Consider the following 72,089-nt stretch of genomic DNA (forward strand, 5'->3'; position numbering starts at 1 on the left):
CATCAATAGAAACCAAAATAATTAGTTGTAATAGTAACTAAATAAGAGACCATTATAGAAACTAAAAAAATTGGTTTCTAAATTAGTTTCTATTATTGTTAAATAGTTTCTAAATTGGTATCTAATTAGCAACTAAAGTTTTAACTACCAATTATTTAGATTCTAAATTTTGTAGCAAAATCTTTGGTTGCTAATTAGATACAAATTTAAAAATCATTTAACAATAATAGACACTAATTTAGAAACTAAAAATTTATTTAGTCTCTAAAATGGTCTCTAATTTAGTCACTATAGCAACTCTATTTTTTTTTTTTAAATTAGTTTCTATTTCGTGATTTTCTTATAGTATGAACATCTTGATTGTGTAAGTAAATGTTAATAGATACTACAATAAGAAATTGGTACTAAATGATAAAAAGTTAAATAATAATTATTAAAATAGACATTAATACTATTTTAGAATGTGACTCTAAAGTTATCTAGACTCTAAAAGTTGGATAGTAAGATATGATTTGCATCTCACATCCATAAACTTTAATTTAGAATGATGTGAGATTCTATGACTTCTTAGGACATGGACTAAAGTCCAGATTTGCACATTTAAATATTTATTTCTCAAAAAAATAAACTATACAAGGTTATCTAAGTTACTATTGAAAAAAATGTTATATACATATATAAATGAATTGTTCTCTTATTTATAATTCTTACACAATGATTCTTGATTGTTTGTGAAAGAATAGATGGTAAGGTTACAACATGTCACGAGAGTATTGAATCCGTTGATGAAGAGAACAACACAATCTACTACAAACTCTTCGGTGAAGACATAGACCACAGGTTTAAGGTGTTTAAGCTCATATTTCAAGCAATTGACAAGGAGAATCATGGTGTTATTATAAAATGGACCATTGAATATGAGAAGCTTGATGCAGAAGTTGAACCTCCATATGGCTACATCGAGTACCTGCACAAATGCACCTCAGATATTGATGGTAATCTTCTCAAGGCATAGTTCCAAAAAACTTATGAATAAAAATAATGGATGTGTGTTTCACCAGAAGGATGCTTTTTTCTTTGTTTTTTGCTCAGCACCAGAAGGATGCTTATATAGATCCTTCCTTTGTATTGAATAAATTTGGATGTGCATATGTAATCAGTGATTTCAAGTGTGCTAAATTTCATGTTATAAAATTTTCATTATTTTTTTTTATCAGCAATAACAAATAAATAAATGTAAATCACTTTATGAGTGGTTCAACCCTTATACAAAGATAGCAAAACCAACATGTAGCTAAACCTACCAAATTAATCAACCAAGGTACTAACCGTGCTAGAAGCCTAAGAAACGCTTCAATTGACCAAACGCATACATTCCAAAGGTTCCAGACACCAACTGGAAAAGGAAAACGGAGCAGAACGCGATTTTGTAGAAATTCAAGACCAAACCTTTACTTGCATCAAAACAGACATTTCAGACGCATCAGTCACACCCCTGTTGAAAATGATATTGTTTCTGTGATTCCAAATTACCCTCACCCCAATTCAAATAGTTCTCTACAGGTCATTAAGCGTCCCTCAATTTAAACTGAACGAAATTTGACAAAGAATTAGTGTGAGACACATGATTTATCGATTTATCGTGGGTTTAGGGTTTTTGAATTGTTTAAACTAAACTTAATTTGCCAAACCTTCACCAACACGTGGAAACGCGTTAACGATAAGTTATGTATTTTAATGCGTTAACCAATTGAAAAGGCAAATATGGTATATAAAATAATAACAGTTTATGACTTCCCAGTTGTATTTCTCACCTGATTCAGAGAAGTGTAACACTTTTGTATAAGATTCTAGAAACTAAAGTAATTAAATTGTTTTATAAAAATATTATAGACATGTGTTTAAAAATTATAGATGGATATAGCTAAACGAAATAAAATAAGATTGGGATAATAATAGTTAGAAGACAACTCACTGAACACGAGGTTCTCCAGAATGTATAAAAATATAATGTTAGACAATGGTACTTTTGGAAAATTTTGAGATTTGGAATGATAAGATATGACAGTGGATAATGCTCTGGAGAAGGACTAGTTTGAGTGGGAGAAAAAACGTGAAAAAAATTATATTTTATTTCACTACTTTTTTGGAATGGAGACTACAATCTCTTTAAATAGTTGTTTTTATGGATTATATGAAATCATTCTCTTTGTTTCTTAGGTTGGAAATTTGTACTTAGGTTTGGTTTGAATTGGTTTTCTTTGAAAAAAAAAGGGTTTAGACATCCTTTAAGGGTCTTATTTAATTATATTTATTTATTGTTATAAAAAACAATAAATTTTTTAAATTCTCATATTTTCTTATATTATAAATTACATTTAAAATCATGGTATAAATGACATTCAAAACTACAATTAAAGATAATAAATATTGACAATTCAAATTTTAAAATAAAATTGATGACGACTTTAAGGCTTAACAAATTCTTCCCTCAAACTTAAACCTTTACTATTCTTTATTCAAATTGCTTTTATGATATGTATGTGGATAGCATTATTTGGGGAATTTGGAATCATAGAAATAGGATTATTTTTAATAATGGAGTGGTAAATCCTATTGAAATTTTTGCTATGGTACAAGTAAAGGTGTGGGCATGGATAACTTATAAATTCCTAAAATCAAATTTCTCTTATTCTGATTGGTGTTTTGATGTATATTAATGTTTGAAATCACTACATTGATGGTTAACGATCTCCCTCCTCTTTTATGGTGGGTTCTATTTTGGATGAGAGCACATGTTGCTGAGTGTGATTCAACCTCAAATGCTGGGGAGGAGCAAGGAACCAACATACCTTTGTGGAGATGTCATGCCTTATATCCTTCACATGGGTTATGTTGTTGCGTTATTTTTTGTATTATAGTAAGTTGTATATGTACAAATTTTGGCTAAGAACTAGGCTTATTGTACGCGGGTTGGAGTACCCCTAGTATTCCCATTTATATTATTCCTTATTGTTGATTAAAAAAAATTGTTTTTATGATTGTCATCACCACACTTCCAATTTTATTTTTCACCTCACCCTTACTGCTTCCAACATTTTCCCTGTAGCCACCAAACTATTATGGATTAGAAGCAACTTCAGTCCTCTTGATTGCAACAACCCATATAGAGTTCTGGTTTGAATACTTTTAGTTTCCCAAATAGAATCTTCTACACTTTTACCCTTGTTACTAAAATGATTTAAGGAAGACTTTGACTTCAATGAACTTGGAGCATAATGATTAGACCATATTTCACATGATACATCGACAACATTTCATTTATCTTTTTTTTCCAAATCAGAACAACTATTTTTAAATACACATATGAACCACAATTTCAATTCAAACCTCAACAACCAAAATCATTAATGGTAGACATGACTTCAATTAACATGCAAAAAACAAGTTCTTCAAATAAACAATGTTATCTAAAATTAGTACTACTTCATCATGAAAACTAAAGTAATGTATTAACACATAACTTCAACCTCATTTAAACAAAGTCGTCTAACTTTAAAACGACTTATAATATAATAAATTTGTATCATCTTTATATAACTTACCTATATTTCACTACAAGAAAATTATTAAATAGTAAATAAATTTAAAAATTATTTAGTCATTTTATTAACTAAATTATATACTAATTTAAAGACTAAAAAATTAGTCATATTTAAAGTGATTTCTATTATTAATAAAAATTTATAAAATAGTTTTTAAATTTGTACCTAAATTAGTTACTTAAATTTTAACGATTAATATTTTAAATTTTAAATTGATCTCTAAAAACTTAACATAGATCAATTTAAAATATAAAATAGTAAGTAACTAAAATCTTGATAGCTAATAATTAGATACTAATTTAAAAATTATTTTAAATTTTTTATTAACAATAAAAATTATTTTAAATACTAATAATTTTTTAATTTATAAAATAATTAGATAATAATTTTTTATTTTAGTTTTTAAAATTATTTTTTTATTTAATGAATTTTTATAGTATTTATAATAAAAAATGATTTATTTTGATAATATATACGTAAAGTCACTTTCGTTCCTGTGTTGTCATTTGGAAAGTGTGTAACCCTAACAGCAAAGCAAATTTGTCAATTGCGGTAATAATTTTGTGAGTGGAAAGTGCAGTTAGTGGTGGGGGCAGACTTGTATTAAAGGAAAGAGATTATATAATTCAGTAACATGGAGAGACATAATTAGTAAGAAAATCACATGAACTTGTGATGTTGACAATACCAAGTCCAAGATAATTACATTGCATGTGCTATTCTTAACTATTGTGAGTTATATTATTATATTTTTTTATTAATAAAAAATAAATAAAATAAAATAAAAATTTAGGGGTGTTTCAAATCTTATATAGAAAATACTAATTTAACATCATCAAACTTTATAGATTAACAAACCAATCTTCAAAAAAATATATGAAAAGAGTCATATCGTGACTCAGTTGGAACAATGTATGCAAACCTGAAGGATGGTGGGTTGGAGATTAAAGACATTCGAAAGTTCAATAAAGCTCTTCTGACCAAATGGAAATGGCGTCTGGTGAGTGAAGAACAAGAAAAGTGGAAGGATATTTAATTTCTAATATGGTGTTGAATTAAGTCGAAGTCAAATACCTAAGAAGTACCAGTCAAGCTTGGTGGTGGAGGGATCTGTCTAAAGTATGGGGAGAGGGCATTGCAGAAGGTTGATTTAAAGAAGTTCTGGCCTGGAAAGTGGGCACTGAGGATAAAGTCAGATTCTGGAAGGATGTTTGGGTAGGTAATTACAAGTTTATCTCCTTATATACTCGAGGTTGCATTCTATTTCTTTGGATCAGGGGCAGAAGGTGAGTGAGGTTGGAGAGTAGGAAGACTCTGTATGGAAATGGCGACTTAGATGGAGGAGAATCAGATACGAGTGTGGAAGTCCTTACAAGAAGAATAAATGTTAAGGTTTATTTCCACAGGTTATCTTAATAGGGAGGCACATGACCTTCAGGTGTGGGGAGGTTACATCACATGAGAGTTTTCTATGAAATCAGCTTATAAACACTTAGGTTCTTCTACTAACGGGGTCCAAACGGGTATTTTCAACCAGTTGTTGCAGGCTAAAGCATTCCCTAGTGCTCTAGCAACAACTTGGAGGATTTTGTTGGACAAATTACCTACTAGAAGTAGCTTGATCAGGAGAGGGATACTGATTAGTTCTCCTTCTGTGTCAAGCACCAGAAGAGAATACCCAACATGTTTTCCTGGGATGTGTTGTTGCTCAATGTGTTTGGTCCCTGTGCTTGAGATGGATATGTATTTTCTCCGTCCAACATAAGGACCTGAGGTGCCACTTTGAGAATATTTATTTAGTGCACTTGAGCCCTACGCAGAATAAGGTGTAGACGGGTTTGTGGGTGGCTGGAGTAAGGAGTATTTAGCAACACAAAACTCAATATTGTCCCAAGATTTTGTTGCTTCGCCAACGACAACTGGATTAAACCTACGACGATTGATACGAAGTTTGATATTCCTATATGAATCCATTTCCTTCTCTAGCTGCCCAACGTTTTTAATGTCATAAAACTGGACTAAACCTTTCTCCTCTCTCACCTATTAAGCTTTCTAGATATAAATACCTCCTTCACTCTTCCCCACCTTTAAAATATTTTGAACAATTCATACTCTCCATAGCCATCTAGAAAAGAAAAAAGTTGCATAGTAGCTTGAGGTTCTGATAGCATTGTTCCCTTCTACATCCCTCATCTGAGTATACCATTCTGGCATAGGATATTAACCCTTATTCATACCTATATAGCTTTCTTTTTATCACAGATATAATTAACATGGAATTTGGTTTACGTGCAAAGAAAAGTTCGAAGATGGCACAACAAGTGGAACTGCGAGATGAACATGGAAACCCTATTGAACTCACAGATGCATATGGAAACCCTGTTAAATCTTATGTTATTTTAAAAAAGAAACATTCCTTTAGTTTTCAAGCAAAAACACATTTTTGAAACAATCGTAACATATGAATCAAACAATATAAAAATCGAATGTATTAGGTAATACTATCTTGTCAAGTTTTTTCCCTCTTTATATTGAAGAGACGTGTTATCATTTCTTCTTACACAAGCAAAATAAATAGTAAAAAAAAAAAAAAAAGCCTATTTGCATTGACCCAATAATTAATGGGATGACTTTCAGCACTTCCTAAAAATTCAATTACATATTTTAAAACTTCCTCTTATTTATATTAGATATCACTTCATGTTATGTTCTCATGGCTTATCTATTAGTTTGACATTTTACATATTGTTAATTATCCCTCTTTGCTTTAATATTATAATTGATTCATATTAAAATTTAAAATAATTGATAAATAATAAATAATAAATAAAAATTGAGTAACATATGAGTAACTTAAAAGAAAAAAATATTAGCCGTTTACCTTTATTGTGGGGTATAGAGATCCCACAATTGAATTATGGGTGGGTAAATTATGTTCTATATAAGTGGGGGATCCCATTATTATTATTCTTCATAAATCCTCATCTTGTTCTTTCCATTTCTTGCTTCTGTAATTGCTTATTTTTTCATCACCATGGCACTTTTTGGCAAAATCAGCATTGAAATTGGGGTTCATGCAACTGCTGAAAGGTTGTTCAAAATCTTCTCAACGCAACTCCATGATGTTCAAAACATTGCTGAGAGTGTTCACGAAACCAAGCTGCACCATGGTGAAGACTGGCATCACAATGACTCCATCAAGCACTGGACTTATGTCGTAGGTAATTAAACTTCTAATATATAACTCTGCAGATTATTTTCTTCCTAAGTTTTAATAAACTCTTAAACTTTCTATAATTCCCTCGGATTTACTTCTTATCTTTCAAAAGTTGTATATATTTGGAGTTGGTTAGTTATAGAAGATGAGTTTTGACTTAATTTAATTTCAAAAATTAAATTATAAGGTAATATTAGCACATTATATGTATTTTTTTTTATCAGCAAATAGCAATGAAATTAAATGAGACTACTTCGGGGTGGTCCAACTCTTATACAACAAAACAGATTTTCTCAAAGAGCCTTTCCATCTACATATCAACCAAAAGACCTCCTACTCTCTTTCCTATCTCAATCAATAATAAAAGAAACCCAAGAAACAACCTTTTACATAAAAACTAAACAGAATACATACATACCAAGGATTCAAGACACCAATCAAAAAATGAGAAATTAGCTGACGGTATCTTTGAGCACATTATATGTATTAAATAACATACATCTTTTTCTCGTCTATCAAAGAAGAGTTGAAGATGTTGAGTGTGTAAGTAAATATTAATAAATAGTCACGAATTGATACTGAATGATAAACGTTCAATAATAATTATTAAAGTAGACAAAATACTATTTTAGAATGAGTTTAAACTTATCTAGACTCTAAAACATTGGGTAGTAAGATATGATTTGCATCTTACATCCATAAACTTTAGAATGATTTGAGATTTCACGAGTTCTTTGGTTTTTTTTTTTGTGTTGTTCTTTTTCGAGTTGATCTGTTTTAGGTTTTAAATTCTTGTTTTTCTTTTTATTTGGTGTTTGTTTTACCTTTTTTGATTTGGTAGCTTCTTTTGGTGTTTTGAGTTTAGTTGTTAGGTATTAGTTTCTTTGAGATTATTGGACGTGATATATTTGTTTGTTGAATCTGTATAAAGGTTGAATCACCCATGAAGTGATGATTTTTATTTATTTATTTATTTTTGCTGATAAAAAAAAAAATATGAGTGACTAAAGTTGAAATTGCACATTTAAAGATTTACTTCTTAAAAAAAAACTATACATATATATTACAATTGAAATAAAATGTTATGTATAAATGAATTTTTTCTTATCTCTATTCTTATACAATGATTCTTTATTGTTTGTGAAAGAATAGATGGTAAGGTTAGAACATGTCATGAGAGTATTGAATCCCTTGATGAAGAGAACAAAACAATCAAGTGCAAACTCTTTGGTGAAGAGATCGACCATAAGTTTAAGGTGTTTAATCTCATATTTGAAGCAATTGATAAGGAGAATGGTGGTGCTATTGCAAAATGGACGATTGAATATGAGAGGGTTGATGAAGAAGTTGATCCTCCATATGGCTACGTGGAGTACGTGCACAAATGCACTTCAGATATTGATGCCCATCTTCTCAAGGTATAGCTCCAAAAACTTGTGAATAAAACAATAAATAATGGATCTGTTTAACCAACAGCATGATTATATAGATATTTTCTTATGTAATGTCGCTTTGGCCGAGTGGTTAAGGCGTGTGCCTGCTAAGTACATGGGGTTTCCCCGCGAGAGTTCGAATCTCTCAGGCGACGTTTCTTTTCAGCCAATAGAATAGAACACATATTTTTATATATATTTTGTGCTTCTTATATGTTTTTTTAATTCTTTAAAGGGAACTTCATTTGCCAAATCTAATATTTTGTAAAGACATTAGTTGACATTCAAAAGTTTACTTTGCTTAATTGAAAAGTTTTAAACAAAAAAATCAAAATATTCTCATGCTAAAGTTTGAATGACAGTCACTAACGCTACAATCTGTGCTTTACGTTTTCTTCAACCTTTCACCTTTGAATTTTAACAAGGTTTCTTTCTTTCATAGTAACTCTTATCACCTAGCAGACCAACTCAAGAACTTTGACCCTACTTACAGTGTACATCATTTATGCTCCAAAAAAACATTTGACAATATTTTGCAAATCACAAATCGAAGAAATGAAGTCCCTCCAACCAACTAAGCACAAACCAAAATCTTTTCACATTCAACAACCTACAAGAAGAAAAATAAACCACGGTCTTGTCTACAACAAGACAAAAAATAGTATTTCATAAAACATAGCAGAACAATAACAAGTCAATTACAATTTATAGTACATAGTGTATAAAATGAATAACAATTTATTACATCTCAATTCTATTTGTCAAAGGATTCAGAGAAAAAGTAACACTTTTAAATAAGATTCTAGTAATTAAAGTTATTTAATTTTTATAAAAGTATTATAGCTTGTGTTTTAAAATTATAGATGAATATACTATAGTTTTATTTTATTATTAGCTTAATTATTTTTTATCCTTATATTAAGGAATAATAGTTAATTTGGTCTAATTAATTTGAAGAAAATCAATTTTATCTAATGATTTTTAAAAAATCATTTTGATCCGAAGGTTTATATAAAAGTATGCAATTTTGTCCATTCATGTAACTTTTTACATAAACAACATTAAGTGGTGATGATGTGAGATTAAGTAAGGCAATTGTTTTATGTAGTGTTAATAGTTGTTTTATGAACTATATTTCATATTTCGTTGTTTTTTTGTTTGGTTATTAAATTTTAACACAAGTTATTATTGCGTTCGTGTATAAAAAAAAATTATGGTAATGAATGTAAAAATATTTTTAAGGAACAGTTATTAAAGTTTTTAGAGAACGGTTTTAAAATTACAATTTATATAAATATTATCTAAAGTTATTCAATACTTATGACAACTCTGGTCTTCTTCTTTTTTATCAGCAATAACAAATATATAAATGTGAACCACTTCAGGGGTGGATCGACCCTTATACAAAAAATACATAATTCAACGTCTAACAGGATCCTCCAAACCAAACAGGAAAAAGCATAATCCACACTAAGAACTTAAAAACCTAAAAAGCATCACATAACCAAACGCATACATTCCAAAGGTTTCAAACACCAACTGGAAAAGGAAACCGAAGCAGTGCGCAATTTTGCAGAAATCCAAAACTAGACATTTGCTTGCATCAAAGTATAAACTTCAAATGCGTTAGTCGCGCTCCTATTAAAAATAATAGAATTGATGTGATTCCATATTTTCCCCACCACCCCACCCAAATTGTATTCCACACTTCATTAATCAAATCAGAAAACGTATTCATCCTAAATTGAGTAAAGTTTGACTTAGGATCTAGAGAATGATTTTCCAAAATATCATAATCTATTAGACTATAGAGTACATTTCTGTTATAACCATCACTATTTATCGACAAAAATTTATTGATAAAGTTGTGTTCATCCCGGATTTTACCAATATATGGTTTCATCGACAAATTTTACGATGGATTTTTGTCCATTGATAACTACAGATGGATTTTAATGAAAGATTTTTTTGTCTGTCGATCATTACCAACCGCTTATACGGACCAATATAAAAATTAAAAAAAAAATTAAAGGTAAATCAATATTAGTCTGTAAAATTTGTCGATAGTTTAGCGTTAGTATATTTTGTTGATAAATTTTGTTAGTAAATTTATTAACAATTATAATAATGTTAATAATAATTATAATAATGTTAATATTAATTAATAATGGCTACAACAATATTAATAATTACAATAAAAATAATGATAATAATATTAATGTCAATAATAATATTATTACCAATAAAATAATAATAATACTAGTAATATTAATAATAATGTTAATATAATAATAATAATAACATTAATAATTAAAATAATAATAATATTAATATTGATAAAATTAATAATACCTATAATTATAATAATAATAATAATAAAATTAATAATAATAATGATGTTAATATTAACAATATCAATACATATAGTAATATTATTAATAATACTAATAATAATAATATTAATAATACTTTTGTCATTATCAACGAATTTTTTTGCATTATTGTGGGTAAATCCAGTGTTTTTAGTGAACACAAAATAAAAGAAGCGTAGAAAAAGATATATGCGATGGTTCTCACCTGAATTGTTGCTTATACCTTTGAGTCTTTCTTAATTTGTGTTATATAGAATTGTAGCCTATTTTAGTGCATGGACTACTATATAGTCTAAAATGAATTTTTTTTAGTTCAGTTTATTTATTCTGTTTACTAAAATTTCGTTAACTTCTACATTTTAAAATCCCATCCAGATTCTCATAATAATTATATATATATATATATATATATATATATATATATAATTTAAAATAGTACATCTACCTATAAACTAATATATATTGTTAAAATTCCTATACATTTAAAACATGTAAAATAAAATAACAATATATTCTTCATCATATATCTTAGAGTGTCATATAACATAATGAAATATGTGTCCAAGCGTTCTTCACAAACTTTATTGATTCCGAATTTAGTTGTTGAGCATCCATAAAATATTGCAACACATAATAAGTTTAAATTAGTATTTAAAGTATAAAATTTATTATAAACAATAATTTAAATATGACTCTCAACCTCTCTTAATGTCAACTCTTACAATGGTATTCATCCATTGCATTACATAATACCCACACTCATACCCTTCCGGTTGTTTATTATACTACAATCCAATATTAATGAAGAGTTAATATTGATATTTATTTGACAAACAAGGAAGACAAAATTTAATTAATGAAAATACCAACCTTAGGTTTTGAGACTTTGCATTTGGTCAACTTCTGAGTATTCCATATCCAGTCTATTGGCTAATTAATTAAAATAAAAAGGCTTGGTAGAAGACATTTAAGTAATATACATAAGTAAATTGATAATGTAATTATCAGTCCACTATTTACTTGAGATATTATCATTTATGGATATCACAAGTAATTGTCATTGATGCCTACATCATCCATGAAAACAATTAGTAAAACATTAAAGGATGAAATACTAATAATTGACAACTTAAAAACTGTATCTACTCATTAATATAAGGGACAAAATATATATGTTTCCCCCTTTATATTCCCCCTGCATTTCCCATTGAATTAATTAATTAGGGATTCATGTTTTCCCTTTATACATCATGTTTTCCCTTGTTAATACAAACTCCAGACAAATACCTACAAGTATAATTAGTTAAAACATAATCAATGATTTAGTTATATAAACTAAAATGATTTATGGATGGAAGACACTTACATCATCCAAAATTGAATGACAAATATATTCAACTCATGGTTGCAAGGTGCAACCTCTAATACACCTGACATGTGTATGCATAAAGGTATGTAACTATTTATTTCAAAAATAGTGTCATCTCTAATAATGTGGATATAGGATTGTCGATGTAAATCGGTTACTTATTTCTTTATGGACTTGGTTTCTGATGGTATTGCTACAAAATAAAGAACATTTTGATAAAATTAAATATAATAACCTGCAAACCTCAACATGATTGTCGGTCGATCAACGGGCGATCTCCAGGTGCGTAGTTGGTGGTCGTCGTAGGTATGTAAAGATCAACATGAACGCCTAGTCGGAGGGTGCTGAAGTTTTACAAGGACAACATGATCGTCGGTCGATTAACCGACGATCTCCATGTGCGTAGTCGGTGGTCGCCATAGGTATACAAAGATCAACATGATCGCCGGCTGATGAAGCGGTGATCTCCTTAGGTCAACATGATCGCCGATCGATGAAACGGCGTCCACTATATGTGTAATCGGTGGTCGTCAATGTAGGTTATTTTTTAATAGGGTTTTCTCACTTTAAGGTTGTTCTGCTCCAACATAAAGGTGAGTTTCGCTTGTGGATATAGGAAGTCCACTTTTGGTTACTGTATATGGGTTGGGATACCCCTGAAGTATCCCCTTTAATTTTATTTATTCATTGCTGATAAAAAAAAAAATAACCTGCAAACCTCTGATTATGAATTGCAAATAGTATTCTAATAACATTAACCATATCAGCCTTAGAAATATCTCCATCCATTTGAAATTCTAACTTATTTATCAAAGTCTTTAAGCATATTTATAGGCCATTTATCTAAAAGTTATAAGTCATAAAACCATAAATAACCAGATTAGCAAGTTGAACCCTCCCCAATCATACTTAGTATTTTTCCTTTCCAAGAAGTCAATGCTAAAGGTTGGAGATATCTAGACTTAGAAACACCTACAAAAATTGGAACATTAAGGTATTTGAAAGGAACATACCCTCTATTACATCCAATAACACTTTTAATTATCCAATAACACTTTTAATTCTCCCATTAAATGCAGAATTATAAGCAAGAAAGAAGAAATGTTTTAGAAGCATTCATCCATTGACCAAAAATAGAACCATTAGCATGGGAAAAAGCCACAAGATTGGATCATTTTTTTTGTTAACCCTAAAAAAATCAAAAGTATCATCTACAAACAAGACAAAGACAACCCTTTAGGGCCAACCATGGGAGAATCTTTTGATTCAAGACCGAAAGAGAGAGACCCCTATTAAGAACCTCTTTAGCCAAACTGAAAAGGAGAAGAGATAATGGATCTCCTTATCTAACACCTTTGCTATAGAAAAAGTACTCATAAAAGATTAAAAAAAATAGCATATTTAAGAATAGAATGTTTGTCATACTTGTCTTAATTACTATGATAAAATCAGGTTTAAATTTACTCATATTTTTCATGAAGAGAATGTGTGTACTGATAAGTTGGTTAATTTAATATTTATTCATAGAGAAATCCTTCTAGTCTGTTTTTAGAATTCTTTATGAATAAGTATAGTCTACCTATGTATCGTTTTTGTTAACATATGAGTTTTGATCTAGTCCTTCCATATTTTTTTTGTATTTTCTTTCTTTTTTCTTTTATTTTTAATAATATCTTTTGTGTAATGACAAATAATTATTATTACTTAAAGTGTCAACATAGATGAGATGTCAAATTACGCTAGAATGAATCAAATTAGTAAAAATCGAGTTAAAACATATCTAGAAAAGAAAGCTTCATTTAAGAGTAATAGATTTTTTTTTAATATCAATTTTGATAGCAATATTGCATCCCTTAATTTTTTTTGACAAGAAGTTAATGCCTTCTAAAGTAATGCAGACACAATCATTAATATTTCTTCCCTTAACAAAGCCTTTCTGATTAAGGGGTGATCATAGCAGATAGACCTAAAATCTTGATGGTACCAACTCCAATATCCTTCAAAACCAGAGAGACAATATTCAGATGATTTATTTAATATCAAATTCTGAACAGAAAAAAACATTCAGTAGTGTTAGTAGGTTTGTTGATTAATATTTTCTGTAAGTGGCTCAGCTGTGAAACACCTAAATATGTCTGTAAATATTGTTATATATTCTTTTTGCTAAAAAATAAAAAACTTATCTGATCAGTACGGCTAATTAATTAAAGTTTGGGGCCATTTCGATACCCTACAAAAAGAAAGAAAATACCTAATCACTTCTCGTGCAAAATTCGCAAGCTGTCTAAATACTATTTTATTTACTATAAAATAAATTAATACCTTCTGCAACACGTGAAAATATTATAACAAAAGGTGTCTAATTAAAAAACTGATTAAATCACTTTTAAAATCGATACCCTGCAAACCGATTCAAGAAAACATTTAAAAATTAGTTGAATAAAAAATATTTAAAAAATCGGCATTTTAGATAAATTGATTAAAAAGTTGCTTTTTAAATTAGTTTGATTGAGTTCCTAAGTTTTTGACTAGTGAAATTGAAGCTAACATCTTAGAAAGGTAGATCTCTTGTAACATGATGGATAGAATTCAGTTAGTTAATACGGTGATTTCTGGATTTTTAGCTTATAGCTTTAATACGTATAAATGACATGTTCACTTCTTAAGCAAGTTGAGTAGTGGTGTCGAAAATTTATTTAGACTGGTGATATTCTTAAAAAAGGCATAGCTACCAATATTGGACTCTTATCTGTTCTCCTCTTGAAAATGAAGGTTTGAAGATTATTAATCTTCATCATGAAAATAGTGTGTATCTTCTTAAGCTTGCTTGAAACTTTTCTTATAGCAACAAGCCTTGGACTTTTCTTCTGAAAGTCAGAGTTCTTAAATCAAAATACGAGTTTAGAATGGTTTATAGATCCTCGTCTCTTTGGCTTGGAATTAAATAGTTTTATTCTACTATAGTTGATTATACTTCTTGAACTGTTGGTACAAGTACTTCTATTAATTTCTGGAATGATAAATGGTGTTCTACTACTTCTTTAGCAAATATTGTAGGGTTATCTAATGGTGCTAGAATTTTGGATACAGTCTCTCGGTTTTGGACTGGTTGTGATTGGAATATTCATTTGTCTTTACGGCAAATGTCTCATTTTTTTTAATCATATCATGGTTAGGGAGGAACACGATATTCCTAATTTGAATCTAGATGAGTCTGGTCGTTTCACTCTTAAATCGGCTAGGACTTTTTTCTTACAACCAGGAGTTCCCTGTGGTTGGGGTAAATTCATTTGGTCTTCATATATTCTCCCTTTTAAAACAATAGTACTCTAGAAAGTTTTTCATGGACGGCTTCCTATAGATCAACATATCCAGAATAAAGGTTTTCATATATGTTCTATGTGTACAATTTGTGAAAAGCACGAGAAATCTATTTAGCATTTATTTTTTGAATGTTCTAATGCTTTGCATATTTGGAGTTGGGTTCGACAGATTTTTCTTACTTCACATTTCTCTAATAAAGATGATCTTCTTTCTTTTATTAAGAGTGAGGGTAGTCCTTTGGTTAAATTGATTAAGCTTGTTGTGATAACTTTTTCTATTTAGATGATATGGCGTATGAGGAATTATGCTAGATTTCAAGATAAGATTGATGTTTAAGCTATTTCGATAGTTAAAGATTTAACTTTTCTAGTAGGAAATTGTCTGAAGCTTCAATGAAGAATAATATATTGGATTTCAACGTGATTAAGTTTTTTAGTATTAATATTCGTACTGGTAAAGTTCTTCGTCCTCTTCCTATTAAATGGGAGTTCCCTTCATCAGACTGAGTTTAAATTAACACTGATGGGGTTGCTAGGGGATATCCTATTATGGTTGTTGAGTTTTATAGAGTTATATATGCTATGAAGGAAGCTCAAAAGATGAGGCTTACTAATGAATGACTGGAATGTGATTATGCCTTGGTTTGTGTTGCGTTTAATGCTAGAACTAATATTCCGTGGATGTTTCGTAATCGATTGAATACTTGTCCTAATTACTGTGGGAAAAATCAGGTTTATGGTTACTCATATTTTTCGTGAAGGGAATGCGTGTGCAGATAAGTTGGTTAATTTAGGATTTACTCATAGAAAATCATTTCATTGGTATAATAGGCTTCCATCTAGTTTGTTCTTAGAATTATTTATGAATAGGTATAGTATACCTATGTGTCACTTTTGTTAACATATGGATTTTTGTCTAATCCTCCATATTTTATTTTATTTTTTATTTTTTTTAATAATATTTTTTTTAATATGATAACATATGATTATTACTTAAGGTGTCAACTTAATGAGATGTCAAATTACATAGGATACCTAACATAAAAGTTTTTATAAAAAAAAAAATCAATTTAACTGAAAATGGGTTTATAAAATAAGTAGTTTAAACGAGTGGTGCTACATTTCTTATCCACAAAATCTTTATAATACAATTATATATGTTTCCATAACTAGGGTGCATGTTTCAATCATTAACTATAGTGGGTGCAACCATCCCAATAAATGTAGAATTACTGTACAAAAATGTTTGATGGCATTTTGAGCTAAACAATCTTCAATAATCTTTATTATAGTAGTAACTTAAAATGGGGCGAAATATAAACGACCTTCATGTATGGAATCTACTATAAACTTAAAAAAAATAAAATTATCCTATTATATATCAATACTTATTTTACTGGCAAGTGTTTAAAATCTTGGATTTTAGTCTTTGATATTGTTCATTTTATCTTAATACTTGTATTTATTTGCTAACACCTGTTCAATATCTTCCTCTTTTGTCATTTGTGTTTCTTTCCTTTTGTTTTGAAGCAAGTGTTCGAAAAAAAAAAATTGTATGTTGTTGTCCAATAACACTAAAAAATATTAAATAAAGTTAATTTAAAAATAAAAAATAATTAATTAGTGTATTAACTAAATTATTACTATTTTATAAATTAAAAAATTATTATTATTTAAATTAATAATATAAATTATTTTAAATATTAATAATTTTTTAATTTATAAAATAGTATTTAATTATTTTTTATTTTTAAAATTATTTTTTATTTAATGATTTTTTTAATTAATTAGTCGATAGTTGAGAATTTTATGGGGTTGAGTTAGGCCTTAAAGTTCACTTTGTAATATGGTATCAGATCCATTTCGAGTTTATCCTAGCGAGTGTTTGTGTTTGGCATATCGTGCCACCCATAATATATATCCCACGCACGAGTTGGCAGTCTCAGCGAAGCCTAACTCAACTCCATAAAATCGACTCATGAAACTGAGATTTGCACTCACTTATATACAATGAAAGACTCTAATCTCTAATCGATGTAAGATCTCCAACACTATGTTTTAATACTAAATCCACATTGCATTTAAAGTCATTCATTTGATCTCCACTTCAAAGGAATTTGATCAAATATCTTCCATGCACATTACTTCACGGACCTTTGTGTACATTCCTGCTATGTTTACAGCTCTAATTTTTTATACCAACAAAACTAATAACAAAAAGAATTATGTATAATTTAATAAGAATACAAATTATTTATTAAATTTCTTAATTTATATATTATCATTTTAAATAACAAAAAATAAAAAAGCAGACAGAAGAAAAGCTTATTCAACCATGGCCAGTTCCATGACTTTCTATTACATTCATACAGGTACATTAAATTACTGAAATTTCAATAATGGGTTTCCATGTACTGGTAAACACTCTTACAAAATCACATTATTCAATCAATGAAAAAGGAAAGAACAGACAAGATACTGCAAAAATCATAAATATTCATTAATATATGCTAAATATTTTTACAAAATCACTTAATTCAATCAATATAAAAGGACATCACCCAAAAGATACTATACAAATCATAAATATTCATAAATATGCATCACATGGAACATTTTAACATTCAATAATTCAACAAACTTAAAGAAAGTACATTAGCAACCACATTTTTCATTCAATCAAGTTACAACATTTGATACAATAATTTTAATAATTTTTCATATTATTTAATTTCAAACTTATTTTTTAAACTCATCACGTCAAAAGTTGTATACAACTTCATGTGAAAGTATTCATTTTCATCCAAGTTTATTCCATCCAAAGAAGGATCTAGATAACCATCTTTATCCTCAAACTTCACACACTTATTATTATTATTATTCAGATAATCACTTAACCTTAAGCTAAGCTCATTATTTCTTCTTCTTCATTTTAATTTTGTGGCTTAAGAAGATGAGCATCGATATCTGCAGTGCATTTGTGGAGGTACTCGATGTAACCATATGGAGGATCAACTTCTTCCCTAACCCTCTCATATTCAACAGTCCATGTGATGATAGCATCACCATTGTTCTTATCAGTTGCTTCAAATCTGATATTGAGGAGCTTGAATTGGTTATCGATCTCTTCACCAAAGAGCTTGAAGATGATTGTTTTGTTTGCTTCATCGTATTCCATACTCTCCTGACATGTCACAACCTTACCATCTGTTTTTTTAAGCAATCAAAACAAACATAAACATTCTTGGAAAATTAGACAATGATAGAACTAAATTTCATGGCTAGAAATTTTGTATATAGAAACTAATTTGAAGAAAAACAATATCAATTACTAATTTAGAAATTATTTTACAATTTAAAAAATAATTAGTTTTCAAATTATGTTTTTTTTTTCAGTGAAATAAGTTTTTGAACTAGTAATTAAATTGTTATTTAAAATTATTAAACAAAGTTTTAGTTATTTTGAATTAATCTTTTTATTTAGTTTTTTAATTGTTTAAGTTATTAATTCTTTAATTTCTAAAAAATATTTTTTCAGCTATAATTTTGTTTTGAACTTGATATCTATTCTTCAAGATTTGATTTTGTGTTTCAATATGTATTTATTTTAGAATTCAAGTATGAGTTGAAAGTTTAGTATTGAGTAAGTAAAAACAAGAAAGTTATTTGACGTATAAAGAAACAAGATTTATAAATATTGAATTTTAAGAATTCAGGGTGAAGGTGTTTTCATTTATATAAATTGATGCTAGGTTATTGCTTTTTTTTTATCAACAAAATGAAATAAATAGAAGTTCAAAGAAGTGCCTTAACTAGTATATAAAAAACACGATTGGATTAATCTTTCCAGTCTTTTTAAGCATGTCGTGGTAAAAACATAAGAATAGTTAAGGGAAAATGTGTTGAGATCTTAAACACAACAAAAAGATCCACAAGTATTGAGTCTTAGAATTTTGAAAAAAAAAAATCCACAAGTATCAGAGTCTTAGAATTTTGGATGGAAAGTGATGTGACAGTAGTATGATAAAGTTAAGTGACATATAGTAATATTTGTTTAGATAACCAGCTCAAATATATTGTCTTATTTTTATTTTTTATTAGTAAAGAATTAAATGGATTAATTGTTGTTCTTACTCTCATTTTCTGCAGTTTAGGTTGTGTAATGCTCCTGAGTCGATCAATTTAGGAATGAAGAGTATTTCGATTGCGGTAGTTAGTAAGATTTAATGTTATAGGAACAAGATTTTATTCAAAGGTGGACGGAACTACTCTGAGATCTTTTATTTGACTCAATTGAAGATTTGGTCCTGGATTTCTTCTAAATTTTCCTCTACTTGTTTGTCTTATTCTAATTGACATCTTGTTCTTCTGGATTGTCTTGTTTCGCTTTAGCTTATTTTGCGGTTGTGGTTTTTTATAGGGTTAGTTTTGAGTCGTTGGTTGGAAGGTGTGTGTTGTACAAATGTCTTAGGTTTCTATATATGGGTTGAATCACCTAAAATGATTCTTATGTATATATTATTTATTGTTGATCACAACATGAAAAAATATATTGAAACTTAGGGTAACAAAATTGATGAATTACCTATGATATAAGTCCAGTGTTTGATGGACTCATTGTGGTGCCAGTCATCACCATGGTGCAGTTTGGTTCCGTGGACTCTATCAGTAAGGTTTTGAACATCATGGAGTTGCGTTGCGAAGATGTTGAACAACTTTGCAGCTGTTGCATGAATCCCAATTTCAGAGATGATTCTACCAGCAAGTGACATGATGATGATAAAGAACGACAACTATATGAAACAGACAGAGAAGGGTGAGAGATGGTGAAGAACATTGCCATATACCTACTTATAGAGCAACAACACTTAGCTATATACCTAACAATAAACGAAAATTAAATTTTGTAGTCCTTTTTGATACCCTACAATAAACAAAATGTACATAATCAGATTTTGTGTCTAAATACAGATCTATCTAATATACCATGTATCTTTTATTATTTTATTTACTATAAAACACAATCAAGACCTTCTAAACCAGTTTGGGATCAATTAGTTGTAGGTTTTTGACATCTAAAGTTTCAGAACTTTTGGGTAATTGATTTTGCTCGATATCACAAGGAATGTAACTTTGTGATTGTGTATATGGGTTGGGTTACCCTTGAAGTAACCCTCTAATTTAATTTATTCATTGCTGATAAAAAAAAAAGACCTTCTAAACCACACCTCACAATATAATGTTTTTCCCTTAAAACCCTTTTACATGTATAAAATGATAGATCATTCTAACTCTTTTTAATCATCTAATTTTTTTTTCTTTTGTCCAGCTAAAAGTCTGTTATTGAATTAAAATTACGTATGTATGTTTTTCCTAATCGAATTAGTGTTTACACTCTTTTACATGTTTGTTTATGATTAAAAAAATTTAACTTATTTGAATAGAACGCTTATCTGTATTATTATATACTTTTTTTAAATTTAGTTAATTAAAATAATTAATTATTTTTAATTTGATTTGTAATAAAATTAAATTATTTCGTTCATAAACCAATTTTTAGAGATAAAAAATAATTAGTTGCTATAATAACTAAATTAGAGACTATTTTAGAGACTAAAAAAATTTTGATTTTTAAATTAATTTCTATTATTAATAAATGATTTTGAAATTGGTATCTAATTAGCAACCAAAGTTTTTGCTACCAAATTTAAAAATTAAATAATTAGTAGTTAAACCTGGATAGCTATATAAAGACCAATTTAAAAATTATTTAACAATAATAAAAATTAATTTAAAAATCAATATTTTTTAATTTTTAAAATAATTTTTAATTTAATTATTATAATAATTAATTAATTTTTTATCTAAAATTGACTTTTATTTTAATTTTTTCTTGTAGTGATATTTATTTATTTATTTTGTTTATGAAAGAAAAAATTAAACATTTATTCACGGTCTTGTCATTCACAAATTATTAGGTGAGGTTGGTCCACTAAAGGAAAACGTGAATTAACTGTCTTAAATATGCCTGCCAATAATGTTAATAGTGTTTTCTCAGCATTCATAAGTGCTCATGAAAATAAAAGGGGAAAATACACTATAAGAAAAACTTGATTTAGCTTACAATTTAGCTTCCAAATTTTTGTGTAGGCCATTTGCGGACGCTACTCTCGTCGGCCAAAATGAGTAAAAGCTAACGCAAGATTTACATTGGACACAAAACGGACACATATATTGATTTAAGTTTTATTTTATTTTTTAAAAATTTTGCGTCGGCCGCGGCCCACGCATAGGCGTCGGTTTTGCGTGGAACCCACGCATATGCGTCCGCTATAGCCCACGCATGTTTAGAGTTTTAAAATTTAAATATTTTTAATGTATAATAAATATTTTAATTTTGAATTCTTTAATTTCAAATCCTAGCGGTTCCAGTTTCCTTGGAATATTCATTTGGGTTCTTGGTTTCGAGTCTTGGCCCACGCAAATCCATCATTATTAAAAAAAATATTAAGGGAGTGTTGGTTTGATGATTTTATGAAATTTATAATTAAATTAATATTCATGATATGTGGTGTTAAGGCTTAACTTATATGTAAATAAATATTTTTTTTTCATGGTATCGTTTGGACAAATACCATGTTAGTTAGGATTGTTGTGTGACTTAGCCTTTGATTAGTGGTTGTGTGAAAACAAATAAATCTAAAAGTGTCTATAATGTATAAGTTTTTTAGGTGTATATGTATAGGCAAAGAGGACCTAGATAGTATTTGGAATTGGTTGTACAATTACTAACGTGTCGGTGATCTTCTCGCTCCTTCCTTTGCGTCCCCTTCCTCAAATACTGGTGCTCGGTTGGAGTGGACCTGAAAAAGGTACTCTGACACTCAAGTAAGTACTTTGTGTAAAAAGTGTATGTCGTAAAGCTGATTAAAGCGTACCTTACACCTCTGTAAAGAGTTTATTTATAGTGTTTAGTCAAGAGACCATGTTGTGATGGACATTATCAATCAAATATCAGTTGCTAACTGATTTATAACATGATCCTTGATTTATAGGGAGGTATATTAGTATATTGCATGTTTGGGAATATCTTCGATATCTTTCATCAGTTAATCAGTGCTTAACTCATTTCTCGGAGATCTGATCCACATTAAATAGGATTTATTAAGGCTTCACGTAAGTATTGTTGTTTTCGTTCATTAATTGCTTTAAATATGCTTTTATGTGGTCGGTTGGTCACCAAGCGAGGAAAGAGTACATTGTTTTTATTAAAATTGTCAATTGTAATAAAATTTGAGATGTATAGCATTTCACGTTCTCGGTACAAATTTTACTGATAAAAATTCTAGGTTGTAGGCTCCGTCGGACGTTGTATCTGAAATGTTAACATATTTAGTTTTTCTGTTTTAAGTTAGTGGGCTTTGTTTGTTTGACCATTTGGAAGACTAATTAAGACAGATTTAATTTTAGTATAAGTAGTAAAAACATTCAAATTGTGACAAACATGATCCGTGGCACCAGAATCAATAATCCAATATTCTTTTATAGCAGATAATGAAGAGAGAAACTTACTTGTTGAAGAATGCTCAGTATTGGGGATTTCATTAGCAGAGAAGGTGTTGACTTGATTAATTTGAGTGTGAGGGGCAGGATCCTCAAGGTTTTGCTGACGCAAAATGTTGGTCAGAAATTGGCACTACTGTGATGTAAGTTGAATCCCCTTTACATCTTGTTCTTTAGGAAAAAGCTCAGATAAAGTTTTAGTAGTAATCATATTATTGGTTTGGGATGTCCAATTGGTGAATTTGTAGCCAAGAGGGAACTCGTGCTTTTTATAACAGGTGTCGACAGTGTGGCCAAGACGATTAAAAAAGTGTAGACTTTTCTAGTAGAAGAAAACTGTACCGCCCTGGTAGGCGGAAGTGATGACGTGGCATCAAACTACAGTGTAGGCGTGTTGACAAGGTGCCAGATTTGCAGAAGGGAAGGAAGTCGAGGGGTTCGTGTAGTTTCCAGTTATTAAGTTGGCGCGTTCCGATCTCCAGCATACCAGGACAGGCGATCGCCCAGTTGAAGATTAAGTCGCCAGATGATAAATTCAGGCGACCAAGTGATTGGAGATCGCCAGAGCAAGCACATCGCCGAAGATGAAGGTGGTGCAGATTATGAAGGCGATCGACGAGACCACAGGGAAGGTGTACGAGAGCACCCTAACTCGCCAATTCCAGTAGAGATCGCGCTCCCAAGTTAGCTATGCACTGGGCAGTACCATGCATAAATAACTTAGCCAAAAAGAGAGTCAGAAGCAGCGCCCAAGCCAAGGAGGCTCCAGATGATGGCACGTGTACGACTGGATGCAAGACACGTGTCCAGGTCTGTAACTGCCAGGAGAGAGAAAGTGACCAGGTATATAAGAGTTCTCAACGAACTTCTGAGGTACGCACGTTCAGATTATACTCTTTACGCTTGCGAGTTCTAGAGCTTACTGTGAGAAAGAACATTGCACGGTTCCTTGAGAGTTCTTGAGTGTTCTTGCTCTTAGTATTTGGTGGTTCGGTCACTGACTTGGGCGTTGGAGTGCGATCGGCCGCAGCGGCGCCGCTCTGTTCTTTTGCAGGTTCTTGAGGTGGATCTTGAAGAAGGACGGAGGTTTGAAGCGGTGCACACGTCGATCCTTTGACGAGGCAGGTTTCAACGTTCTGGTCAACAGGCAGGATCATCAACTTTGAGGCTTTAACATTACCAGAAGAAAAACCCACTTTGCGAAAACAAACAGCCTTAGTATGACCGTATTTATCACAAAAATTGCATGTAATAGTGTGACTACTATTAAGACTATGAAGACTAGGGTTTTCATTAGACATTGACTAAGAGATTTTGAAACCCAATCAAGATTTTGAAAGAGAACAGAAAAGATAACCAAGAACAACAAAGGGGGAAATAAAGATAATTTGTAGTCATTCGAAGATCTCTGATACCATATTACAAAGTGGACTTTAAGCCTAACTCAACCCCATAAAACCGGCTCATGGGGTAAGGTTTGCACTCGCTTATATACATTGAAATACTTTAATCTCTAGTCGATGTGGGATCTCCAACACACCCTCCTCAAGCCGAGCATGACAACTCGTGCATGGGATAACATATTATGGGTGGTCCGATAACGACCTGATAGCAGAAGCCCAACAAACATTTGTTAGGATAGGCTTTAAATGGCTCTGATACCATATTACAGTTAATGAAGATGAATATTCCTTGTATGATGTGGTGCATCAAATGGAGCGCACGTAATCGCGCGAAATCGCAATGGAGAAAGGGAGGTTCTAATGAACCCTAATTGCAAATGAAAAAGAGACAATGACTCAAGCATAAAAGAGATAAAAGCAGAGAAAATAAAATACAAAAGAAATTCTTATCTACTTGTGTATTAGAGAGTAAAATGCATGGTGTATATATAAGAAAAAGACTAAGACCTATCTGAAACAGAAAAGGAAAGTTGAGACAAATAAACAAAACCCAATAACTTAAAACAGAAAAACTAAATATATTTTCATGAAATGCGAAAAAGTCCTTTCCAATTACTTGAGATTTTGCCTTTATTGTTTTGGGCATCGCTACACATTCACCAAACCAAATCTCCCTGGTTGGACGTGGTGAATTAGTAGATCGAGGGCATTTTGGATATATGCCTGTTCTGCTAGGTTCAAGAAGGGTGAACAGTGGTTGTTAAGGTCATACCAAAAGCAAAGCTTATTTGTTCTTTATCTTCAATCTTAATCTTAATAATCATATCTTATTCTTTCTTACATTTGGTGCATCACTTGTTACACTTAAAACTTATGAAATTGTCGTTGAGTTCTACCTGAGATTTGATTTTGTTTACTGATAAAAACTTGATGTTTTATGTCATTTTGATGATTTTTATTCAAGGAATTAAGGCTTATGTTTTCATCATCACCTCTTTTGTTTTCAGATGATAAAAAAAATGACAACGACAATTGCTATTGAAGATGTGAAAAGGGAGATGAAAATATTGCATCAAACCTTAAATCACCAATGCATTAATAATCTTACAAAGACATTTTTTTGTGTTATTTTATGACATTAGTTCTTGTTCTACAATATTCTGTTATGGGTTTTTGTTATCATTTTTATGCTTGTAAATGTTTATAGTAACTTTAATCTACTTGAACTCTTTCTTTAACTTTCCAACTTACATAGGCAAATGCTCAAAACCATGGTTTTATCACTTATGTACACTCTCATCTGGCTATCATTAGCGTTGTTAGTGGTTAGCGATAATTAAGAAACTTGTAACTGAACTTTTTTTAATTGCTATTATTATTATTAACTTGAAAAGAAAATTAATGATATTGTATGCTTATTTTTTTAATATATCTTATTAAATATTTTTATCATTACATAAATGTAAAGATAAATTATTAATATTTTTTTCTTTTATTTTATAATTTTTAAAAATAATATAATTTAATATTAATGCTTCGTATAATTAGAAAAATACACATTGTTACATTTATGTGTGTGAAGATTAGTGGATTTTACAATAAATAAATAATAATGTAAATATTTATTTTTAAAAAAAATCTATGATGATTATTATAATATTAATATAAAAAGTCTGGTTTACTATAATAGATAGTTCTGATGAAAACCTACGTAAAAAGTTATATTTTCTATGACTATATTAATCTTAAAAAGTTTTGTTTGAATAATAAATTCAACTTATTATAAAAGTTCTTACATACAAAATGCAAAGTTTCCATATTCTATATCACCATCATCAGAATGTTATAAAAAGTCTTATAGAACCGTATACGCATCATAGTTATAAATTTTATTGAGCCATTACGAATTCCATGACTTGTTATTACATTCAAAGAGGTACATTAAACTAGTGAAATTTTCAATAATGGGTGGTAAAGATTTTTCCAAAATCACTTAATTCAATGAATAGAAAAGGACAGAACCCTACACAAATCATAAATATTCATTCATATCCATATACATAACATGAAACATTTTAACATATAATAATTCAACAAACTTCAAGACATCACTGACATGCATATCCAACATTATTGCACCCAAAGGAAGGATCAAGATAAACATATCCCTCTACTCAAACTTCACACAGATATATTATTATTCTTATTATTCAGATAAGAAGTTGACCTTAAGCAAAGCTCATTATTTCTTCTTCATCTTCTTCTTCTTCTTTTTATTTTACACATAACTTTTTGGAGCTATGCCTTAAGAAGATGAGCATCGATATCTGTGGTGCATTTGTGGAGGTACTCGATGTAGCCATATGGAGGATCAACATCTTCACGAAGCCTCTCATATTCAACAATCCATTTGATGACAGCACCACCATTCTCCTTATCACTTGCTTCAAATATCAGATTGAGGAGCTTGTATTGCTGATCCAGGTCTCCACCGAAGAGCTTGAAGATGATTCTTTTCTTTGCTTCATCATATTCCATACTCTCCTGACATGTCGTAACCTTGCCATCTGTTTTTTAAGCAATCAAAACAAATAACATAAACATTCTTGCAAAATTATATAAATAACTAAACTTCATGGCAAGAATTTCTGTAAACAGAAACTAATTTGAAGAAAAAAAATATCAATAACTTTCTTTCTATCAACAATAAAATTAATTAAAGTGGAATATTTAAGATGTTGTATATAATAAATAATGAAGAATTAATTATCATTTCGTATATAAAAAATATTAATAAATAATTTAAAAATTATTTTACAATTTAAAAATAATTAGTTTTTCAAATTATGCTTTTTGCAATGAATAAGCTTTTTAACTAGTTAAATAGTTATTTAAAATTAGTAAACAAAATTTTAGTTATTTTTAATTATTTAAGTTATATTAATTCTTTAAACTTAGTGATTATTACACTTAAAAAAATCATGAAATATAAACTAATTTTTAAAGATAAAAAATAATTAGTGATTATAGCGACTAAATTAGAAATCACTTTAAAAATTATTTATTTTTAGATTAATTTTTATTATTGTTAAATAGTTTTTAAATTGGTATTTAATAGAAAAATTTTGATTTTGATTTCATATTACTTCAATCTCTAATAACAATATTTTCAGCTTTAATTATTTTTATAATTTTTTTTCAACTTTAACCTTGATGTCTACTCTTCAAGATTTGATGTTTTATACGACAATTAATGTTCATTAATATTAAATCTCTTAGTATATTCTCTACAGTAAAATCTCAGCCGTAGTATTCAAGTTTGTGGAAAAATTTAAGAGTAGTTAGGATCATGGTAAACTCAAGTAGACATGTCATGCTAATTTATATAGGAACTCTCAGGTATTAAAATTACGATGAAATCGTGTAATTTTGAAAATTTCTCATGAAATCAGCTACTTCTTTAAAAAAAAACAGTAAAACTTTTATGAATGTAAGTAGATAGAATATAGTTTCTATCATTAAAAAGTTTTAAGAAAATAATCACTAGAACAGATAGAACTGTGGAGGCAAACTATGTTAAAAGTTAGGGTAAAAACATAGTTGAATTTACCTATGATATAAGTCCATTGTTTGATGGACTCATTGTGGTGCCAGTCATGACCATCATGCAGTTTGGCTTTGTGGATTCTATCAGTAATGTTCTGAACATGATGCAGTTGCTTAGTGAAGAAGCTGAACATCTTTGCAGCAGTTGCATGAACCCCAGTTTCAGAGCTGATTCTACCAGAAAGTGACATGATGATAAAGAAAGAAGCAAGAATATGAAGCAGACAAAGAAGGGTGGGAGATGGTGAAGAATAACATTGCCCCTTATCCACTTATATATAGCAACAACACTTAGCCACCCATACCAATCAACCAATTCATTAAATTTTGTGGTCCATTTTCATACCCTACAATAAAGAAAATACCTAATCAGATTTTGTGTGAGAATCTAGATCCATATCTAATACCATATATCTATTATTATTTTATTTACTATAAACCACAATCACAAGGCTTTCAAAACCACATGAGAATATCGTTTTTCCCGCTTAAAACCCTTTCACATGCATGTCTACGTAAGGCTGTTCCATATAAAAAAACAATAAAGCACTTATTCAGGGTCTTGTCATTCACAGAAAATTAGGTGGTGTGAGTCATTATTGTCATCGACTATAGATTATTAAATTTTGATAAATTTAAATGCTTTTTATACTTGTTATTAAAGGGAAAATTGCTTTTTAGACAACTCACACTTCACTCTACATTTTATTAAATATTAATATTTTAATCATTTTTAATTCTTTTAATTTTAAAAATTATTTTAACATTTAACATTTTACATTATATTCTCACTAAAAGATTTTCTTATTTCTTTTATTATAAATATTAATGTTTTTTTGGGTGTAAAGTGAAGTAGCATCACCCTTATATAAAATATAAAACGTGCTCTGATTTTGAAATCCCCTTTTTTGTACATTTATATAAAAAAATATGCCTCCACATAGAACGTGCTTTGAAATTCTGTTTCACTAAAAAAAATATATTAAATAAAACTTAATTTTAAAGATTAAAATAATTAATTATTGTTTGATTAAATTAAAAAATTATTTTATAAATTAAAAAATTTATAAGTATATAAATAATTTTTATCATTACTAAAAATTTATAAAATAATTTTTAAATTGGTATTAATGATTAGTTACTAATATTTTAACTATTTACTTTATATTCTAAATTAGTTTTTTAAAGATAATTTAAAATTTAGAATATCAATTTAAAAATTATTTTGTAAATATTTATTAATAATAAAAAATATTATATATAAAAATAATTTTTTAATTTTTAAAATAAATAGTATTATAATTAATTATTTCTAATCTTTGAATTTAATTATTATTTAATATTTTTTATAATTTTTTGTACAGTTCAATAAAATATGTCTTCAATAGAACGTGCTTTGAAACCATGCTCTAGTATTTTGTGCACTTCTCTTATTGCTAATTTGCCCCCACATAACTAATTTTTCTGCCAACTTACTTAGGAAGTAGAGGTTCTAAAGTGACTGGTATATTCAACTTTTTCTCCATACCCCTTCAATTTCTATATCCAATTAGATCAAATTTATCCTTTCTTTCTGCACATACAAATGATACCCAAAACATTATTTTAAGCTCCCATGTTGTCCACCCATTCAATCTCATTAGTAGCCCCACATACCAAAACATTTTTTTTGAATTAATCTTCTCTCTCTTTTATCAGTAAAGAGTAAATAAAATAAAATAAGACACTTTCAGGGTGTCTCAATCCTTATACAAAAATAACCTATACCAAACTTCTTAACATTCAACCAACTGGGGATCTAACATACTCTACAAAACATCAACCAGGGTGATATAGACATGACAAGACTGATATAGGTATGATCACATCAAAATACAATTACATCATCCCTCCAAATGAGACACGTTCTCACAAAATAAGAAAAAATAAATACCACCATACACTTTTCTTCAACAATTGAATACGATCTTTGCCAACAAGTAGAAGTAACTCAAACACCCAAGAGTCATAAATATCAAACCAAACCTGTAAGAAAACTACAGAAGCCAAAAACCTACACTAAATCACACAAAAACTTCCAAACCTAGTCAAGACGTTAAACATAAATTACCTAACATCAATTTCTCAAATACCTCATATAACATAAAGGTTCCAAACATCAATCCGAGTAAGAGAAATCAACCAATCGTTCCTTTATCGTAGCCCAATACCAGGTATTCCTTTGTACCACAGTAAAAACTTCAACTACATCAACTCATCCATTCTTAAAAACAACCATATTCCTATGATTCTAAATTTCACCTATAATACCAACCCAAATCCCCCCAACACCTAATAGTAGTATGTTTCAAACTTGTAGGTTTAAACATCTTAAAGTACATTTGTGCATCACAATGAAATACTGAAGAGAACCCCAACCACTCGAGACAAAGCCTCCAAATTCTCTAAGAAACCCTATATTCAAAGAAGAGATTACTTACCGACTCCTCTTCCACACCACAGAGAGGACAACGATTACACAATAGAGAAATTAACATTGTCAGTATTAGTTTTTTTACTACAGACCATGTTTGCACTCTCCTTTCTTATTAATTCTTTTATATAATTCTTTTTATGTGATGAAAGTAATTCTATCATTTTGTTAAACCATGGTAATAACGTATGCCAGCCATAATAATGACTTCTTATTAACTTTTGCATGTCACACTAATGCAATATATTTAGGGTTATGCTTTTTAATGCTAGAAAAGCAAAATGAAAAATGAAAAATAAAAAATAAAAAATGAAATTATTTAGATTGAGGAAAAGAAATGGTGAGTGAAAGAAATCTAAAAAGTTGAGGTTGGTGTAATAAAATAAATTTTTAGTATATATTTTAAAATAAATTTTAAACTAATTTTTAAAAATAATTTAATATAGAAATACGTTTTAACATAGAAATTAAAATTAAAAAAATTAATTAAAATAAAATTTATTATTAAATCTTAGTAAATAAAAAAATTATATTTAAAATAATAATATATTAAATGAATTACTTCATAAAATATAAATATAAAATTTAAATTATTTTATTTTATATTATGTTTTAAACAAGAAAATGCTGGCCACAAAAAAAAAGAATCAAACAGAGAGTAAAAGCATGGAACAAAGGTGAAACAGACCTCTAGATTGGGACTGAGGACGACAACATATAAAAAAAATGTAGGACACAATGACGAGAAAAAAAAATATGAATACTAAACAAGTCCAGACATATTCACATTTTGATTTTGATAGGACACAATGACAAGAAAAAGAATCAGGATACTAAAAAATCGAGACATATTCACATTTTAATTTTGATAAATATCATATTATATATAAAAATCATTAAATAATAATTAAATTTATAAAATAATTTTTAAATTATATCTAAATTAGTTATCAAGATTTTATTAATATTTTAAATTTTAAATTTATTTTTAAAATATTAATAAAATTAATTTATAATATAAAGTAGTTAGTATTAAAATCTTCTTAACAATTTACAAAACGGTTTTATAAATTTTTATTAGTAATAAAAATTATTTTAAATATTAATAATTTTTTATTTTATAAAATGGTCTTTAATTTAGTCAAGATATAATAATTAATTATTATGGTCTCTAAAATTAGTTTCTATTTAATGATTTTCTTATAATGATATATATATATATAATTTATATTATCATAATACTATAAAATATATTTTTTAAAATTTTAAATATATACATGGTAAGATAAAAAGATTTCTCAATTTTCTATACTAACTCCTATAGTCTTATTTCCGTATAATACAAGCATTACAAATTATAAGAACAAACATAAGCAAAAATGTACAGTAAAAGTAGAGTTTTTAAAACTTTCAATGCAATTATATAGCAAGTAAACATTGAATAATCATCTCATAATTTATATTATAACATATTAATCGATAATCAAGTGTTTATTCTCAATTCTTATATAACATTCACTACTCATGTTAAAAATTCATTAACATATAACAACAAACATTTCACTTTATTTTAGGAAGACTTATGCATCCAAACTAAACATATATGCACATGTCTCAACATCAAGAAATTTATTCTTTTATGAGAGGGTAATTTCCTTGTGACATACTCAATACAATTTTTTTCACACCCCCGATAGGTCATAAAAACTTCCTTCAACACCTAAACACATTTTTCTATGTGATACCAGTATATCACGAGAGTTAGGACAATCTATTCCACATAGTCCCAAAATCAATACACACTCTTAACATTTCGACACAGTACCCTCTCCGTGAAAAAACCTATGTCCACATCATAACACATACTATGAATTAATAAACATAAATAAGTATTTTCTTCTTAATTCATGAAATTTCTCACAACAATGTTCACATATATATAATATATATAAAATCAACAATTCATAAAAGATTCAAGCAATACATGTATCATGACAACATCCAATTACAAGGAACATCACTCAAAAAGTTTTAAAAGTTACTTAAACGTGAAATTTTAAAAGTGAAGAACATGCATTCTCGCTCAACGAGTAAGAGGCTTGCCTAGCAAGCTATTTAGGGAATCTTTGTTTCACTTAGTGAGGCTCTATCATCCAAATATCAAAACTCTTAGATTTTTAGATCAAACAATTTCTTTCATCGACTAAATCTTTGGGACCAAATTCGATTAGGCAGCTTGACTCTAATCACTACTAGTGATTCAATAGTTATATCTCTGATAATTAATTTGATAAAGGAAGAGGTCAAAAATCTAGAGAAAAGATAGAGGAAAAAATGTTTTTATATAAAGTGGTAGTTATATTAAAATAAAATTTAAATAAATAGTTTTTTATTTAAAATAATTTTTTATCTAAATAATAAAAATGTGTATGTATCATCTAAATAATATCACTTTATTTTTAGACTAGTTTCTAAATCCTTATACATCTAAAAAATTTCTTAAATAATTAATTAAATCCATATAACAAGTATTTATTATGACATTAACTTTTAACTATTCTAATAAATTATGCGAATTAAATTAATACCTAACATAGGAAATATTTAAATTTATAATTATTACTATGATAGGTAAATACAAATTGCTATTATAAGTCAACTTTTTAGATAGTGATAGATTACTTAACCATTAATTCTAATCAAAATGTCTGATATTAGGTCTACATTTTATAATCTAATATTCAAATTTTGAAGACCGACCAAATGCCACCATATCATGTAATTCAAGATTTGGATTATAATTAAAAACTTATTTTTATTTATTTATTTAATTTATAAGATTATTAATTCATATAAATAAATGAATGATAAATATCTTGTTTTACTGTTTTATATTATTTTTATTTCATTTAATTTGTATCATCGTCATTTTTTTTTTGTTTTTCATTCCCATACAATTTTTAAATCATGCCAATAAATTGCATTTTTTTATGATTAATATTAACAACGTGTGTTAACGTGTTCCATTGTAAAAAATACGTCATGTCAATCGTGTCATGACATAATAATTTGACGATGTCGCTAAAAATGTAATAACTTAATATTTGCAATATTACACTGAAAAAATATGTCATATATCAATTGTGCAATCATTAATAATTTTGGTTTTTGCAGTGAAATTATTATTATTATTATTAGAATTAGATTTACATGCTTAATAAAAAAAAGAGTGTGTCATCATATCAATCATGTCATCACAATGATAATAGACTATAAATGAAAAGATATGTGATCAAATGAAATTTATAAAAGAAGTAAAAAATTAAAGATAATGGGGGATTAAGCTTTGGAAGGTTAGTTGGATTGTTGGAGATGGTTTTCAAAGATTTGTTGAAATAGGTAAGAAAGATAATAACATTTATTTCCAAGTTGATGATTGTATTGCATACGTGGATGGATGAAATGACATTTAATAGTAGTTGTATGATAAATTCGTGTCTTGGTACGATGATTTGTATTAGATTTGTTCTTTGAATGAATTGGTATTGGTATTGGTAGTAGAAGAAACTTAGGACTGTTAGAGAACTTTTAGAAAACATCTTCTACTTCATTTTTCAGTTGAATACGACTCAGGCAGCCTTTTTATTATTCAGTTCAGTTTCAAGTAATAAATAATTATTGTATTTATTCTTGCATAACTCTTTTAAGTTATAATTATTATTTATCAATAAGGAAAAATAAATAAATATGAATTTGTACCCGTATAGGCAAAGAGAGTTTAGATAGTATCTAAAACTGGTTGTACAAATTGTTGACGTGGTGATGAGCCTCGCTCCTTCCTTCGAGTCTCCTTTCTCAAATGTCGGCACTTGGTCGGGGTTGACCTGAAAAAGGTACTCCGACGATCAAGTAAGTACTCTATGTAAAGAGTGTATATTTGTAAACTGATTAAAGCATACCTTACACCTCTGCAAACGGTTTATTTATAGTGTTGGTCATGGACCCTTATGATGGGTTGAATATCAGTTGTTTATCGATGTGTATCGTGATCCCTGATTTATATAGAGATATCCTTGTATATAGGTTTGCTGGTATATTTTAAGAATATTTGTATCATCTTTCAGTTAATCAGTATTTAGCTGATTTGTCTGAGATATTTCCTGCATAATCCGCGACATAAATGTGACTCATAAAGGGCTCTCATAATTGTCGTTGACATCATTTATTAAGTGCTTTAAATGTGCTTTGGTGGGGTCGGTCGGTCACTGAGGTCGAATGACTGACTCGTCCCGCACCGACCGGTACAAAATCACTTCAGGGATGGTCCAACCCTGTACAAAACTCAACAAAAACGTACAACACCTCCCCTAAAAGCATAAGCGAACAACGATTCTTTCACTTCGAATTCTCCCTTGAATTGACAGACAACAAGTTGTGAGTCACTTCTTCAAATAAGTCTTTTGGCCTCCATATCTAGTGCTAGATTGAGACCGACTATAATGGCCTCGTACTCGACCTGATTATTGGATGTTTTGAACTCGAACTTTAAGGCTTGCTCGAGGAGGATATCGCCTGGTCCCTCGACCATCACCCATGCACTACATGATCTGCTGTTATAGGACCCATTGACATGCAAGATCCACTGTGAGTCCTCCTCTTCGGTTGGATGAGGGTTGAGCTCAGCTGCAAAGTTGGCCAAAGCCTGAGATTTAATTACCCCCTCGGCTAATATTGAATCTGAAATTCGGATAACTCAATGACCCATCCAATCATCCGTCCAGCCAAATCCGACTTTTCTAGTATCTTCATTATCAGATAGTCGGTCTTGACTATTATACAATGATTTTGAAAATACATGCACATTCTCCATGTTGTCATCACCAAGGCCAGGACTACTTTTTCGATCATCTTGTAACGTATCTCGGCACTGTGAAGTACCCTACTGATAAAATAAATTGGTAGCTCATCCTTTTCCACTTTTTGTACCAATGTTCCATTAATCGCGTCTTCTGAGACAACGAGGTAAATTATTATGGGCTTTGTGGCTTTCGGCTTCTGAATAAGTATTTTGGCCTCCATATCTAGTGCTAGATTGAGACAGGCTATAATGGCCTCGTACTCGACCTTATTATTGGATATTTTGAACTTAGACTTTAATTCTTGCTCGAGGAGGAGATCGCTTGGTCCCTCGAGCACCACCTATGCACTACATGATCTGTTGTTATAGGACCCATCGACATGCAAGATCCATTGTGAGTCCTCCTCTTCGGTCGGATGAGGGTTGAGCTCGACTGCAAAGTTGGCCAAAGCCTGAGATTTAATTACCCCCTGAGATGATATTGAATCTGAAATTCGGATAACTCAATGACCCATCCAATCATCCGTCCAACCAAATCTGACTTTTCTAGTATCTTCATTATCGGATAGTCGGTCTTGACTATTATACAATGATTTTGAAAATACATGCACATTCTCCGTGTTGTCATCACCAAGGCCAGGACTACCTTTTCGATCATATGGTAACGTATCTCGGCACCGTGAAGTACCTTGTTGATAAAATAAATTGGTAGCTTTGTGGCTTTCGACTTTTGAATAACTGGGGGACACCAAGAAAGCTTTTAATTGAAGAAAAATCCCTTCACACTCGCTTGTCCATTGGAACTTAGCCTTATTGCGTGAAATTGTACGATGGGCTTGGTTATGCTGCTAGCCTTGGTACGAACCTAGAAAGGTTGTTAGTCGCTCGACCAATCTTCGAATTTCTTTGACGTTCTCAAGACTAACCATGTCGGTGATTGCCCTACATTTCTCCAGGTTTGCCTCTATGCCACGATGAGTGAGCATAAAACCTAAAAACTTTTCTCCTTCTATCCTAAACGCACACTTGTCAGGGTTGAGTTGCATGTCGTAGTTTCGAATAGCTTGAAACACCTCCTGTAGGTCTTGGATGTGTTGTTGGCATGAGTCAAATTTGACCACAATGTCGTCTACATAAACCTCGACATTACGGTCGAGCATCCCTTATAAAATGTAGTCCATTAGCCTTTGATAGGTGGCCCCTGAATTTTTGAGGTCGAACAACATGACTTCATAATAGAAATATTCACAATCTTTCATAAACGTCGTGTTTTCTTTATCTCTTGGGTGCATCTGGATTTGTTATATCCGGAGTATGCATCCAAAAAACTTAGAATGTTGTGGCTGGTCGCTCCATCGACGAGGTGGTCGATGCTTAGTAGAGGGTAAGAGTCCTTTCGACAAGGTTTTTTGAGGTCAATGTAATCAGTGCACATTCTCCATTTGCTATTGGACTTTTTTACCATGACCACATTGGCCAACCAGGTGGTGTAGTGTGCTTTTTTGATGAAGCCAATTTTTACTAACTTCTCAACCTATTGTCGTGCGGCATCACGTTTCTCTTCACCCATCTTTTGTTTCTTTTGAGTGATTGGTTTAGCCTTTTTATAGACAGAGAGACGATGTGTAATGATTTTCGGACTCACTCCGGGTAAATTTGAAGTTGTCTAAGCAAACAAATCAACATTATCAATTAACGTTTGACTTACCAGGTTGTTGTCGTCTGGTTTCAGGGAAGTCTCCATATGTGTTGCATGCTCTTCATCCTAGAGGGGTAGCGGGCGAAGGTCCTTGCTTGGTTCAATAAGGGCTTTGTTGAGCCAAGGGTCAAGATTAACCAGGGCGACCATGTGTTCTCTTGACTTTCTATCACGGAATCGATCCCTGGTCGGTTCCCTAGATCTTGGCGAGTGTCCCCTCCTTCCCATGGACTGCTCACGCGGTGAGGCCTTGTACATCTGACTAGTCGGTTTAACCTTTAAACTTGTGACATAGCATTCGTGAGTTGTCTTCTGATCGACATGGACAGTAATGATGTCACCTGTTACCGATGGAAACTTCATTACAATGTGGGGAGTGGACATTATTGCCTTTAGACGGTTAATGGACGATCGACCGAGCAATATATTATAAGAGGATTTGCGTTTACCAGGAGATATATGATTTTTATTGTATTGGAAATGTACCCTTCTTCCCCCAAATGTGGTGTACAAGTTAATGAATTATTGTGTGTCCGCTCTCTCACTAGAAAATCCAACAATCTGGTCGTTGTATGGCTGAATTTCTAATTCTAGAATCCTCATTTTCTTGAAATTCCTCCAGTACAGGATGTCAACCGAGCTGCCTTGATTCACCAAAAACTTAGAGATGGCAAAATTTTCAATCTCCACGGTAATGACCAAGGGGTCGTTCTGGGTTGGGTCGATAGTGGTGAAGTCGCCATCTGTAAAAGTTATTGGTGGAATCCTCGATCAACCCTTGGTGGTTATTGAGTGGACTGACTGAATGGTTCGAAGATGCTTCTTCCTGACGGAACTGGAACATCCTCCTCCAACAAATCCTCCAGCGATAGTGTTTACTTTCCCCGTAGCGTGTTTGGGACTTTTGCTTTCCAGGGAAGGACTTCTACGTAATTGTCCCTTTCTTCGACTGATGCTTCCGAGCGGGATCGTACCGGCTATGGTATTGATGACCTCCCAGGTGCCACGTCTCGATCGATCGTTCCTTCGAGAACTCTCGCTTTGCGACCGAGTCCTATGTACAAGACTTTCACTCCTTTTTTTTTTCTTAGAAGGGTGTTGGTCATCGTCAAAACGACATGATCCTTCTCGTCCATGTCGTGTATACTGCTTTTCCGTTCCTTGGGAGGATATCTCTCCTTTTGTGGGGATTGGTGTGCATAAGTGAAAACCCTCGGTCGTGTGGTCGTAGTTGCGATGGTACCGACAATGTTTAGACATATTGGCATTTGTCGGACTTTACAATTGTTTTAAGGTCAGGAGTAGTTCGCCTTGTAGGGTTTCGTCCATAATTTTACCCCTTACAGCATTCAATGGGGTGTAGGTATGAAACTGAGATCCTTGTGTTTCTTTGAACCTGTCCGACCGATTGGATGTGGATTGGTTTCCTCTGTCTTTCTCTTTTACTTTATCTCCTCCATTCTCGACCCGGACACTTCTGTGGAAGTCGCGCATAAGAATAGAAAATGCAACTAATGAGACATGCCTTAAGCATAAGAATAACAAAAAGAATTTGTCTAACACATTTATTGAAAATTTGTTTCGAAGTCTAAAATGAAGAGTGACCAAGTCTAGAATGACAAAGATTAAAAGTTGGTAAAGATTTCACTAAAGAAGTATTATTAGCATAAAAACCCAAATGTTGAAACGCATGGAAAATATACAACTTATCCTTAATTTTTTCTTGAAAAACAATTTTCTTGGAGGCCTTATTTTCAACATAGCATTTCTTATGATAAAATTCAAAATACACATTATTATCTTTGGCAAATTTTGAAACATTGATAAGAATTTTGTTAATTTCAAGAACATGAAACAAATGATTTAAATAAAAGGTCGTGTTCATGTGTGGTATAGTAAAGCAAACATTTCAAACATGTTTGATAAGCATACCTGAGTCATTATCAATTTTAATTATGTCATTACACATTAAACATTAAGAATTGTTAGAATGAAAAGACATTTTTCCTCCCTATTTTAAGAGTTGTTGATGCAAATGTGATTTTGTTGATGATTTGACAAAGACTATGAACCAAAAGTAATAATAGCTTGTAAAGGAGATAAAAAAAAAAAACCATGTTTCTCAAACTGCAATTCTTGTGTAAGAAGAAGTGCCTCAATCTGGTCCTGGATTAGGACAAGTTATCTTGAATTATGTTAATCATGTTGTGTTGAGAGATGTTTGTTATATCTTGAGAACCACTTCAACTACGTCAACAAAATGGTCTTTAGATGGTCGACCCGTTTTCAACCTTTAAGCAGTGTGTGTCGAGATACCCTCTATCACTTACTTAACAAATACTTTTACTCAAAAATTCTAAATTTTGAGTGATTATCTTGTGTCAACGAAAAATTATATCTAATGGATGTTGAGTTTAAAGATCACTACAAAAAAAAATATAATATTTCGTGGGCCAAAAACGGACGCATAAACGTCGGATTTTCGTTAGCCAAACCTACGCATATTAAAATACTTTGCGTCGGTTTGACCTACGAAAATCGCACCTACACCTAGCACACACATACATATGAAAGTTAAATCACCGTAACATATGAAAGTTAAATCACCGTTTTCTTGTACTGAATGTTTTCTATGATGAATTTTAAATAAAATTTGATTAACTAGGTCACAACCGTATGAGCTAAACCAAATTCTGAACTTATTAAATGTATATAAAACGATTAGTTGTTATTTTGATATAAAAAAAAACATCTCGTGAATAGCAAGAGTTGATAAACTTTTATATATTTGGTTTTTGATTGATAAAGGTATATTAATTAAATTCCTGAACTTCTGGATAATACATTCCAATTACAATAAAGATATTTGCGAAATCAAACTTAATTAAAACAAGAAACATAACGTAATGCATCCATGTTTATTCAACACATAAAAAGGACTATCACATGAATTTATTGTACATATATATAATGACTTCATCCATAGCCAATCTCCATTAATTATTTGATATTTGTTATTATTTTGTTCATAAGTTTTGGAGCTATGCCTTGAGAAGATTGCCATCAACATCTCTGCTTCCATTGTGCAAATATTCGAGGAACCCAAATGGAGGATGAACTTCCTCACTGGTAGTTTCATATTCAATGATCCATTTGATGATGGAACCACCTTCATCCTTATGAATTGCTTCAAATATTACCTTTAAAACCCTAAACTTGTGATCGAATTCTTCACCGAAGACCTTGTAGGTTATTGTTTTGTTTGCTTCATCAATGGATTCAATACTCTCGTGATATGTTGTCACCTTACCATCTGGTGTTTTACAAGCAATAATCAATACCAACAACATACACATAAAGAGTTACAAAATACATTAATCTCTTTGGTAGTTGTTTTAGCTTCAATGTTAATTTCTTTAATTAAAGCCATTAAGAAATTGACCTTAATAATAGTTTGTTCATTATATTTCTTTTTTTATTAGTAAAAATAAATTAATCAATATGCTCCATATCATGAGTGATCCAACCATTTTACAAAACGTCTCGTTTCAAGAGATCCTACAAGTTTACTAAAAACTATCAACTCAAAATCAACCTGTTTGTTTAAATGAGGAGTGGTTGATTATACTGAAGTATTTTCTCTGGCTCAGGTCAAGGTTCGGTTTTGGATCAACTCAAAATTACTGTCAGTGAGTTTCTCATTCTCTGAATGGTGTCTTGAACCCTTGGTATGTATGTACTCGATTTCATGTTGGTGTGTTGTTTTATTCTTCAGTCATTAGTGTTGGGAAAAGAAGTAGTGGGTTAATCTGTGGATTTTAGGTACGAAGGTAGAAAGTAACTTTTGTATGAGGGTTGGACCACCCCTTAAGTACATCAATTTAATTTAATTGTTTATTGCCGATAAAAAAAACTAAAAAGAAAACCCCACAAAACCAACCAACTCAAAATTATCAAAGACTTTAGATCATAAACAAACAAGTCAACAGATGAAAATAACAGTCATAAAAAGAAAAACATGCAGAAACAAATTTTGTTGTAATACATGATCAAACATTTAATTGAACTAAAGAATTTTTTTTTCAAAATATCAATCACTCCATCTTTAAATATGTGTTTATTTGTATTTTGACTATATATATATATATATATATATATAATATGCTACTTGTCTCCATATAAGGATTGAATATTTACCTATGGTACTAGTCCAGTGTTTGATGGACTCATTGTGGTGCCAGTCATCACCATGGTGCAGTTTGGTTCCGTGGACTCTATCTGTAAGGTTTTGAACATCATGGAGTTGTGTTGCGAAGAGGTTGAACCACTTTGCAGCAGTTGCATGAACCCTAATTTCAGTGCTGATTTTACCAGCAAGTGACATTATGATCAACCAACAAGAAAGTATAATATATGGAACAAACAAGAAGTGTGAGAGATGGAGAAGAATGCCACCATATCCCACTTATATAGGAACTTAATTAAACTTTGGGTCCAAATCTCAAAACATGGAGAAGAGAATTATTTTTTATTAAAAATATTATTCGTAATAATGACCTGTAGTGTGAGGCACAAATTTCCAAAATGACATATTAAAAGGTGATATATATTTTTTAATATTCTTTTTAATGAATTCCAAATTATTGGTAGTTATTTTTTAATTTTAATTTGTTTCTTAATCATGTATGGTGGAAGACTAGAAGTCCAGATCCGGTGGATAATAACAGAACTAATTAAAATGGTTTTAGAAGCAACCTTTGAAGTATTAATTAAAAAGATTGCTACAATAATTCTAAATCAACTTAATATACTGTAATTAAACTAATACAAACTTAATTATAATACTTTTATTGATTCACGTCCATTCCTGCCTAGACATAATGCATATATATAAATAAGTTGACTTTAGGACAATAAATATTATATTTTTTAATAATATTTATCATTCACAATTATTAAAACTAAGATCCTGTGAAGAGAAACAACGAAGAAGAAGCTTAATGTAAATCCATGATTAGGAATGAGATTATTTAAGAACAATTTTAAATAATTATATTTTGATATACTTTATTTTAGATAAAATTATGTGATGATATATTATTAAATGTGAGCTTAACTTTTTATTTTTTATATATACAATTACAATGTATTCAAGTTAATTTTAATGTTTTATATTTTATAATAGTATTTGAATTGTAGTTTTGAAGAATTATTTTATTACGCCTTTTGTTTTTGGAGAAAATATAAGGTGGGAGATTTTATACCAACTATTAATTTTAAAGGAATTTAACATATTAATATTATATACATACATACATACATATATATATATATATATATATATATATATATATATATATATATATTAGAATATGCTTACATTAAAATTAATAGGCAGGCATGATATAAGATGCTTATTTGTACCACTATTATTATACGATATTTATTTTTATATAAAAAATGAAATGAGGTTTTTTAATACTAATTATAATACAATCATTGTCTAGTTTTCAACATTATTAAACGTGTTGTTATTATAATACAATAGTAAGAAAAATGTATAATATTTCAGCAATTATTTTATATTTTTTATACATAAAATAATGAACAAAAGTTTTGATACATTTTCCTAATACATTTAAGCATTTAATTTTGTTTTATTCATGTAATGAATCATATTAATTAATGGGACATTTTTCTAATCCGAACTACGGCCACTATAATTCTTTACTTATTTTCATATTTGTAGAAGAATATAAGTTTAATGAAAATATTGAAATTTTAAACAATGTTTTAAAGGTTAGCAGAATGAAAAAACTAACAGGAAAAAAAAATATTATGAATATGTGCGTGTATGAAACAAGAAATACTTATTAGAATGCAGAATTCTTAAAACAATATTTAATTCTTTAACTTCCATTAGAAATATTGATTACGAAAGTCATTTTTCTTAAACTATATGAAAAATATGAGAATTAAATATTAATTAATTTGTTTTCTAACATAAAAAAAATATCATGCATCTCGTGGCTATAAAAACTAGTACAATAAGATAAGACCTTCTTCCCTTAACCACGTGTTAATATTATAACTAAATATTTCTACGTTTTCATAGGCTTCCACGCGAAGCTTTGAGGGATACGTGGTTTGTGCCGAACAGTATGAACACTTCGAACACTTCTCTTAAACAGTATCCGTGTTAGATAAATGTATTGGACATCGATATTTATATGACCCTCTTAGAGTAGGTATTAGTGAGGTGTCTAATTCAAAAAAAATATTTGTTAGATTTCTGACAATTCTAGCCCGGGTCTAACAAAAATTTAAAAAGAGAAATATATTAATTTTCTAAAAACTCAAATTTATTGTATTAAATTTTATTATGATTATAAAAATAAGGAACAAATCATTTTGAACCAGTCATGAACAACATTTTCTGTTCCAAAAAAAACTAAAACATACTTAGTCCACATAAATCTTTATCGTCAATTTATATAATTCAAAATTATATAATATATACATCCGTATTCTCATGCCCTATATTTTAGAAATTATACGTATCTCCGTATCTCCTTGTCTGTGTCTATGTCGTATCAGTGTCTCGTGTCAGTATCTGTGTTACATAAGTTGGAAGGCTTGGTGTTGCGCGTTTGGACAACACTTAGGGTTGGGTGAGAGTCTATGTAGCACTAACACGGACACTAATATCATATAGATATGAATACGAAAATATGTATAATATTTAAAATATAAGATATGAGAATACAGATCTATATATTATATAATTATGAATTATATAAATTGATAATAAAGATTTGTGTGTATAAGTATGTTCAATTTTTTTTTAGTAGAAAGATGTTTCTTATGGCAGGTTCAAAAACATTTATTCCTTATTTTTGTAATCACAATAAAAATTTATACAATAAATTTGAGTTTTTAAAAAATTAATGTATTTCTCATTTTTAAAATTTTGTAATTAGCATGTTATAATTGTCAGAAATCGAACAAATATTTTTTAAATTGAACACTTTACCAATACATATTCTACGAGTATCGTACAAATATCGGTGTTCAATATATATATTTCATACGAATATATCATTTAAGAAACGTATCCGAGCTTATAGGTGGTCTCGCCTTGCGTGTTGGTTGACGTAGATTGCTGGGTGCTTCCTGCAGTTTCTACAGTCCGCAGTTCACGTGGCTGTTTAGTTGGCTATGCTTGCTGTGGGCAATTTGTAGCTAACGTTAACAGGTTGCCTTGTGTGGAATATTTTTTGTTATGTGGTAAGATAGGTAACGACAATTCTGGGATTTTAAAATATTTGGAGTTTCTTAAAGAATGATATTCTTTTTTAAATAAGTACCTAAACATCTAATAATGTTTGTACCATTTTTTTTTTTGCAATTGTCAATTTGTGTATTAATAGTGAATTAATTGCAGTTCAAATTTTTAAAAATATTTATTTGGTTGGTATGTAATATTGCAAAAAAAACATTTTTATGATAAGATTATTCTAACTATAGGTAAAAAAAACCTCTAATTCATTTAGATATTTTTAAAAAAATTAATATTGTTTGGAATTTGTTAGGTCCGTGGGGGATCATTTCCTTTGAAAAATGATTTTTTAAGTTTGATTTTGATTTTCTTCAGATATGAGAAGAGTTCATGTTGGGGTCTTGGAATCTCAATTTGGAGATTTTGAGAGATTTTGTTTGAACTAAAGATTTTGTTTATGCTTCCTTGAAACTTATCAAAGTACAATATTGGATTAAGATTCAAGGTTCTCCTTAGAAATATTGGTAGTCAAAGACTATTTTTTTATATTACTAGAGGGAATGGTACTTCGCTAGCCCTTAATAATTGCACTATGAATAAAACTAGAGGATTCTTTCCTAGGATCCTAGTTGATATTGACATGTTATCAACCTTGCCTAATCAAATTTTGGTGGAAAAATGTCTGACTTTGCTTTTATTGCAAATATTGAATATGAGAAGTTGCTTTCATTTTGCTCCTCATATTGGTCAAGATTTATCTAAATGTAGGAGACACTAGAAGACATTAGGAGACAGTCGGAGACCAATTGTTATTTTTTATCAACAAAGAATAAATGAAATAAAAAGGGATATTTAAGGTATACCTCAACCTTTGTGCAAAAAAGCTACTGCACGTAATCCATCAAAAAACAAGCCAAATCTAGAAAAAACACGTCCATACCAATATGGAACAATCATTAGTCTATAACAAAATATGCTAGTTTAGAATCCAAACAAAGATCCAAAACTTGCATATATATGACATGTTAAAAATTCATAAGGCCATAGTCCCAACACAATATAGTGAGCCCGATCGGAGATCAATTATAACACAAGTAAAAATGTTTTGCCTAAACTTGTGGTTGTTCAATATAAATTTGTTATTGCTCAGTCTAAGGAAGCTAACATCTATAATAGCCAACATGAACAAGTTTCTCAAAAGAGGGAAATGGGGGATAAGCTGATTTAACAATTCGTTGAGAATGTTATAATCTCTGTTGTTGTTGTATTTGTTAAGGATATTGTTGTAGCTCTTGTTGCTTCTGTTGATTTGTTGTTCATAAAGTTAATAAAGATTTATATGTCGTTGATAACCCTATTGATGATATAGGGACTAGGTTTGTATCTCAGGATAATAATATGATATGCCCTCGTTGGAGAGTGTCCATGATTAAGAAGATTTGCTACAAGAAATAACGTCTTGTTTATTGATAATTTGCGATCTATTGAAGGATCCACTCAACTTAAGTTTGCAGCTAATAATTTTGTTGTTGATAAACGAGTTGTTCCTTCTAAAACTGTTTCTAATGATCTAGCCTTTCAAAATTGTTTTGAATCCCTTTTAGGTTTGGAGAATGTAGTGGCAATGACCAGTTACAATACTCAAGCTAAGCTGGCTTTGAATAAAAATGTTGCATCTCATGATCTAAATGATGTTACTTTGGGTGTTGCAACGAGTCCAAGAACACAGGTGTTTTCTGATTCTACTATTCTTGTTGTGTTTGATGCAGTTGTCGCTCAGAAGTCTACTCCTCTTTTGATTATTGCACCTGATGCAGATATTGCTCTAGAGTCTTATGTTGTCCCAACTTTAGTTGCGGCTTTGGTGAAGGATGTTGTTGGTCTTTTGGAAAAAAATTTCCTAAAAGAATGCGAAATTGTTGTTAAGTATTTGAAGGGTAAAGCTAATATGGAAGACTCTCTTAGTGATAATGAAGACGATGTTGTTCAAACTACTTGAAGGCCTAAGCGTCCTAGAAAGAAACCTACCAAGAAGAAATGAGTTTTGTGTAAGTTTTTATGTATATATGTAGTTGTTGGTTTAATTTTTTTGTTTGTCTCATAATTTCTCTTTGAAGCTCTTTCTAAAAGGATGTTTAAATCCTATGTTATTATTGATCTAGATTTAAATTTTTTTTCTTATATATGTACGAATTTGACCTAATTCTTCATACTTACTTTGTATTCTTTTTATTGTTTAAAATATTTTTTTATGTAATAACAGTGGTTAAAAAAAAAATGTAATAACAGTGGTGCAATGTCTAACATAATATTTAAATAAAATATTTCTATGTAAGAACACTTTCATAGCCAAAATCTTGATGCATCTCTTCGAAAAGATATTTCTCCTAATCTCATATTTAAATTGGTAGGTATGATATGCTGATGTTTTTTATATTTTAATTTTATTTTATATTTTATTTATATTTATTATTATTATCATTTAAAAATAATATTTTATTATTTGAAAAGTGTATTGAATATTTATTTAAGAAAAACGTGGTTATTAAAATATCATTTTTCCGTAATTAGAGTCTCGCTGTATTTAATAATTCTTGCGACTATCTATTATCTTGTTATATCTTAATATATATATATATATATATATATATATATATATGAAAATATTATAAACAGGTGATATATTTGATTTATTTCTTTCAGTCATTTAAGTTTAAAATAAGCAACTATACAGACCAAATTTATTTTCATTATACTTTATTTCATTTGGTAAACTAACAAGAAACCTATTACATTATTTTATAATTTTAAATTTTAAATTATATATTTATATATTTTAAATTATTAATCTTATGTTTGTAATTTAATTTATAATTTGTCTCTCAGATAAAATGTCTAATCTATCATTATCGTGAATTAATAAATATTATTATGAATAATATTTTATTTTATTTTATTGATGTAAAAACTTTTATTTTTATTTTATTTTATAATTTAAGAAATTTATTTATTTTCTTATTATAGTACAAAAAAGTAAATAATTTAATTTTATAAATGATATAAAATATTTATTTAATATTGTAAAACCCCCCTCTCTCTCCCCTTCAACCTTTATTTCTTTTTTCTCTCTCAAAAATATTCTCTTTTTCTTCTCTTTAAATTCTTTCTTCCAAACCTTATCACTTTCAGGATGTGATATCACTTTGTAGTTCACTTGTACTATTTGAGGAGCAATGAATCATTTCTAACTTATCAAATTTTTAATCAGGGCAAATTTTTGTTTACATTAAAATAATTACTTGCTTTCTTTTCTTTTTTATTTTCCATCAATTTTTTTAGGACTGGTTAAAAAAATATCATCTCAACTTGGTTAACCTTATACTGAAATTTGGTTATGCTTAGAAATTTTGCTAAGAGAAGTTATTATATTTCTTATAAAACTTTATGACGGATGATTCAGATGTGAGTGTGACTTAGTCACAAGAATTTTGGTTTCTGTCGGGATTGTGTTTTGTTTGAAAATTGTTTAAGTGTTACAAATTAGGTTTTGGTTAATGGATGATTGTTTTATAATGTTTTGAATTGGATACTCTTGTTGAGAAGTTGATATATTGACTAGATTAGGCATGTTAAAGTATATATATAGTTTCTTAAATTGAATTTTGAAGTTAGATTAGTAGAGATGGTTCCTATGGCTTTCCATGCTTTAGTTTGTGAGTTTGATGTGAATAAGTGGAATATATATATATATATATATATATATATATTTATTGTTCTCACCAAATCTCTCAATCAGAAGCCTAAAAATATTCTCTCTATGCATTACAATGATCAAGCTAATGAGAGCATCAAAGTCTTTATTTTTCTCTATTTGTTCTCCTTTTTCCCTCCTAAAAAATGTGTCCCCTTTATGAGGGTGTGTTTTCCCCTTTTATATTGCTAACCCACTCCTACTATGGAGTTGCCCTTTCCTATTTTTGTGGAATCTTTATAGATTCATCCACCACCTTCTTTCAAGTATCGTCTACTTAGTTCTCCCTTACTTGAAATACCTAAATATAATAATACCTTTTTAACTGAAAGAACCCTAAAACCAAGACATTTTTTTTATAAAAGTGGTTATACTTGATATGTTGTTAGGTACACTTACCAAAGTGGTAGAATAATATTAAATCAATTACCAAACTGACCTAATCGAACACTACATTTCTCTTTCCGAAGAATAACATGTTTTATAAGAGTTCTCTTTCCGAAGAATAACATGTATCATAAGAGTTCTCTTTCCGAAGTACAACAAGCCTCATCATAAGAAGCAATAGTTTGCCCATAAAATCGAACTACCGAACAGTACACATATATACATATATACATATATACATATATATATATATACATATTGATTTGAATGATTAAGATTAAATATCACTACAAAAAAATAGTGTTTGTGGTGGTGATTATTTTTATATATATTGTGGTTTTCAAATGTTGTTAGATATGTGAGTGACGTTTTCGTATACCGCCATAGATTTGGGCGTCACAAACTATATTATAACGATTATACGAATTGTCGCTACGCCTGCCACTTAATACCTTGTATAAAGTGACATTTTATTGTGATTTTGAAAGGTCTCAATTTGGTTTCACTTTTATTTAAAATGAGACAATGTAACTTCTACTAAATTCAAGTTAACGTCATTGTGAGAGTGGGGATGTGGCATAATAAGCATCAAACATCGTAGAGACAATGAAAATGACATAGATTGATGATGAAAATGACATCAAGAAAATAAAGTCCAAAAATGTGGTAGTTGTAAAGGATGAAGGCGTCAAAAAAGAAGAAGAGGTTGATCAATAAGTATTAGAGGATCAAGAGATAAAAAGTGGTAGCAAAGAGACATGGAGGATAATAAAGAGGAGGCATAAAAGGAAGAGAGGTAGGAAAAGCCGACAAATACAGAGAGGAACTTGGCCTTGATGGTAATGAATTTCGAGTCCATCTTGTCAAAGAACTTGAAGAAGATGGATAACTTAACAAAAAGTTAGATTTTTGTGAGTAAAGTAATGATAGGGGAGTTGTAGATTGTGATGCGATCAAGGTGAAAGTGTTCCATATAATTTAGTAATTGGAAAGCTACATTCAAGTTCTAGGAGAGAACGAAAGAATGGAGGAGGAGGTTAACGGAGGGGCAATTGAAAGCAATGTTGTCTTGCATAATGGAGTGGAAGAGGGAGGGGGTGTAGGAGAACAAGTTGTAGCTAAAGAGAGAGTAAAGGATGAGGGAGTACATGTACGGGGAAATGTTATGGTGGCTAGTGGTGGATCTTAACCAATTATTTTAGGGGGACTAAAATAATATACTCAAACTACACGTAGTTTTGGTGTCTGAAGACTATTTTACGGCAAGTGAACCGTGTCAAAAGTAATAATGTCCCTAAAAACAAATATTGAACCCATAAGGAACAATTAAATTCTCAAGTATAATATTCACTAAATATAAAACAATATGTGAAAGTTTATTGAAAAGTTCCGTGTATGATGAATTTTCAATAAGTTAAATAAAGCAAAGTAAAAGATTTATGTGAGTCAATTGGAAAAATTGGGATTAGGGTTCATCATTCTCACTCGTTTGTATTTTTTTTTCAAAAGATTATAAGATTCAATTTGGATTGATATTGATGCACATATAAAAATCATTTATATCGATTCCTCTCATACAAAATTATTAAGAGAGTCTCCTAAATATCAATTTCTCGCATAAAAACCCATTATCATTACGAACAAATGTTATAAAGCAATTAACATTTCAAATTTATTCCCAGCATTCAAATATGTTAAGCATTATCATTTGGGTCAAATGCTTAGAAGTACTTTGTAGTCAAATCTAAGGATCAAAATCATGAATAATTCAAGCTTTGAGAATAAAATGATAATACCAATCATCAATAAAGAACTAAATACTATAAAGAAATATCACTTCAATACATAAGAGTTTAAACAAATTACTCTCAATCCCAAAGGAAAGAATTAGCCACTTATGTTGATCATTACAAGCATGGAAAGCAAGAAAAGAAGATCCAAGATGTTTCTCCTTGACGACTGCCTCCTTTAGGGTTTTCTATCTCTTTCTATTCTCCCAATGCCTTCTATTTAACATAGTTGGGCTTGAGTTAAGTGACATCTCACTTAAGCGAGTTATTACTTGCTTGAGCGAGTTTGACGAGAAAAAATTCAACTTCACTTGAGTGAACTCGCTTGGGTGAGTCTTGGACGAGTTCCTCTTGAGTGATTTTGCTTGGGTCAGTTTGGATGAGTTTTGAATGAGTTTCCAATATTCCAACTTTTCATTTTCATCTTGTTTATTCTCCTTTAGCCCTTTCATCTCCATTTTACCATAAAATCCTAAAATTAACACAAATTTTAAAATAAATTGTTCTCATTCATCTTATAATAACAAAATATGTAAAAATGTTTAAATTCCTAAATCAATGATTAAATTATAGCTATTTTATCAATAAAAATTCATAAGTGTCTATATTTTAATACGAAATATTACTGAAATATGACACTTATAAGTGTTCAATATTCATCCAAAGCAACTACAGTTCATTCTTCACACGTTGAAAGGTAGCATGGACGAGCTTCTCGTCCTCCCACATGCGTACTTCACCACGCTTACTCATGTATGTGAATAAAGGATACGAAATAACTTCATTCTCTTTAATTACCAACAACATTAGCATTTGTCTTTACTCTCAGAGGAAGAAATGTCAGAAGCAATAGATCCGACAATGAAGAAGAAATGTCAGAAGCAATAGATCCGACAATGAAGAAGGGTCGAGACTCATCCCGTCCCTACTATCCACCATTGGTGGTGGGAGTAAGATCGTTTGAAGAAACTGAGCTTATGTAAAGGGTGAATTTAACTAAACTTATGTAAAGGATGAATCAATTAGATTGAAATAATTTTCAAAATAAGAGATTATGTGAGGAAAAAACGATATCATGCAAGAGATTATACATTTTAAAATCGTTGTTATCTACCACCATATTGAATACTTATTGTTCCATATAATGACTTTATTAAAAATGTTAACGTGAATTTAACTAAAAGAATCACATTAATTAATTTTATATAAAATTGAGATCAAATTAAGACTTTTCAAAACCGTGAGACTAAAAAAATTGTCTTAATATAGGAATTAAAAATCTATTTAACCAAAATAAGAAAGTAGAGATAATATTTTTTTTAGATTTTTAAATGGTTTAATAATCTTCTTATTTCTCCTATATTGGTTTGTTTCAATTTTGTTTTATTTATTTTAAAAGCTAGTTAATGTAATCTTTTATATCAAATCAATGATAACAACGCTATAATATTAATAAATGACAAAGACAATAAATAATACATCATCAATCAAATGTCAGTATAATAACACTATGATGAATTTAATAGGAAAAAGTACATTGACATGCCTTGGAAGCAAAAAGACAATTAAATCTTATAAATTTTATAAAATCTATAATTTTGAATTTTTTTCCATTTTTAATTTTAATACTTTAATTAATGCTAATTTGATTCCTGAACTTTTATGAGTAATTTTGATTCTCAAGTTTTAGCTGTTTGTAATTTTAATTTTAATATCAAGTCAATTTCTACTTTTAAATAATAAATTAACAGGCCAAAAACTTGTGATGAAAATTTGGTACAGATTGAATATATTTAAAAAATTGAAAATAAAATATAATGGTGAAGAATTGTAAATGAAAGTATTTAGAAAAAACCCAAAATTAAAAAATTGATAAAATAGAATGGGTAGTGGAACCCTAATTGAATCGATTCATAGGTAGCGCAGGGAGTGAGAGTGAGAGGGAGAAGGGGGAAAATGGTGTGCATAAGGAAGGCGACGGTGAAGGACCTTCTGGCGATGCAGGCGTGCAACCTCTTCTGCCTCCCTGAGAACTACCAGATGAAGTACTACCTCTACCACATCCTCTCCTGGCCTCAGCTCCTCTACGTCGCCGAAGACTACAACGGTCGCATCGTCGGCTACGTCCTCGCCAAGATGGAGGAGGAGACCACCGACTGCCACGGCCATATCACCTCCCTCGCCGTCCTCCGCACCCACCGCAAACTCGGTCTCGCCACCAAACTCATGACCGCCGCCCAGAACGCCATGGAACAGGTCCGCCGCTAATAAAGAATTTTGTTCAAATTTTAGTTTTAAAGATATAATTAATTATTTCTCGATTTGTGACATGCTAGCATGATGTGTTTTCTCAAGTGTCTTATCAAACTCACAAAATAGTTACTGAAGATTGAACTGAAAGTTTAACGATTTTGTGGATAGTTGAAAATTAAGAGATGGAAATTGCGTTAAAGAAGAACCAGAGTTTAATTAACTGAATTGCGAGAAAATATTACAATTAAGGCAATTGTATTTGCTGTCTTATGTTGGATTCTCCCGCACAGGTGTTTGGTGCGGAGTATGTGTCCCTGCACGTGCGCAAGAGCAACCGTGCGGCCTTCAATTTGTACACCGAGACCTTGGGGTACCAGATTCATGATGTGGAGGCTAAGTATTATGCGGACGGAGAAGATGCTTATGACATGAGGAAGCAGCTTAAAGGGAAGCAGCACCACCACCAACATCATCATCATCACCATCACCACCACCACCATCACCACCATGAGCATGGGGGTGGGTGTTGTTCTGGGGATGTCAAGGGGAATGCCAAAGCCACCTGATTGAAGGGTTAACGAGTGTTGGAAAGAAACGAGACTTTGGCTTGAAATAGTAGGCTGTGGTTGAATTGTGTTGTGCAAACTTCTTGTAGATTTATTGGGCTGTGTTGTCTTATTTTTGTTAGATTTTTTTGCTTTGCTGGCTTGGTGAGTATAGACACTCCTTCGGCTTCATGATGCTTGAATTAATAACAAGATTGTTGCCTTTCGGTGTCTTTGTTGTTTTGTCATGGGAATTTATTTTATTTTCACTTGAGGACTTTCTGTGTGGAGAGTAGTTAATTGCAGGCACTGTTGAATGGTGTCAAGCCGTGTGGAGCGGCATCTATCTTCTACTGGGGCTTCATTTGTGTTGCACCATGGTTCTAGCATAGCTGCACCTGTTGTGGTCACCACCACTGTCGAACAGTTTTGCTGGGAAAGAGGTATCTTTTGTGCCACTGTATCATTTTAAAATTCGGTTCAAGATCTTTGTGTTTTGGTTTTCATTGAATTAGTGTTGGAGTTTTGAATTACCTTGCAGTTTATTTTATTTGATTGTACTTTATTTTTATTGTTTTTCTTTACTTCCAAGCTAGTTCTAAGCTTTCAGTGCTTGGACACAATTTTTGGTGGAGAATACTTGAATTTTGATAGTGTCAGTGTTTAACTTTGATAGCATAATTTAATTTGGAGTTGTAGACATGCACTTCACCTGATTCTTCTTGCCTTTTGAAATTCTTGGTCTTCTTGAACTTAGTAGCTCTTCCTTCTTTGGTTGCAGATACCCTGCAGTGCTTAGATTGTTTGATTTTTCTTACTTTGTTTTCTTAAACATAGGCTTGCTCGGGTTTCTGCTAAATATATCCTAAATTTGGCTTTGATCAAGTGGAATTTCATGATAGCTTGAACCAAACTTGGTAAACTCATGAACAAACAAGGCGTTTAATATTTAAAAAGTTCTATGATAGGTTCAGCTTGGATAAATGTTTTTTGACCAATTATTAGGAGAATGGAAATATATTAAGATAAATAATTTTGTATTTTGATGGGAAAGTTGTTCAATTAGACATTAAAGTGCTTACATGTGTTAATAACTTACTCTTTGTTATTTGTGTATGAATTACGATAAACATGACTTTATTTTATTCCCTTTTAATTTATTTATTTTTGTATATTTTAGAGTGTTACATAAACCACTACAAACATTAATAAAAAAATATAGTTCAAATATGAGAAAAAGTATCATGACATTGGCAAAGAAAACTCATTAATATAGAGTAAAAAATAACAATAATTTACAATAATAAAAAACTAAGAATAAAAAAATACAAAAAAAAACCTCAAGTAGTTTTCTTAACAAATTTAATCAAGTCAATGCCACTCTCACTAAAATCAAATTGAGAAGAAAACACGTTTGAAACCGAAATGTATTATTTTTTATTTTGGATTTTTATTTCCGAAATAAAGGGTACTTTTGAAACCTTCTGTCTACAAATTAGCATAAATAATTTAAATATTAATTTAAAAATTATATTTTAAATTTTTATTAATAATAAAAACCACTTTATATACAAATATTTTTTAATTTTTAAATTAATATTTAATTTAATTAATATAATAATTAATTAATTTTAATTTTTAAATTTAGTTGTTATTTAAATTTTTATACAAATATTTTTTAATTTTTAAATTAGTATTTAATTTAATTAATATAATTATTAATTAATTTTAATTTTTAAATTTAGTTGTTATTTAATAAATTTATTGAAGTTTATATATTGGTAATTTTCACATTTGCAAGGATAATTTTTAAGCTAAGTCTTGCGGAGATAAAAAATATTGATTTTTTCTTCCACACCTATATTTTAATTTAATTCCATTAAAGGTATGTCAGAGGTTTGGCGGTGATGCATAGACTCTTTAATAATACATTCAATAATAATTTAATTTTATACCTGTCAAAACAATTGTATTACTATAACAGGAATTCGTGTGAACTATAAAAATAGTCACAAACTTCAAAATTTTAAAAAATTTATCGTTAAATTTGAATGAACTAGATTTAGAAATCATGAATATTATGTTGACTATATTTAGTTTAATTTTGAAATTCTTTATTTTTGTTTGAACTCGTAGTTTAAGTATTAGTTCAATTTTGTTGCCTTGAAGGGTTATTTTACATAAAAAAAAATATCAATATTGCTAGAAAATATAATTTGAAAATCAATTTTTATAATACAGTCATTCAGTGGAAATTATTAAAAAATAATCATATGATACAGTTTCCGAAAATGAGTTATATAAAAAGCATGTTCAGTGCTATATTTTAAAAATGTATATGTAAATTAGTTATGCATAAAAAATCAAATTTATTTTTGGAATGTGTTTTGAGGAAAATTCCATGCAAATATTTGGAACTAATTTTGTCGACAATTCTTAACTTTTTTTTTTCAAAGAATTAAATAAAATAATGGAACACTTTAGGGATGTCCCAATCCTTATACAAACTCACTAAAAATGGGTTAGAAAAAAGGAAAAATCAAACAAAAAAGAAAGAAAAAGAAAAAGAAAAAGAAAACTTACCTTCTTACAGCTACTTATAAAATCCTGACAGCAAACTAACAAAACAGGTAATCCACACAACCTTAAACAAGACAGCTGCATAAATCTAACCCCCAAGCCACTTATACATTCTAGCATTACAGAACCTCACACCATCACTTACTGCACAAACCAGTTTTGGTTTTCAAAATTCTAACTTCTAAGGTAGCTCCTTTAACCGAATATGTAACTGCTTAAGATTGTGATTGTTCTATAATCTCCCTATGCCCCAGCTTCCATCAACATTCTTCACTCTTCCGCTTCCCATAATCCTCTAACATCTGGAAATGTTAGTTGCTGTCCTCCTGTTTACCTGCACCAATAAAAACACCTTCCCAGTAACATAGGTAAATAAAAATAGTTTCATCCCAATTGGTATTAATCAATTTACTTATAATTGCTGCAACAACCGACCCTGCATGCAAAAATTGTCAAAGATAGGAAGCATTCACACTTCATTTACCACTTCATAATAGGAATATCTGCTGATTTTTTATCTGATATCCTCCCTATTTTCCCGCAATAAAGAGAAAAAACACCTTCCCCACCTCATCAAAACTTAGATATACAAAACCAGATCCAGCCCATAGGTCTTAAGCAATTTGATTTTATAATTGTTGTAGCAGCCAACCAACATGCATGATATAAATAACAATATAAAACATTATCTAATAACCATATTGATGCACGTTATAGGAGATAAAATCCAATCGGAAAATGAAAAAGTGACTTTCCTTTCTTTGTGTTTCATCCAAACCCATGATTGTACTTGTGCCAAAGTGAAAATTTCCTCCACATCTAACTTGGCTTGGTTGAAGATAATCCTATTTATGTGCTTCCATATACACCGAACAACTGATACCCAAAGACCTTTCCATAACCTATTGCCCTCTTGATTAGAACATATGCCAGGAAATTATTCAAAATGATGATTCAATACATTATAGTTCACCGAACTTACTCCCATCCAACTAGAGCACATGTTCCATACTTTAATTGATTCTTCACATGAAACAAGGATATGTGAACATGTCTCTTCCACTTTTCCACAAAACACACATAGTATATTCCCCAATATCACACCCCTTCTTTGCAAATTCTGTTTTGTCGCTAATCTATCTGATAGTGCCCTCCACACAAAAAAACTTGGCTGATGGCATGACCTTTAAATTCCAAAGTAGTTCGAACACCTTCACAACCCCCCCTGTATTATGCTTTACTAACCTGTTGTAGGCTGATTTCACCGTGAATGTATATGACGGAGAATCGATCCAAATTCGTATATCCTCTACCTCTTGTTGTAGTATCACTTGAGATATAATTGCCATGAAGTCCTCTACCATGCTTTTCTCCCACTCAAACCAATCTCTTCTCCAACTGAATTTCCACTCCCACCCTTCCATAGTCCAGCTTCCACAACTACCAATATACTTGTCTTTGAGCTCAGAGTTATTATATAACCTTTCATATCTTGTTTTGAGTTGCCCATTGGTTAACCACTCGTCCTCCCAAAATTTGATCTTCTCCCCAGAACCCACTTTCCAACCCAAATTCTGATTGAACCAATTGGCCCCTTGGTCAGAAAGACTAGCCTTGGCTATATCACTCCACCATCTAGATGTATACCCCTTTCGATTTGGTGCATATGATATCATCGTTCCCCACTGGCCATACTTTGATTCTAGAACATCCTTCCAGAGTCCAGACTCTTGAGATCCCAATCTCCATAGCCATTTTTCCAGGAGTGCCTTATTGAAAAACTCAATGCTTCTAATACCTAAACCTCCCTCCTCTTTTTCCTTACAAATATTTTCCCAACTTGTCCAAGCGATTTTCCTCCCTTCCGCTCCCCAACCCCACAAGAAAGTTCTTTGTAGTGTCGTTATCTCCTTACACACTCCAATCAGTGCTTTGAAAAAGGATAGGAAGAAGAGTGGTATGACACTGATGAGAGATTTTATAAGACATACTCTTCCTGCGAAAGACAGGTTCCTCCCCTTCCACACTGAAAGTTTCTTTCTAACCTTTAAAAGCACCGGCTCCCAAAACGAGCATCTAGATGGATTACCTCCTATAGGTAGGCCTAAATATGTAAAAGGGTATATTCATTAGACTGCAGTGAAGTATTTTCGAGTACACATTCATCTCAAACCTACCTACCCCAATTGCGCCAATTTTGCTCTTATGGTAATTGACTCTAAGACCAGAGCTTAATTCAAAACATCTCAAAATAGCCTTAATGTAAATGATATTCTGTACCTTAGATTCGCAGACAAAAAGGGTGTCGTCAGCGAATTGGAGTAAATTCACATCCACCTTTTTCCCCCCAACTTTAATTCCCGAGAGCATATTTTTCCTTGTCGCTTCTTTTACTAGACCTGCCAATCCTTTTGCGACGATCAAAAACAGAAACGGTGCCATCGGATCCCCTTGTCTAAGACTTCTAGAAGGTTTGAATTCCTTAGTCGGGCTACCATTTACTAAAACCGAAACAGTAGCAGATTCTAGTCGGATCCACTGGATCCATTTTTCACAGAACCCTAGTCTTCTCATCATGTAAAATAAGAACTCCCAACTCACCGAGTCGTATGCTTTCTCAAAATCAAGTTTCACTACCACCCCGCTCTTCTTTCTTCTTCTCAACTCGTTTATAACCTCATTCACCACTAGGACGCTGTCTAATAATCCTCTATTAGACAAAAAAAGTTGATTGTGTCCCATCTACCACCTTCCCAATAACTTTTTTAAACCTATTTGCTAACAATTTGGTCAGAATCTTGTACACACAACCGACTAATGAAATGGGTATGTACTCCTCTAGAGATTGGGGGTTCTCAGTCTTTGGGATCAGCGTTAAGAAAGAAGCATTACAACCCTTCGGTATCTTCCCTTCTCTGTAAAAGCAGTTCACTGCTCCCTCCACGTCCTTTTCAAGAAGACCCTAGTTGTTTTTAATAAAGCTGAAGGTTACACCATCTGGGCCCGAACTTTTATGGCTATCACAATTCCAAATGGCTTCCTTTATTTCTTTTCCATCAAAAGGTTCAGTCAAGAATCTATTGTCATAATCAGATAACTCCTTGAACTCCACATTATCCAACCTTACTCCAATGTCATCGATAACAGTCATTTTATTCTTGTAAAACTCTTTGACCATCTCCTTTATCGTATTAGGTTCTTCCACCCAGCTACCTGAATTCTTGTGAGTACACCTTTTATCTCATTTCATGGAAAACTAAAGATAGGTTTAATTTTCTTACAAATCTTAATTACATAGAAACACTTATTGAAGTATATTATTACATGTTGAAGTTTTATTTTCCACTAAAAAGCTGACTTATTCATTATAAAAAATTCGACCTAAATATAGTATTAAAAAATTATATAATAATGACAACGATAACTTTTATCTACAAATACTTTATAAAAATTCTCGAGAAGACAATCATTAACAAAAACTAATTTTAAAAATAAAAAATAATTAATTATTATATTAAATGAAATATTTTAAAAAATAAAAATCTCTATTATTAATAAATAATTTTTAAATTAATTTTTAATTAGCTACTAAAATTTTAGTTATCAACTTGAAAATTTAAATAATTAGTTGTTAAAATCTAGGTAAATAGAAATCAATTTAAAAATTATTTATTAATAATAAACTAATCTACCTATCAATAATTTTTTAGTCTCTAAAATAGTATATAATTAATTATTATTTTTCTTTAAATTTGATATATATTTAATGTTTATATTTTAGTGATTTAATTTTTCTTTCTATAAAAACATAAATTATTTAAATGTTTATTTATTACTGACACTTTTATTTTATTTTATATTGTCATTCTACACATTCAAATAAAATAAGTTTTTATCAACCACATCAAAAGTTCCAAACTTAGTTAGTGTAAACTTGCACTTCACCTTAACTTACATCTCATAGCAATATATAAACTAAACCTAACAACTCAAATTTCAAACCAAGCTAAATCTAAAGAATTTTCAAAACATTAAAACCTTTTCATCATAAAAATGCACAGCTTAACCACACCAACAATATATTTATGCTTTTAGTTCGATTCTACGCTTTTAAAATTTATATATGTACCTAACCATATCTAAAAATCTTATAATATAATTTAATTATCTTATAAATTAGGTATTATTAATATATAAGATAAAACTATAGCTATAAAATTTGTAGATATTTCAGGGAGCATGTGGGGACAGAGATCTTAATGTGAAAGGGATGGTAGCAAATAAGTGTTTAATATGACAGATGTTGTAGTGAAGTCAAAGTTCAGAGGCCACATATTTGCTTCTTCTTTTAATAAGATTTCTGCAATAATTTTAAACAACTACAATATTAATTCTAGAAAATATTAACAACCATGAAATATAAAAAAGGAATAAAATGTATTTTAATTTTATTAAAAGTTTAAAATACTATCATATTAATAAATTGAAAAAAATTAGAATAGTTTCTAAAATAAAGAGTTGTGCCTCCATATACTTTGCTATTTTGTGTTATGAGGTTTTTACTTCACATATTTGTCCTTGTTGTTGAGTGGTAACTTGTTGTTGTTCTTCTTTCATGTTCTTCTTTTTCTTCTTGTTTTTTGTTCTTGGGTTTCCTAACAAAAAGGTTGACATGCATGCTCGAAAAGGTGTTAGGTTAAACTGTGTAATGAAATTTGTTCATCTTAATCTACACAAAATAGTTACAAATCAAAATTTTCAACAACAACATCATCTTCATATTCACATTTTGTATTGACAAAATGTGTGGTTGTGGCAAAAGATTGTTGCTTCTAAAAGCAAGCACCTTGAAGAACAAAAGAAAGACTATTTTGGCGATTTAAAAACTGGGAATAAGAAAATCTAACTCTTGTTGAATTTAGTCCATATAGTTTTAATTTTAGTTGTTATTATTTTTGTTAATTGTTAGTTGTTTTGATTGTAGGCTCATTCCACTATAACTATTTTCATTACGTTGATGAAGTGGAAGTTGAGATCGAACCGATTTCACATACAAAAGAATAAGAACAATGTCTTATTGGCTCATAAATGTTAAAGAAATTAGTTAGGAAGAATGCTAATAAGTTGATGAAAAATTAGTGACAAAATTTTTAGAAAAATAAATATATGTTATCACCTTTTAAGTGGAAGTTAAATGAAATTGTATTAATTACAAATATGGGCGGAACAAGATATTCCTAATTGGATTCTAGATGAGTTTGGTCGTCTCACTCTTAAATCAGCTAGGACTTTTTTCTTAGAGTCAGGACTTTCCTATGGTTGGGGTAAAATTATTTGGTCTTCATATATACCCAAAACTCTTGTCCTCTGGAATTTTTTCATGGGCAAAAGTGCAGAAAGTAGGGCGGAATTTCACAAGTTTTGGTAGATGATAGCCTTGGTTAGCACAAATTTTTTTGAAAAATTCGCCTAAAATAGTTTTTTCCTTAAATTCCATGTAAGAATCTCCACTGAATTTGGGACAAAACGCGACAAATTTTAGGTCAAACGGATGAGTATTCACCCACGAAAAAAAATCAACTAGTTGTTGAACCAAGTGGTGTTCAAGCTTTGAAGAATCCAAACCCTTTGAAGGATGTTGAAGCCTTTGCTGTGCTTGGTGTTGCTGTGCTGGTTTAGCTTAGTTCTGGGGTAGTTTGAATGTTGTAATCCACCCTTTGATTAAATATAAAGCATAAGCATTCTCAATCTTTGTGAAAGTAAAATGTTTTCAAACTAAGTTAAAACAACCGATTGTTTTGTCGAAACAACCGATTGTTTATACTTAGGTGTTTTGAGAAAAAGATTGAAAACTGTTTTTAAAATGGTTGAACTGTTAAGAACCAAAACAACTGATTGATTAGAGGAAACAACCGATTGTTTGTTTTGGGACCATAACAGAAAAACTGTTTTATCTTTGACTGAGCATTAAATGTTTTAACTGCTTACGCTCCAGTCATTAAATGCTTTGACCAATCTTTTAATGCAATTTAAGAGTTTGTTAAGATTTGATAACAAACTACATTTTTGAATAAATTCAGAAAAATAGATTTGACAATTAATCTTTGACAAGTTTTTGCTAAGAGTTTTTGAGTGTTTCAAAGAGCTGAGATTGCTAAGAGTTTGTGATTGATCAAAGTTTGTGGAATAGGATTCTGCTTGTATTGATTTCAGATTATCTTCTATAACAAGTGTAATCCTTGTACTTTGTGTGAAACAAGTTTCGTTTCTGTGTTTGCTAAGATTGGCTGTGTGTTCTTGAGGGGATCAAGATCAACAATCCTGGTGTAGGTGTGTTGACCAAGGAGAGTGTGTTTCTTGAGGTGTTCAAGGTCATTCTCTTGGTTGTTGTGTAAGTGATCAAGGTGTGATTGCTTAGTGGATTTCCTCAGGGTTTCTGAGAAGACTGGATGTAGCTATGGATTTGGAGTGAACCAGTATAAACATCTGTGTACAATCTCTCTTTCCCTATCTCTTTAAATTCAGTTTTGTTATTTGATAATTGGTATAAACAACCGATTGTTTCGGTAAAACAACCGATTGTTTTTCCAGTATTGTGCCTTTGCTTTATATTTTGAAAAACAGATTTCTTAATCAAGGTTTTCTTGGAGTATTTTCATTCTAGGCTTAAAAGTTTACGAAAATCCCTCTTAAACAATTCACCCCCCCTCTCGTTTAAGGTCATATATTCTAACACTAGTTTCACACACAAACGAACCTTCCTTTCAGCCCTGACATTGATCAATAAAAAATTTATTGTCAATCTTGTGGACCGAATAGGGGCTCAAATTTCAGCCAAAAGTCAAAAGACATAGTGACGAACGTCTGCTAAAAATTTCAGACCAGAACTCTCAAGGAGTAAGGCGTAGTGAGTCTCAGATCGAGAGTGAACAAAACTGGTTTTCCGAAAACAACACGTCCTGCCTTATCTTCCCCGTATATTCTTTTTGTAATTCCTTTAGGGACGTGCCTCCTTACCTGAGTGCAAACAACATATGAAAGTACTCGTGTGAATTTTTTCAGCAAAATAGGAAGCAGAATAAAAAGTACATAAAGTAGGGCGAAATTTCAAAAGTTTTGGTAGAGGATAACCTTGGTTTGCACAAAAATTTATGAAAAATTCTCCAGAAATAGTTTTTTCCTGAAATTCCATGTAAGAATCTCCACTAAATTTGGGACAAAACGCGACAAATTTCAGGTTAAACGGATGAGTATTCACCCACGAAAAAAATCAAACAGTTTCACACACAAACGAACCTTCCTTTCAGCCTTGGTAGTGATCAATAAAAAATTTATTGCCAATCTTGTGGGATGAATCTGGGGCTCAAATCTCAGCCAAAACTCAATAGACACAGTGACGAACGTCTGGTAAAAATTTCAGACCAGAACACCCAAGAAGTAAGGCGCAGTAAGTCCTAGACCGAGAGTGAACAAACCTGGTTTTCGATAAACAACACGTCCTGCCTTTTCTTCCCCGTATCTTCTTTTTGTGATTCGTTTATGGACGTGCCTCCTTACCTGGGTGCAAACAACATATGAAAGTACTTACGTGAATTTTTTCAGCAAAATACAGACGCAGAATAAAAAGTACAGAAAGTAGGACGAAACTTCACAAGTTTTGGTATAAGATAACATTGGTTTGCACGAAAATTTCTAAAAAATTCTCACGAAATAGTTTTTTCTTGAAATTTCACGTAAGAATCTCAAATGAATTTGGAAAAAAAAACGACAAATTTTAGGTCAAACGGATGAGTATTCACCCACGAAAAAAATCAAACAGTTTCACACACAAACGAACCTTCCTTTCAACCCTGGCAATGATCAATAAAAAATTTATTGCCAATCTTGTGGGAGGAATCTGGGGCTCAAATCTCAGCCAAAACTCAATAGACACAGTGTCGAATGTCTGGTAAAAATTTCAGACCTGAACACCCAAGAAGTAAGGCGCAGTAAGTCCCAGACCGAGAGTGAACAAAATTAGTTTTCCGAAAACAACACGTCCTGCCTTTTCTTCCCGATGCCTTCTTGTTGTGATCGTTAATGGACGTGCCACCTTACCTTGGTGCAAACAACATATGAAAAATACTCGCATGAATTTTTTCAGCAAAAATACGGATGCAGAATAAAAATTGTAGAAAGTAGGGCGAAATTACACAAGTTTTGGTAGAGGATAGCCTTAGTTAACACGAAAATTTCTGAAAAATTCTCCCGGAATAGTTTTTTCCTGAAATTTCACGTAAGAAACTCCACTGAATTTGGGACAAAACACGACAAATTTTAGGTTAAACAGATGAGTATTCACCCACAAAAAAAATCAAAGAGTTTCACACACAAACGAACCTTCCTTTTGAGGCCTGACAATGATGAATAAAAAATTTATTACCAATCTCTTGGACCGAATCTGGGGCTCAAATCTCAACCAAAACTTAGATACAGTTGTTGAAGATGGTTGCTGCCCCTTCAAGATTGTGTTTGATGAAGACTTTTATGTACATTTCATGTATATTTTTGCTTTGCTTTAAGTGTGTCTTAGGTAGTGCTTAGAGGTTGTTTAAGAGGGCTTTTTGCTGAGTAACTCACCTCATAACCACTGACCATGTGATAAGAACAAGCATAAGTTTTCTTAAACTGTTTTTCACATGTTTTACAAAAAACATGTTTACTGCATAAAAATAAATCTGTTCTTTTCTAAATAAACAGATTCATTTTTAAACTGATACCTTGGCTAAGTCTTGTGGAAATTAGATTTTGTGCATCAGGTATTTTTGACTAAGTCTTCTTCTTTTCAAAACGACTGAGTTTTAAATAGTTAAACTTTCTCTGTTTTCGTTTTGAAAAATAAATCTGTTCATCTGTAAATGAATAGATTCTTTTTTTGTCTCTGGTGCCATGTCAAGCTTAAACGTTTTCAGTTTTATCTCTGCACCAGAATGGTTGACTAAGTCTCCTCACTTAACAAATTCTCTAACTACTTTTTGAAAATAAATCTGTTCATTTTATTTTCAATCTGTTCATTTTATAACAACTTTAACTTTTTTTCAAAAATCTGTTATAAGTTGGTTTTCTATAAAATGAAAACTTGTTTCTGAGTTTAATAATCGTTCATACATTTGCAAAAACAAGTTTTACAGTAGAGAATCAAAAGTTTACAAAGGATTAACATTTGTTCTTCAAAGATTTTAAAAATCACAAAGTGCTTGTTCTTGGTTTGGTTCCAAAAGCTTGGTGTGAGGTACTGCTACTGTTCTAGCAATCTTGCCTACTGGTTTAAGGTAGATCTTTGTATCCTCAATCAGGTGTAGTCGTTTCACTTCTCATTTCTTGTAATAGTTTGGTTGAACACTCTTCTTGATAGGTTTTCTTGGAGAGTGTGTGTGAGCTGAAATAGGTTTTTTCAGCAAGAGTACTTAAGTTCTTGTAGGTTTCAAGAACAGTGGGAATTGTACTTGGTTGTACTGTGTTTTAGTGATTTCCACCTGGTTTTGGTGAATACTGGATGTAGCTCAGTTGAGTGAACCAGTATAACTGCTTGTGTTCATTCTCTCTCAATCTCTGCAATTTTGTTTCTGCATAATTGATAAAACAGCAAAGAAATAAATCTGTTCAAGTGAAAATAAATTTGTTCTTTCTGGGCTCAGTTCATACTGTTCTTAACTTCTGAAAAAGTTGTTTGATTCTGATAAGAACATATTAAACTTATTAAAAGCCACTGGAACAGATTGACTGTGATAGGTTGCTCAAGAAATTGTCAAAGCTATTAATTGAACCTTAAACAATTGCTTAAAATTGAAGCTTGCTGTTCTGTGATTCATTGTTCTTAATTTCTGGAAAACTGTGTGGTTCAAGAAGAACACTTATAATTTGTTTAAAGTCACTGGAACTGGTTGATTGTGAAGGTTACTCAATTAATTGCCATACTATCAATTGAACCTTAATCACTTGCTTGAAACTGAAGTTTGCTGTTTTGTGTTTCACTGGTTTTTCATTCTAATATCAGTGTGTGTGCATATGGAAAATCTATCTGCATAATCTTGTGATTAACCTTGCTGTTTAAACGATTTTCAAACAAAAACAGTGCTGAAATAAATCTGTTCATTGTCACATAAATCGATTTATTTTCTGTAAACTGTGTTAAACACTGTTTCTGCGAGAAAGTTTTAAAAGGTCAATTCACCCCCCTCTTGAACTTTGGCACTATTAAACCCAACAATTGGTATCAAGAGCTAGGACTTGTATTTTAATCAAGTTTGTTTGTAATAATGTCTGAGTTTAATGTGCTTTTTGCTGAGGGTTCTGCTGTTAATAGACCACCTATGTTTAATGGAATGAATTATGCATTTTGGAAAGTTAGAATGAGAATTTTCATGGAATCCATTGATGCATTAATTTGGGAAGCTGTGGTCAATGGACCTTATGTGCCAATGCAGGTGTCAAGGATGAAGAAAAGGTAAAGCCAAGATCAGAATGGAATGAGACCGAAAGGAGGAAGGCTCAACATGATCTTGTGGCCAAGAACATCATAACCTCTGCATTGACAATGGATGAGTTGTTCAGGATATCTCAATGTAAGTCAGCTAAGGAGATGTGGAAAGTCTTCGAAGTGACTCATGAGGGTACTGAAGATGTGAAGAGGTCAAGGAAACATGCTCTCATCCAAGAATATGAACTGTTCAGAATGCAAACCGAGGAGAGCATTGCTGATGTGCAGAAAAGATTCACCCATATTGTGAATCACCTCACTGGCTTGGGAAAAGAATTTGACAGAGAGGAACTCAACATAAAGATATTGAAGTGCCTCGACAGAAGCTGGCAACCAAAGGTGACTGCCATGTCTGAAAGTCGTGATCTGTCAAAGTTGGGAATTGCTGCATTGTTTGGAAAGCTGATGGAGCATGAGCTAGAGCTCAAAAGACTCAAAGAGCAGGAAACAACAGAGAGAAAACCCAAAGGGCTTGCACTGAAAGCAACTGAACTGAATAAGATCAAGGAAGAAAAAGAAGATGCTGAAGATGATGACACAATCAGCCTTCTTACAAAAGGATTCAGCAAATTCCTGAGGAAGAAAAGCAGAAATAGGAACCAGCAGAAAAGAAGGTATCCCAAACCCAATGATTCAAGTTCCTCTAAATATACCTGCTTTGGCTGTGGCAAAACAGGGCATATCAAAACAGATTGTCTAGACAATCAAACAAGGGACAAATCTGTTAGCAAGAAATTTGAAAGGAACAAGGGAAGAAGAGCCTACATCTCATGGGAGGAAAATAAAACATCCTCAACTAGCAGCTCTTCAACAGAAGATGAGGAGAATAATTTGTGCTTCATGATGAAGGATGAGGAGTCAAGCTCTGATTCAGTAAGTAATTTTTCTGCTGATTCTGATAACTATGATGATTTGCTTGCTGCCTTCAAGGAAACACATGATGAAGCAAATAGGCTAGCTGTAATATGCAATAAGCTGCAAAAGGTAAATAATGTGTTGGCACCTAAAGTAAAAACACTTGAGGAAGAATTGCATAAGGCCAAAACAGATTTGGTAAGCCTTGAACTAACTTGCTTGCATGCCTCTATTAAAACCTGTGAAAACTGCAAAAAATTGGAAAAACAAGTGGAGTATTTGCTGAAAACCCTTTCCAATTTCACCAAGGGAAGAGAAAACCTTAAGTCTCTCCTTGGATCACAGAATGCTGTTTTCAATAAGAATGGACTTGGTTATACCCCTGGAAATGTAACCAATGTCAAAAAGCTTTCAAGTTTTTTTGTTCCAGCAAAATCAGTTTTTTCAGCTTTTAACAGTGGCAAAAAGGCATCTCATGTAACCTGTTTTTACTGCATGAAATCTGGTCATACATCTAGGTCTTGCATTGCTAGAAAGCATCTTGTTCCTAAGAACTTAGCAAAATGGCTACCAAAGAGAAGGTTTTAATCTATGCTGGACCCTATACTGAAAAGGGTACCATTTGTATCATTTTTATTCTGTTTTGCAGATTGGCAGCAAGAAAAATCAGTGGTACTTGGATAGTGGCTGTTCCAAGCATATGACTGGAGATCTTACAAAGTTTACCAGCTTGAAGCTCAAAGCAGAAGGACATGTAACCTATGGTGATAATAACCGAGGGAGGATTTTGGGCAAAGGCACTGTTGGAACAGGGAACTCAACGACCATTGAGAACGTGTTGTATGTAGAAGGACTCAAGCATAGTCTTCTCAGCATAAGTCAGCTTTGTGACAAAGGATACAAAGTGAATTTTGAGTCAAATGGCTGCACAATCTCAAGTAATTCATCTAGTAAGGTACTGTTTACTGGTAAGAGAGTGAATAACATTTATCTGTTGAATATCATGGAAACTAACCCTTCAAATGAGTGTTTGCTGTCCAAAAGTGATGAGTCTTGGTTGTGGCACAGGAGGTTAGCTCACATACACACAAATCACTTGAATAAATTGCAATCTAAAGATTTAGTTTCTGGTTTACCTAACATTAAATTTCAGGACAACAGGCTTTGTGATGCTTGTGTGAAAGGTAAACAAATTAAATCCTCTTTCAAGTTAAAGGATATTGTCTCTACAAAAAATCCATTGGATGTGCTACATATGGACTTATTTGGTCCATCTAGAGTTGCTAGCTTGGCTGGAAATTTGTATGCTTTAGTTGTTGTGGATGATTACTCTAGATTTACATGGACTCTATTTCTTGCACATAAACATGATGCTTATATTGCCTTTAAGAAATTAGCAAAGATTCTGCAAAATGAAAATGGTTGCTGCATAAAATCTATTCGAAGTGATCATGGGGGAGAGTTTCAAAATGCTAAGTTTGAGAGGTTCTGTGAGAAGCATGGGATAGCACATACCTTTTCAGCCCCAAGGACACCCCAACAAAATGGTGTAGTTGAAAGGAAAAATAGATCACTAGAGGAACTAGCTAGAACTATGTTAAATGAATCTAAGCTTCCTAAGTATTTTTGGGCTGATGCAGTTTATACTGCAGGTTATGTCTTAAATAGGACCTTAATAAGACCAAATCTTAAGAAAACCCCTTATGAATTGTATAAGGGCAGAAAACCTAGTGTGAGCCACCTTAGAGTATTTGGGTGTAAATGTTTTGTACTGAATAATGGCAAAGAAAATCTTGGTAAGTTTGATGCTAAATCTGATGAAGGTGTGCACATTGGTTATGCTTTGAATGGTCATGCATATAGAGTCTTCAATAAAAGGTTGCTTATAGTAGAAGAATCAATGCATGTTGTTTTTGATGAAACTGATCATAGCCTATCTAAAACTGCTGATGACCTTGACAGTAATGAATTTAAATTTGTTTTAAATCAAAATGAATCGATTCATTTTGATACTGCTGATACACATGCTATACAAGAATCTACTGTAGCTGCAGATTTGCCAAAAGAGTGGAAAACCCCAAGAGATCTAACACTTGATAATGTCATTGGGAACATTGAGAAAGGAGTGTCAACTAGAAAATCCTTGAACAATTTCTGTGAAGCAATGGCCTTTGTATCTCAAGTTGAACCCAAGAATTTCAATGAAGCTCTCAAGGACAACAACTGGATTTTAGCTATGCAAGAGGAACTGAATCAATTTGCTTTTAATGAGGTCTGGACTCTTGTTCCTAGAATACCTGAGATGAATATAATTGGGACAAAATGGGTATTTAGAAACAAGATGGATGAGCATGGAGTGATCACCAGAAATAAGGCTAGGCTAGTAGCTAAAGGGTACAATCAAGAAGAAGGGATAGACTATGATGAGACCTATGCACCAGTGGCTCGGTTAGAAGCTGTTAGATTGCTGCTTGCCTTCTCCTGCATCAAAGGGTTCAAGCTGTTTCAAATGGATGTGAAGAGTGCCTTTCTAAATGGTTATATAAATGAGGAGGTATTTGTTTCACAACCACCAGGTTTTGAAGACCATCAACATCCAGAATATGTGTTCAAACTCAAAAAGGCTCTATATGGACTCAAGCAAGCTCCTAGGCAATGGTATGAGAGGCTAAGTGATTTTCTCATCTCTCAAGGTTATGACAGAGGCACATCAGATAAGACCTTGTTCATCAAGAAGAAAGGAGATGACACAATTCTAGTACAAGTATATGTGGATGACATCATTTTTGGATCAAACAATGGAGAATTGTGTGAAGCTTTCGTGAAAGTCATGAAGAGTGAATTTGAAATGTCCATGATGGGTGAATTGAACTATTTTCTAGGCTTGCAGGTCAAATAACTCAAGGATGGCATTTTCTTAAGTCAAACTAAGTATTGTAAGGATCTGCTGAAGAAATTCGAAATGGACAAGTGTAAACCAATCAGCACACCCTTCTCAACAAGCTGTCATTTGGATCATGATGAAGCTGGAATTTCTGTTGATGAAACCAAATACAGAGGACTCATAGGATCACTGCTGTATCTCACTGCCAGCAGGCCAGATATAATGTTTGCAGTGTGCATGTGTGCAAGGTTTCAATCTGCTCCTAAAGAATCACACTACAATGCTGTCAAAAGGATTTTGAAGTATTTGCAAGGAACTAAAGAAGTTGGCTTGTGGTATCCAGGTAATATTTCATTAAGTTTAACTGGATATTCTGATTCAGATTTTGCAGGTTGCAAAATTGATAGGAAGAGCACAAGTGGAACCTGTCATTTGCTTGGATCAAGCTTGATCTCATGGCAATGCAAAAAACAGGCGTGTGTAGCTCTCTCCAATGCTGAAGCAGAATACATTGCAGCAGGGAGTTGCTGTGCTCAAACCATATGGCTAAGACAACAATTGAATGATTTTGGTATCTTACTTAACCATATACCTCTGCTGTGTGATAATACAAGTGCAATCAACTTAACCAAAAATCCTGTCATGCATTCAAGAACCAAACACATTGAAATTAGGCATCATTTTCTAAGGGAACACATATCTAATGGAACATGTGAGATTAAGTTCATTGGTACTGATTTACAACTTGCTGATTTGTTCACAAAACCATTAGCCAAAGATAGGTTTAATTTTCTGCTTAATGAATTGGGTATTATAAATGTCAATTGTACCTAGCAGTGAAAAATTAAATCTATTTATTCGCAATTGAATGTGTTTATTTTCTGCACTGATATGCATTGATGACTAGGAAAGAGAAATTCTGATCTTTGACTGCTTGACTGACCTAGTGGGCATTAACCTCTGTACCTTTGACGGTTTTTGTCATGGTTATGTAACCGATTTGATGGTTTGGGTGCTCAATAAAGGCATGAGTATGTGCATCGTGTCCCTAAATATTTGTTGCATATTTTCAAAGACTCTCTGCACAAATTCAGAGCATAAAATCTTCATGCATATCCACTCATAACTGCCATATCAACACATTCATTTCTATATAAATCTGTGTGAATACTTGCTACCCACATTGGCTATTCCTTTTCTGTTCTCACCATTTGAAACCAAGAAAAGAATTCAGGTTCAACCATGGCTTCTCCTTCAAACAGAAAAATAAGGGGAAGCAAACCACCTTTCAAGGTGTGCTAGAAGGTTGGTTCGCTGGAAATGAAGAAGGCATCAATGCCTACATTCACGAGACAAGCAGGAAGCAGATCAACATACCCAAAGTGCTGGATTTCAACTGGCTGAAATCTGAAAAACTGGTAGAAACAAGGGCTGTGTTGAAACACCAGAAACTGAAAAAGATGCTGGAATTAACGGGTAATGTATATCCTGACTTGGTTAAGGTGTTTTACACTAACCTCACATTGGATGGAAAGAATGTTGTCTCTTATGTGAAAGGGACCAATATGAAGATCACGAGTGAGGTGTGGAATTTTGTGGCTGGAATAAAATATGCTGGATTGAAAGTAGGAAAGGGAAACACCAGTGGAATCCAAGAATTCAACAAGCTGCAATACTATAAAAGCTGCATGAGGAATCCTACAGAGAGTATAAACAGGTTCCATGCAGGGCACTTGAACCTCACTCCACGCCTAGTTGCCTACATCATAGCATGGCAACTTATTCCAAGAGGAACAAACCATGCTGTCTTACATGAAGATGACCTAATCCTCTTATATTGCATCATGAACCAGATTAAGGTAAACTGGGTTTTCATTGTCAATGAACACATGCTCAAGTAAAAAAGGTTGGCTGATTACCGATTTCCCTATGCTATTCTTGTTTCCAAATTAATTGATTACTTTGGTGTTGATGTTACAAATGAGAGAAACGACCCTATCAAAGCTGTAAGTGAGATTGATAATTCAACTCTCACCAAAATGGGTTTTCACAAAATTGAGGACAAATGGGTGGTTCTCAAAGAGAAGGACCCTCAAGCAGAACATGAGGATGAGGATGAAGCTGTTCCTATGGATGATGACTCACCTGCTACCCAATCTGTACATGAGGAAGTGGCTGCAAATGCCATAGTTGCCTATCAAGCTCCAGAATACCGATGAGAACCAATGTCTATGTTTGAAAGGCAAGTGTTGTATCGTCTTGATGTAATGTCTGCAGAACAAAGGGCATACTTTGAGACTACTCATGCAAGGTTTCAACACCTTG

At 31.1% G+C, this 72,089-nt stretch overlaps 6 protein-coding genes and 1 non-coding gene across 7 annotated transcripts in view; 4 read left to right on the forward strand and 3 right to left on the reverse strand.

Annotated features, from left to right (window-relative positions):
- LOC137811416 (MLP-like protein 43) overlaps positions 1-1,202 on the forward strand; it is a 1,898-nt gene extending 696 nt beyond the window's left edge. The window contains exon 2 of the mRNA XM_068613159.2: positions 744-1,202. Within this exon, the coding sequence (XP_068469260.2) occupies positions 744-1,015 (272 nt within the window). The 3' untranslated portion in view covers positions 1,016-1,202. The remainder of the gene's footprint in view (positions 1-743) is intronic.
- Positions 1,203-6,593: 5,391 nt separating this feature from the next.
- LOC137811423 (MLP-like protein 43) lies at positions 6,594-8,452 on the forward strand. Its single transcript, XM_068613173.2, has 2 exons — positions 6,594-6,826; positions 7,975-8,452. The coding sequence occupies exons 1-2, from the start codon at positions 6,640-6,642 to the stop codon at positions 8,244-8,246; spliced, it is 459 nt and encodes a 152-aa protein (XP_068469274.2). The 5' UTR covers positions 6,594-6,639; the 3' UTR covers positions 8,247-8,452.
- On the forward strand, positions 8,329-8,410 carry TRNAS-GCU (transfer RNA serine (anticodon GCU)). The gene has a single exon. It is a non-coding gene; the product is annotated as a tRNA-Ser (tRNA).
- Positions 8,453-17,888: 9,436 nt separating the features above from the next.
- Positions 17,889-20,155, reverse strand: LOC137811430 (MLP-like protein 43). Its single transcript, XM_068613186.2, has 2 exons — positions 19,905-20,155; positions 17,889-18,526 (listed from the first exon to the last, which is right to left on the reverse strand). Exons 1-2 carry the CDS (start codon positions 20,089-20,091, stop codon positions 18,252-18,254), a joined length of 462 nt encoding a protein of 153 aa, XP_068469287.2. The 5' UTR covers positions 20,092-20,155; the 3' UTR covers positions 17,889-18,251.
- A 6,154-nt stretch (positions 20,156-26,309) lies between these two features.
- Positions 26,310-28,252, reverse strand: LOC137811437 (MLP-like protein 43). Its single transcript, XM_068613198.2, has 2 exons — positions 27,896-28,252; positions 26,310-26,852 (listed from the first exon to the last, which is right to left on the reverse strand). The coding sequence occupies exons 1-2, from the start codon at positions 28,080-28,082 to the stop codon at positions 26,584-26,586; spliced, it is 456 nt and encodes a 151-aa protein (XP_068469299.2). The 5' UTR covers positions 28,083-28,252; the 3' UTR covers positions 26,310-26,583.
- Positions 28,253-39,820: 11,568 nt separating this feature from the next.
- LOC137811446 (MLP-like protein 43) lies at positions 39,821-41,355 on the reverse strand. Its single transcript, XM_068613210.2, has 2 exons — positions 41,119-41,355; positions 39,821-40,234 (listed from the first exon to the last, which is right to left on the reverse strand). Exons 1-2 carry the CDS (start codon positions 41,303-41,305, stop codon positions 39,963-39,965), a joined length of 459 nt encoding a protein of 152 aa, XP_068469311.1. The 5' UTR covers positions 41,306-41,355; the 3' UTR covers positions 39,821-39,962.
- A 10,603-nt stretch (positions 41,356-51,958) lies between these two features.
- On the forward strand, positions 51,959-53,159 carry LOC137811454 (N-terminal acetyltransferase A complex catalytic subunit NAA10). The gene is made up of 2 exons (XM_068613222.2): positions 51,959-52,384; positions 52,672-53,159. The coding sequence occupies exons 1-2, from the start codon at positions 52,085-52,087 to the stop codon at positions 52,945-52,947; spliced, it is 576 nt and encodes a 191-aa protein (XP_068469323.2). The 5' UTR covers positions 51,959-52,084; the 3' UTR covers positions 52,948-53,159.
- The last annotated feature ends 18,930 nt before the right edge of the window (positions 53,160-72,089 follow it).

The sequence above is a fragment of the Phaseolus vulgaris genome, chromosome 11 (genome assembly GCF_051622355.1).
Source record: "Phaseolus vulgaris cultivar YP4 chromosome 11, ASM5162235v1, whole genome shotgun sequence".
NCBI classification, from domain to species: Eukaryota; Viridiplantae; Streptophyta; class Magnoliopsida; order Fabales; family Fabaceae; genus Phaseolus; species Phaseolus vulgaris.

Coding starts and splice junctions, on each gene's coding strand:
- LOC137811430 (XM_068613186.2), bottom strand. CDS start 20,091: ATGTCACTTGCTGGTAGAATCATCTCTGAAATTGGGATTCATGCAACA. Junction 18,527..19,904: donor ACACTGGACTTATATCATAG/GTAATTCATCAA, acceptor TTAAAAAAACAG/ATGGTAAGGTTGTGACATGT.
- LOC137811437 (XM_068613198.2), bottom strand. CDS start 28,082: ATGTCACTTTCTGGTAGAATCAGCTCTGAAACTGGGGTTCATGCAACT. Junction 26,853..27,895: donor ACAATGGACTTATATCATAG/GTAAATTCAACT, acceptor CTTAAAAAACAG/ATGGCAAGGTTACGACATGT.
- LOC137811446 (XM_068613210.2), bottom strand. CDS start 41,305: ATGTCACTTGCTGGTAAAATCAGCACTGAAATTAGGGTTCATGCAACT. Junction 40,235..41,118: donor ACACTGGACTAGTACCATAG/GTAAATATTCAA, acceptor GTAAAACACCAG/ATGGTAAGGTGACAACATAT.
- LOC137811454 (XM_068613222.2), top strand. CDS start 52,085: ATGGTGTGCATAAGGAAGGCGACGGTGAAGGACCTTCTGGCGATGCAG. Junction 52,385..52,671: donor CCCAGAACGCCATGGAACAG/GTCCGCCGCTAA, acceptor TCTCCCGCACAG/GTGTTTGGTGCGGAGTATGT.
- LOC137811423 (XM_068613173.2), top strand. CDS start 6,640: ATGGCACTTTTTGGCAAAATCAGCATTGAAATTGGGGTTCATGCAACT. Junction 6,827..7,974: donor GCACTGGACTTATGTCGTAG/GTAATTAAACTT, acceptor GTGAAAGAATAG/ATGGTAAGGTTAGAACATGT.